The 72,089-nt window shown below is 35.8% G+C and overlaps 6 protein-coding genes and 2 long non-coding RNA genes across 17 annotated transcripts; 3 read left to right on the plus strand and 5 right to left on the minus strand.

Moving 5' to 3' along the window:
• The first annotated feature begins 5,165 nt into the window (after window positions 1-5,165).
• On the plus strand, window positions 5,166-6,011 carry LOC137728564 (polyphenol oxidase, chloroplastic-like). The gene is made up of 2 exons (XM_068467315.1): window positions 5,166-5,387; window positions 5,859-6,011. Exons 1-2 carry the CDS (start codon window positions 5,166-5,168, stop codon window positions 6,009-6,011), a joined length of 375 nt encoding a protein of 124 aa, XP_068323416.1.
• Window positions 6,012-11,529: 5,518 nt separating this feature from the next.
• On the plus strand, window positions 11,530-13,681 carry LOC137728654 (polyphenol oxidase latent form, chloroplastic-like). Its single transcript, XM_068467381.1, has 2 exons — window positions 11,530-12,319; window positions 12,414-13,681. Exons 1-2 carry the CDS (start codon window positions 11,551-11,553, stop codon window positions 13,457-13,459), a joined length of 1,815 nt encoding a protein of 604 aa, XP_068323482.1. The 5' UTR covers window positions 11,530-11,550; the 3' UTR covers window positions 13,460-13,681.
• A 1,799-nt stretch (window positions 13,682-15,480) lies between these two features.
• LOC137728565 (putative F-box protein At1g23770) lies at window positions 15,481-15,894 on the minus strand. Its single transcript, XM_068467316.1, has one exon. It carries the CDS (start codon window positions 15,892-15,894, stop codon window positions 15,481-15,483), a length of 414 nt encoding a protein of 137 aa, XP_068323417.1.
• A 9,329-nt stretch (window positions 15,895-25,223) lies between these two features.
• LOC137727263 (uncharacterized) lies at window positions 25,224-26,039 on the minus strand. Its single transcript, XR_011067777.1, has 2 exons — window positions 25,903-26,039; window positions 25,224-25,519 (listed from the first exon to the last, which is right to left on the minus strand). It is a non-coding gene; the product is annotated as an uncharacterized lncRNA (long non-coding RNA).
• Window positions 26,040-26,509: 470 nt separating this feature from the next.
• On the minus strand, window positions 26,510-36,246 carry LOC137730288 (uncharacterized). Of its 9 annotated transcripts, none has more exons than XM_068469352.1 (9): window positions 35,442-36,246; window positions 34,329-34,411; window positions 32,150-32,245; window positions 31,967-32,023; window positions 31,777-31,875; window positions 31,297-31,325; window positions 30,692-30,759; window positions 30,189-30,423; window positions 26,510-28,967 (listed from the first exon to the last, which is right to left on the minus strand). In XM_068469352.1, the coding sequence occupies exons 6-9, from the start codon at window positions 31,317-31,319 to the stop codon at window positions 28,853-28,855; spliced, it is 441 nt and encodes a 146-aa protein (XP_068325453.1). In that variant the 5' UTR covers window positions 31,320-31,325; window positions 31,777-31,875; window positions 31,967-32,023; window positions 32,150-32,245; window positions 34,329-34,411; window positions 35,442-36,246; the 3' UTR covers window positions 26,510-28,852. The 9 variants fall into 9 exon arrangements, 6 of the variants coding, with proteins under 6 accessions (XP_068325453.1, XP_068325454.1, XP_068325450.1 ...); XM_068469348.1 differs by having other exon boundaries at window positions 26,511-28,967; window positions 31,297-31,378; XM_068469353.1 differs by lacking the exon at window positions 31,777-31,875.
• Window positions 36,247-38,368: 2,122 nt separating this feature from the next.
• On the minus strand, window positions 38,369-40,672 carry LOC137729578 (polyphenol oxidase, chloroplastic-like). The gene has a single exon (XM_068468553.1). It carries the CDS (start codon window positions 40,404-40,406, stop codon window positions 38,589-38,591), a length of 1,818 nt encoding a protein of 605 aa, XP_068324654.1. The 5' UTR covers window positions 40,407-40,672; the 3' UTR covers window positions 38,369-38,588.
• Window positions 40,673-49,169: 8,497 nt separating this feature from the next.
• Window positions 49,170-52,934, minus strand: LOC137729917 (uncharacterized). Of its 2 annotated transcripts, none has more exons than XR_011068053.1 (4): window positions 52,597-52,934; window positions 51,498-51,790; window positions 50,314-51,144; window positions 49,170-49,508 (listed from the first exon to the last, which is right to left on the minus strand). It is a non-coding gene; the product is annotated as an uncharacterized lncRNA (long non-coding RNA). The 2 variants fall into 2 exon arrangements; XR_011068052.1 differs by having other exon boundaries at window positions 51,498-51,794.
• Window positions 52,935-62,839: 9,905 nt separating this feature from the next.
• On the plus strand, window positions 62,840-64,863 carry LOC137727810 (polyphenol oxidase, chloroplastic). The gene has a single exon (XM_068466640.1). The coding sequence runs from the start codon at window positions 62,875-62,877 to the stop codon at window positions 64,654-64,656; it is 1,782 nt and encodes a 593-aa protein (XP_068322741.1). The 5' UTR covers window positions 62,840-62,874; the 3' UTR covers window positions 64,657-64,863.
• The last annotated feature ends 7,226 nt before the right edge of the window (window positions 64,864-72,089 follow it).

The following is a 72,089-nucleotide window of genomic DNA, read 5'->3' on the forward strand; positions in this document are numbered from 1 at the left end:
GGGTAAAGTAAATAATATCATGATTGACTTTTTAGTGTAAAAATGTAGTTTTTCGTTAAAGTAAACAGTACTGTGGGTTTTTCGTTAAAACTCTTTTTTTTTCTAGCACAAGTTAAGACCGATTTAACTGCAGATTTGTTGTACATAAGTTTTGGTAGTTAGACAGTACATATTTTTTGCTTTATAACGTAAGCTATATATATGTATAACGTATACTATACATATTAATTTTTTACGTTATAAAGAGAGGGCGGTACTATTTACATACCTATTTTTATTTCTCACACACTTATCTCAATTTTTGTCTGTCAACTCGAATAAATTGAAAACGATTAATGAAAAAAATTAACACGAGTGTGTGAGATGTAAAAAGAGGAGTGTGAATAAAACTACCCCTAAAGAAACTAAAGTGTTAAAACCAAGCTTTCAGCCATGGATTCCCTCCCATCTTTCTAGCCCACTCCCTTAGGTCTCATTTGATAGTATCAGACTAATGACCGTATTATTTATAAGTAAAAATGTGGTTTTTCGTTAAAATGAACAGTACCAAGAGTTTTTCATGAAAATTCCCTTATTTATATTGTGCTTGGTACCAAACCGGATAAAAAAGGAAAAAAAACCAAAGTAATACCTATTGAATTTTTATCATATTTACATAATTTTTTCTTTATAATTTATGATAAGAAGCAAATGAAAAAAGCCCCAATTTCTTCCAAATCCTATATGTAGTTATCTAGAAGAAACCCACTTGCTTTCGATCACGGTCGATTCTTCACCACCATAACCATCTTCAATTTCCTTCAAAATTCCAATTCAAAACCTCTAAATTTTCCGAGAGCAACCTCCAATTACATACTAGGTCTCGCTCACTCAACAAGCAGAAACTTGTTTTTACAGGTGAGTTACTGCATATCTCTCTCTAAGTTTGGTTAAATTCAAAATCTGAAACGTACAGATAGGGGTTATTTTTTGAAATTCAACCTCCTCGTAACCACTGCCAACATTAGGACAAAAAGCCAACATCTCTCCGATTCTAGTTTGATCTGCCACCATGGACATCTGAATAGGGACACCATGGTCTGGGTTTATTGTCATCTCTAATTTTCTATTTGTATGTGCTTGATGTTGATCAGACGTGGAGAGGGAGAAAGAGAGAGAAGGAATACTTGGATGAGGATTTCACAATGTGCAAGAGTAAAGAGTTGGAGAAACTGAGCATGAATTGTGACCCGACTAATTATACAGAGGTTTTGGAGGGAATAGATAAGCGGGTGTGAGGGGCACTAAATGGTGGGACTAGTTTAGTGTATCTAGTGCTTCATTAGGAGATAGGATCCTCGCCGGATCATCTTTATGAGGATCTTGGAAATTCTTTAATCGAATTCGTTTATCGTACATCGTGCGATCAATTTTCGTCAGGTACTGTTTATGTTCAATTTTGAATAATATATTTTAAAATAATTTATGACCGCACAATGTACAATGAAATAACACGATTACAAGATCCGAGGATCCTATCTCCTTCATTAGTACAAACTAGCAATTGGCACACACGCTCCACGTGTGTAACTAAATTTGTTTTTTATTTTACGACTTATCATTAATAAGCACGGATGACAACTCAAAAAAGAAAAAGACAAATAAAGAAAGGGAAGAGAAAACGTAGGAAAACGTGGGGAATGTAGAAAGAGCAATAGGAGAAAAGTGGAGTTTATTTATTTATTTATTAATTTTTTAATAGGATATGCTATATTTACATGCTTGTGATGTTAGTATAAAAAAAACAGTAAAATTTGGGTTAGGCGTAATTACTAAATTGTCCATGTTTTTTATTTTTGTTCAGCTCTGGTGAGCGGGTTAAAGTGGTAATTTGCTGAAGTTTTGGTTGACAAACAAGTTTTATTAATATGTAGTTTAGATGAGCACCAAACAACTGGTACCTACCGTATTATTAATACTATCCGATCCTTTATACGGTGACACGTCCCGATCTCAATATTCCACGAACACCAAGATAGGCACGTGTTGGCTGACACCCGAGGGTGACGAAAACCATTTATTGAATGCAAATGCTGAGAATAAAGGAATACATAAGACTTATAAATTTAAATATAATGAATATGCATTTAAGGAACATGTTCAGAGCATACAACTAACTAGAATACTAAAAGAAATAATATAAAATTGGATGAATAAAAGAATGGGTCCTACACCGAGAGGACTTGAAGATGCCGATGAGGAAGTGCCTTGACGCCGGGATTGTATGCCTCGATTCTAAGTCCTGAATGAGGTGCAATACAAATATGAGTGGACCAAATTGATATATATATATATATATATATATATATATATATATATATAGTAAAACAGGTATCAACATACTAACCTTCAAATTTTATGAAAACTCATATAACATGATAAAAAAAGGTTTTCCGAAACCTAGCATGCCTTGCAATGTCTCAAAACATAACTCATATATATCGTAATCATTAGTGAATATCCAATATCCCTCCAGGCCCCCATGCCAGCTCCCCGTCCCTGTGCCAAATGCTAGAGGAAAATCACATTCAGGCCCCGTGCCAGTTCCCCTTCCTTGTACTAATAGCCAGAGGAAAATCATCTTCAGGCCCTATGCCAACATTGTACCCTCGCTCGTGACGGAATCTATCCCTCGTCCCGTAGTGGAATAGGGACCACTAGGTAAGTACAAAACCATTGAACATATATATAATTGAAAAACATCTTCATAGTATAAAGTCATCCATTATCTATACTCTAAAGAAGTGTTCGAAACATGTTCTAAATATTATATCGTCATCCATCAAATATCCTATAAAGAACATCGGTTATAGGAAAAATAGTAATAGTTCAAACTAACCTTAATAAGCAGTAATATCGTAAAACGTTTCATAAAACATAATCATTAAATCATGTTTTTCATGTATGCATTTCTACTATTAAAACATGCATTTTTTGAAGAGATTCATTCACAGATACTTAGCCGCCGATGAGCCACGCAAACTAGCGAACACAGAATCGTCACAAATAATTGTCCCTAAGCACATAAAGGTTCCAATTAATAAAACTATATTATAACAATTGAATTTGAGAAAATGGATGTCGGAAATGATTCAGGACGTCGAATTACTCTAAGAAGGCTCTCGATTAAATTTCTAAAAAGTCAACAAGAAAATATTGCAAGAATATTCCTTAGAATATTCCAGGAATATTCCGTCTGATAGGTTGGAGGGTTTGGGCCAAAGGGCCCTAGGGTTTTTAAGCTTGGGTCTATACTTCATACGGCTCAAGGGCCTTAGTTCACTTAGGGTTTTGGGTTAGGTTATAGAATCAGGAAATTGGGTTGGGTTTAGGTAAATGGGTTAGGGGGTTTAGGCCTAAAGGGTTTTGGGTTTCTAGGTTAATGGGTTGATAAAAGGGTCTGGGGTAATTAATTGGGTTTGGGCTTAAAAGGATCACGGGTTGGGCTGGAGGCCCGTGGGTTTTGGGCTGGTTTCAAAGAACTTGGGTCGAGTTGACCCATTTTCAGGTCAATGAATTGGCTGGTTTTTTGGCACCACTTCGAACGCCCATAACTTATTCGTTAGTGAAATAAAAATGAAAGTTGTAGTACTCGACGAGATGAAGAGATTGATACCCTGCACGCTGGCCAAATCGCCATGGTTTGGCCGGAAAACGCCTCGAAAAGGGCAGTGCTCATCAAAAAACTCGGTTTTTGGGCGAAGGTTTGGTGAATTTTCAAAGTTCCGTAACTTCTTCATTACTTAACCAAATTGAGTGATTCAAACGAAAAAATGTAGTTAGGAATGTGGAGAAGAGATTCATACCAAATGGGGACCGAGTGGTGGCTGAAGTTGGCCGAAAAAGGCCCTGAAAGATGGCCAAATGACCACGGCCTGGAATTTCCAGATTTCTAGAAAATGCATTGTTTTTCGTGCTAAAACCTTCACCAAAGCCATTTTAATCACTAACCAAGTAATGAAGACTACAAGGAAGGAAGATCAAAGGAGTCTCGAAGCTTACTTACGTCGAAAAATCCTCGATAGTCACCGAAGTTCGTCGGGGGATTAAGCACCGTGACTGCCACGGTGGACCACTCCCTTGGCTTAGGGTTTTCGAGATCACAATCCAGGGGTGGTGGTGATGGTTGCTCTTTGTGTGTGTGTTTTCGGGGAAGAGGGAAGGAGAGAGTTGCAGGGAGTCGAGAGGGAGCGATAAGGGAAAGTGAGGGAGAAGAGGAAGAGGCCGGGGGACACAAATCAGGAGATGGGCCCCTTGGGCTCACCAATTGAGATTCAAAAACCATTTTCAAAAGAAAAAGATCTAGCCAACGTGAAATTTCACGAAAATACCTCATTCTTTCCGATAAAATCGGAACGAATTGTTACATACGGCCTGCCGCATGAGGCCTTATTTCCTTCTTTCAAAATCCCAATCCTCCTTTAGGGGCCTTCGAGCTTGTTGTCCCATATCCTCGAAGCTTGCTCCTAGGTGTATAAAAATTGGAATCCTCCCTTTTGCATTTAAAGGGTCATAAAATTTAACCAATATTAGCGTACAACGATTCATAAGAGACATGAGTACAAAAGAGAAGTTATTGGTTGTTTGATAACTACTTTGTTTTTTAATTTTCAATCTTTAGTTTTTTGAAAGCTAAAAATTTTGTTTGGTAGCTGATTTTAGTTTTCAGTTTTTTGGTTTTTTTTAAAAAAAAAATTGATAAGTGAAAACTCAAGGTCATATTCCGAAAACTCAAGTAAATAGTTTTCAGCTTTCATTTTTTTACACTGAAAATTGAAAGTAATTATCAAACAAAATTTCAATATTCAATTTTTTTTTAAAACGAAAAACAAAATGGTTATCAAATAACCTCAAAAATATAATATTTGCACAAGTTTATCAAATAGTATTATATATGTTAACTTATTGACATGCATTACTAACATGTATGGCATTGTTAACTTGAGATACAAACACAAATTATAGAGTCAAAAGTAACCTAAACTTCCTTCGTATCCAAAGCATCATTATACAAGCCACTACATTTGCAAAGGGAGACCTCCACATCAGAGGCCTAGGAATATACGAAGGATCAAAGATGAGCGAAATCATAGGGGATTCCGGGCACTGCCCAGATTTCTCCAAACATGGTCGTTGAACTCAGCAAGTTCCCGATCACTCTAGACTCTGTAATCAACGTGATTGTACCGCAGCCAAAAATCGAGGACCAAGGTGGAAGAGGAAGAGGAGGTGCTGGCGTTCAGGCGATCAAGTTCATAGCGGACGACGTCGTGAAGTTTGACGTTCACGTGAACGACGAGGAGGACGCCCTAAGTCGACCCGATAAGGCCGAGTACGCTGGGAGCTTGGTGTATTTGCTGCATAAGATCATCTCCAAAAGAGATATTAAATTTCAAACCTAAAATTTAAATTTGAAGGCTTATGAGACACTTTGAATATATATATATATATATATATATATATATATATATATATATATTTTTTTTTTGGTTATATGCCAAATTTTCAACCTAAAACAAAAATTTATATTTATTTTTTTTGCATTGGAAATGAAATAATATGAATAAAAATGTATAAAAATAATGAAAAATTGCATATGAAAAGAAACAAAAAGGCAATGCTTTAAATCAATACAAAATATTTAATAATAATTTTTTTTTTAAGGCATTGTCAAATTTGGCAGCAAGGGGAAGAGATGTATTTCCATGTTATGCCACATCAAATTTAACTTCTCGGTTTGAAAACATTACTGCTGTCTTTTAATATTGTTATTGCTGATTTGGACATTTTGACATTTTTTTTTATAATGCTCTAAACAGAAGACGGTGACAACGAGCCTCCAACTTGGGATAATAGACTTGAAGGATGACAATAGTGCTGATGGTGACGACAATATTAAGGTTACCTTGGTCCCAAAGTATGTCAAACGACCCATTACTATCCGTCGGATAAAGATCGACTTTCTGAAGTAGGAGTGCCTAGAGAGATATTTCGGGTGTGCTCAAATGATTTCATGTGCAAATAATGCAGAGTTGAAAAAAAAACACCTAAATTAAGTTTTCTTATGTTAATCAAGTATTTAATTTGTTGCTTGCATTGTTGTTCTTGGAGAAATTTTGTAGTGTCGGAAACCGGTTTGGTATACCAAATGTTATAAGACAAGTGGTTGAATTTTTTTTTCCGAGTATCCAACTACTTATATTATGATACTTAGTATACCATTTCTTCCCCATTAATGAATTGAGAACTAATATTTAATTAATTTTTTTTTTCGAATAAATTGAGAACTAATATTTTTGTCACATTGAAAAATTACACTTGTTTTTGTTATATTGTCTCCCATTAATGAATTATGTAATTCTGTTCTCTTTTGCTGATTAACAACAAATATCAGAAATGATTAACCTGATTGGTATTAAACAAATAAAATTATTATTTCTCACCCTCCAAAACAAAATCATTTACTACAGCAAATTCATTCTTGCGCAGGCCCAACCCAACATGGCTATCATAGCAGATTGGGCTAGCCCGGTAATTTGGAACAAACGGGCCTGACCCATATCACCATTTCCTTTGTTTAATTAATAGAGATCACCAATTTGATCATTGTATGGTGTGGTGATGTACAATTTGGATAGGTTCGACCTACACCCAACTTCAAATTTGAATCCGGGCAGGAGAAGTTTTGTGTGGTCTGGTTAGTGGGTTTGGAGGGTGGGGCATGCTTTGATTGTTTATAATTGACCATACAATCATCCTAATAAGGGGTCTAAATTTGAAAACTTTCAAAAGGATGGGGTGTATTGTGCAAAAATTAAAACTTTGTGACTCATTTTAAAAATGGCTTCTAACATTGATGGTGTCAAATATATTTAGCCCAACAAAAAATAATGTTAAACGGCTCGCTGAATTAAGAAAAAAGGGAAGGATTTGAATTCGGGCACAGTAAATTAAAGAGAAGATTTTAACCACCAAGACAATCAATCACTTGATTACCTTCACATGATTGAAGGCATTGCAAAATATAAGGGGAGTATAACAAAAAAAATAGTATAATCAAGGAAAGAGTTTACGGTAAATGGTTTAATTACTATTTGTCCGTTCAATTATGGATTTATTGCTCAAATCAATGAATGTTTAACGAACAATATTGACAATTCATACATGGTTAACACAAATATATTTTCTTTAAAAATGACTAGTTGGTGGCTTTATCACGATAGTTCACATTTTTGCGGGTCAAGAAGACTCACTATAGCATTTTAACCTCTCCTTGATGTACCATATAAAATACGGGTCTGAAATTTGTCACCAATAATTAGACCACTGCATAGTAATTGTTTAACACAAATAATTAGCTACGATAAGATATACTATACATGGTTAAACAAGTTGTATTTGTAAATGATAAATTTGGATACATTTTCATGAAAGAAAAGAGCGAAAAATGGGGCTCTATTCTCCTCTTCTCATCCACATCTATATGTGAAAATGAAACGGTCTTAAATTTTGTCAATGTGACAGATTTCTAACCCCATTGTCCCACTTTAAATGCTATAATAGAGACTTCTACCTTTCACAACCACAAGTTATTGTGAAGAAATTTTTTATTGTGCTGAGAACACGCATCGGTATATTAAGTATCATAATAAAAGTGTTAAATTTTTTTTTTCAAGTATTCAACCATTTGTATTATGACACTTGGTATACCGAATCGTGATCTCAACACACTGAAAAATCTCTTGTTAGTGTGATCTTCCCACTTGAATGCAGATCTAAGCAATTGTCATTACATTATCACGTGATTCATAAGCCTTTAATACAAAATATCATTGTCCTTACTCATCTATATTTTGCAACAACTTTTATTTCAGTCGTTTTAATGAATCATTTTTGCACGTGTTCCAAATTATAATTTAAAAGATGAAATGAAATGACGTAACATGTGAGGAGTCAAATCATACATACTGAAAATTTTATAATTATTATGTTTTATTTTATACACCGTAAAATAAACAAATGAAATTTAAAAAAGCACTTCTATCATCTTTGTTTATCTTATTAATATTTCGATACACTTAACATCACGGAGAATTACAATCACCCGTACACTTGAGAACCATTGCCGACAACGTTTTGTATCCTCAAAAAAAAATTATTATATGTGACTCGTTGTCTTACTTAGTCCAAGTCCCTCCCTTGTATTCGAAAAAATAACAATGAAATAAAATTGTACGGAAGTAAAATAAAGGACAATAAAAGCGGGAGGCCCACAATACTTATGACTTTACCTAATACCTAATACCTAATCCAGTGCAGCAGGGATAAATAAATTCTGCACAGTTAGTGGGCCTAATTGGCGAGCCCAGCACTTATGACTTACACTGCTTCTACACCAGATTATCACCGCTTGTGCGTTTATTGTTTCATGGAGCCGTGTTTCCGACCAATAATATTATTAAATTTAAATATCGGACCGTGTTTCTGACGTACTAAAAATCTCTTATCCGTCCTGCGCATGTGAATTGCAAAATCGTATATGGCATATGCCTAAACTTCCATTGCATTAATGACCGGATTAATGTGTCTAACAATGTTAAAAATTAATTTCAATTGGATAACTAAATATATATATATATACATATAAAAATGTATATGTATATATAAAAATCAATAATATTTACACTAAAGAGAAGGAGGTGGACTTAGTCTCACAATAGGCTAACAATAATGTGGTTCAAATTTGCCTTTAGCGAGAATTCAACCTAAGAACTCTCACTTACAAGTGAAGAAGAATATCACTAGACTGTAGTATTAAGTGGCAGAATAACTCAATATATTGGACAAACATTAGGGATAAAAGGGAGCGCAGGGCCACGGAGCACTTACCCCCTCTCAACCTTATTATTTGAAACTTTTAGTATTATTCTTTGTTAACGTATTACAAAATGTTTATTGAATTTTTAAATGTCACTTCTCTTATTTTTGCTTGTCTAAAACCATGTTGAGTTGCAAATCTTTGTTAGTATGAATGTGTGTTCAAATTATTAATATAACAAGTAAAGAAAGTATTAGAGAAAAGAGCAACAAAATTCGGGTTTTTGTAGCAAGTTTAACAAATCAACTTGATTTGTGCTCGCTCTTAGTTAAATTTGTATCTTCTACCTTCATTTAGACACAAAAATATTCAGGTGGGTAAAAATCTCTTCATTCAACATTTCTTCAATATATACTATGGTTTATAGTATTCAAGCTAAATCCAAGACAACAAAACGAGTTTAAGAAGATTAAAACCACTTGAGGTCGTGAAGATGTATTTAAATATTGTTATTAACTTGTACAAACGTTTTTTTGTACCCTAATAACTCTAGGTCTAGCACAGCTGCAAAGCTTTGATGCAAATGCACAAACTTTCTTAAGTTTGTTACGTGTAGGGTTACACTGACCTCACCCGAAATCGTGTATAAATTTTCTCTAGCCCTTATAATCTAATTAAGTTGCCATATTTATTTGTTAACGATAGTTAGTTTAGTTGGTAAGGGCGTACTTGTGGCTAACCTTCAATTCAAGTTTGATATTCCCTGCCAGCAGTTTTCGTTGATGCGCACAATATGTAAATTCATACGTAAATTTATACCGATAGTAGCTAGTGGTTAGGTGTCACGCGTAAATCCTTTATTTGTTTATGAACATGTTATTAATTTTTCTTGAACTTTATATAAAAACAAAGAACACATTTATTATCCTTAAACAAGAGTAACGGTGGCAAAGTTTTAATACAAGTAAACATAATTGTGTAAAAAATAGATAAATGGAAAACATGACGTCTTTTGTGATAGACGTTGACGCATCAAATATTTTTTTTATTTTTTTGGATAACCGAAAAGGAATAGGATTCTCTCTTCTCACATTCTTTTTCTTTTTCACTTTCACTTTTGTCTCTCTCTCTACAAAGAAGTATGTTAAAGTGATTTTTACGGGACAAACAAAGAGGAGGATTTGAAGGAGAGAGACTACTCCAACCCAATAAAAATTACATATTGTACATAGTTATAGTGATCAAGGTGCTTGGAAGAAGAAAAAAAAAAAGAGAATTTTATTTGAACCCAAAATTTGTCTCTTTACATCTAGTTTCTCTTACATCTATATTTTATTTTATTTCTTTTTACATCCAACGATTATGGCTGAATACCCTCATCATAATATAATTACGGTCCCTTGATTTCTTTAGGTAATGCTAGAGAAATTAAATTTGTATACTAAATTTTGTAAACTAAATGACATGAAAATTGACGATTGAATTATTATTTAAGTTTTGATTAATGTACTTATTTTTTTATTGGTGACACACCATTTAGTTTGCAAACTTAGTTTACAAATTTAGTTTACTTGGCATTACTCTATTTCATCATACATCCATCATTTTCCGAACAGGGTAAAAGTTAAAAAAACTTATTGCCACTACTTCCCTGATTCTGCCGAACTCCCTGCGGCGTCCCTCTCTTTCTATCTCTTCAGTCTGATTGCCAACAATGATGGAAAAACAATAACAAAAAATTAAAAAAAATAATAATAATAATAACCCACACATATTTTTCCAACGCCAATAGTCCCACACGATCTGCACACTTATGTGTTCAATTTTTAAAAGAAAAGATGAAGAAACCGAAAAGAGGGAAATGTGAGACACGAGAAATTCTTCATTGTGATCAGAACACGGATGGTACACCACGTGTTTTTACATAAATGATGAGAAATTGTATTTTTTAAGTTATTAACTTTTTAACACACATATTCTACCATTTGTATAGTGATACATGGTGTATCACCCCATGTTTCGGTCACATTGAAAAATCTCTTGTGAGAGACAAGGGTAATCGGGGAAGAGAGAAAGGATGAGAATGGGATTGGTTTAGACTAGAGGTTTTTTACTATTGAAATGCATTTTTCTCCTTATAGGTAACTTCATACAGAAGTATATTAGACTCTTTATATTTAATTTTTAAGTTGGGTGTAGACAGACAAATTTTGAGTTTGATCAAAATTACCAAAAAAAAAAAAAAAACTTAATTGGCATTACAATAAACAATACAGAAAATGAACTTGTCAATGTTAATTGGCATGTAAAGAGTCATTTCATATATTCCTCCTAAACCATATTTGTACCACTTCGTAAGCTCAATCTGTTTGAGTAATGCTACTCTTACCATCATTTTCATATCACATTTGTACCACTTCTTTAATAGAGGTAAAACCCACCAAGACACGGAGGTTTCATCTCTATTTGAAAGGTGGTATAAATGTTATAAGTATAAAAAATATGATGAAAATAACTTTTTTGTATTTGTTTTAACGAGGTTATGAATCATGATACTATAATCTCCCAAAATCTGATATCCCAAACATGACTCATTTAAAAAAATGAAAACAATCTAATTTTGCAGACTTCGGACTCACGGTTACACATTATAAAAGAGGAGCTAACAGTCAGCTCCACACACAAGCAAAGCCATGGCTACTGCACCCTCTCCCACTGGTTCTACCACCACCATGGGCACTTACTCTTCTCTGATTATCTCCAACAATTCCTACTCCGCCTTCCTCCCAAACAAATCCCAACTTTCCTTCTCTGGAGAAAGCAAGCGCTACATTGCACGTAGATCATCGATCTCATGCAAAGCCACAAACCCTAATAATAATAATAATAACAATGAGAAACAGAACCAACAAGAGCAATCAAATAATTTGTTGGGAAAGTTGGACAGGAGAAATGTCCTAATTGGCCTTGGCGGCCTCTACGGCGCCACCACCCTTGCCCCGAAACCATTGGCCTTCGCCGACCCACTGGCCGCACCCGACCTAACCACATGCAAGCTGGCCGAAATCACCACCGGAGGTGAAACAGTGGAGTGTTGCCCACCGGTCTCTACAAAGATCAAAATCTTCACCCCTGACACGTCCATCCAATTGCGGACCAGGCCCGCTGCCCATCTGGTCACGGACGAGTACTTGGCCAAGTTCAAGAAAGCTCAAGCGCTCATGCGTGCCCTACCCGAAGACGACCCACGTAGCATGGTTCAACAAGCCAAGGTTCATTGTGCCTATTGCAATGGGGCTTATCCACAAGTAGGGTTTCCTGACATTGACATCCAAGTCCACTTTTCCTGGCTTTTCTTTCCCTTCCACCGCATGTACTTGTATTTCTACGAGAGAATCCTTGGCAAGCTCATTGATGACCCAACTTTTGCTCTCCCATACTGGAATTGGGACTCTCTTGAAGGTATGTTTATATTGTCTGGATGTGAATTTAAAATTCTAACGTTGTTACTTTATTATTGTCTGTACAATTTATCACAATATACTTGACTGTGCAGGCTTTCCAATTCCCGACATTTATACAGACACCACCTCCCCACTTTACGATCAGTACCGTAACGCCGCACACCAGCCCCCTGTGCTGGTGGACCTCGGCTACGGTGGAACCGATGATGACGTGGACGACCAGACAAGAACAGATGAAAATTTAGCCATCATGTACCGGCAAATGGTTTCCGGTGCCAAAACTCCTGCTCTATTTTTCGGCCACGAATATAGGGCCGGAGACACAACGACAGGGACTTACGCTGGCACTATTGAGAACAGTCCTCACAATAACATCCATCTTTGGTGCGGTGACCCGAACCAGACCAACAACGAGGACATGGGCAACTTCTACTCCGCTGGTCGGGATCCCCTGTTTTACGCCCACCATTGTAACGTGGACCGGATGTGGAACATTTGGAAAACCCTCGGAGGCAAGCGCAAGGACCCAACCGACACCGATTGGCTCGACGCTGAGTTTCTTTTCTACGACGAAAACGCGGAGCTTGTGAGCTGTAAGGTTCGGGACAGCATCCATCCTGAGAAAGATCTTCGTTATACTTACGAGCCTGTTAATGTTCCATGGCTGTTCACGAAGCCAACCGCTCGTAAGCCGAAGACCAAGACCAAAGCCAAGGTGGCTGCTACTGAGCTGACAACCAAGTTCCCAGCAACGTTTGACTCAAAGACGACGGTGGAGGTAGCGCGGCCAAAGCCGAAGAAGAGGACCAAGAAGGAGAAGAGCAACGAGGAGGAGGTGCTGGTCATCAAGGACATCGAGTTTGTGAGCAACGAGGCGGTGAAGTTCGATGTGTTTATTAATGACGATGCTGATTCGCTGAGTCGAAAGGACAAGTCTGAGTTTGCCGGGAGTTTTGTGCACGTGCCGCATCAACAGAAGACTGGGACCAAGAAGAAGACGAACCTGAAACTGGGAATCACGGACTTGTTGGAGGATTTGGGAGCGGAGGATGCAAGCTCTGTGCTGGTGACGTTGGTCCCTAGGGTTGCGAAATCTACTGTCACCGTTGGTGGTTTTGAGATCGAGTTTTCTTCTTGATCGTCTAATTAAGTATACCGGCACCTGCAGATTAATAAGTTAAATAATGTCGGTGTATTAATGTGTTTCGGGAGTTAATGGCCTGCGTTCTTGCATGCATGGAATGCATGCATCCGTTGCCCTAGTGTTATTTAATGTGATATGTACCAATGATTTGGATCAGAAGCCATGCAGTTGTATATGCTGGCTTTTCCGGACTGTCTTAGTACGAGTTTGTGTAATTAGTATTCCACTGTTTACTTGCATGTGGAAAGTGTCCGGTTCATCAATAAAATGCGTATGGCCGATGTGTTTGAATGCGTTTCTTTATCTATTGACTTGCATGAGTGAATTTCTTTTATTCACTACCCTAAAAACAAGTCGAGTCACATAGTGTACTATTAATTCTTTATTTGTTGTTTGCTAAAAGATCATTTGATAACCATTTCATTTGCAGTTTTTATTTTTTCGAAAACTGAAATATTGTTTAATAACTATTTTCACTTTAATAAAAAAATGATAACATAAAACCAAAAAGTGAAAACTCAAGGCCAAGTTTAAAAAATAGGTAATGTTAGGAAGACTATATTTGTAGACAAAAGTTACAAATTAAATGGTGTTACTAATAGGAACGATTGCGTTTATCGATGCTTAAGTAATAAACCTATCATCAACTTCCAGTCCTTTAGTTTTTAAAATTTTGTCTACAAATTTAGTCTATCTAGCATTACCCTTTAAAAACTCATTAAAGTAGTTTTCAATTTTTTTTAACTGAAAAGTGAAAGTAGTTACTAAATAAGATTTCAGTTTTCAACTTTCAAAAAAGTAAAAACGAAATGATTATCAAACACCCCCTAAAGAAATTCATTCTTACTGATAATAAGGAGAGACTAGAGATAGAGAGATTCCTATACTTAGCTGTAAGAGTTTCCTATATATGATTTTCATTAACAATTAAGATTGAAATGATTACAGAAAGAAGAAGATGAAGTATGGTTATTTTTATTTTGTAGAGTGTCACTACTACAAAATCATTTATTAGTGTCGCTATGATAACTGACAAGAAACGTACATTACTATCGGATTTTAAGCAAAATTCGACAGAAAATAGATGCAGTGGCGGATATAATAAGCGACAGAATTGCCAGCGTCAGGAAATAAATTTTCCGACATAAAATACTCTAAAACTGACAGAAATTGTGTCGGATATAACCGACAAGATATATATTTATAATAAATAAATAAGAGAATTTTTGTCGGATAAAACTGACAGAAAGTACTAAAACCGCGGCCACTTCTGTCAGATATAACTGACGGAGAATTTATTAATAAAAATAAATAAAATCATTCTTGTCGGTTAAAACCGACAGAAAATATATTAATAATAAAAAAAATATAAACCACTATGCATTTTCCATATCCCCTGCACTTTCTGCATTCATTATCTGAAACATCGCCGGAGCTCAATCTCGAAAACCTCAGGGCCTAAGTCTTAGGCAAGGGAGCAATGGGCACCTTTTCTTAGTTCATGACCCGTCATCCGATCTCTCTGCTCGTCGCCCGTTCACTCTTAAAGTCATCAACAAGTCCGCCCTCCGCTCCAAGCTAGAAGCCGAGCGCTGCGCCCGTTGGGAAATCCAGGTCCTGACCAAACTATCCAGCCCGAACCCTTACCTATTTCTACCCTCCATCATGGGGTCATTCGAGTCTGACGAGTTCTTGGGATGGGTTGTCCCTTACTGCTCCGTATTTGGGGTGTCTCGAGCAGCATCAGCACCATAATGCTATGCTAACCGTTCTGAGCGACAACATCCGTTCGTAGCACCACCACCAACAACATCCAACCCACTGAAACAAACAACACAAAATTATTCAAGTTTTTCAATCACCTCTCGGCCAGGTAACTACTAACTACTAACAAATTTTAGCAAGTTTATTCGTACCCACAGTTCCCTATATGAGAGACAAAGAGAGACAGAGACAGAGGAAGAGAGAGAAAGTAAAGAGAGAGAGAGAGAGCGAGAGTGTTACCTTCTTCTTGTTCAACAATGGTAAGAATTGGCTCCAGAATCTTCATTTTGAGCTCCAGTGGAAGATGCATAAGGCGGTGGTGCAGGCAAACCAGCCTTTGTGCAAAGATCAATCAACAATGGGAATGTGATCTCATCTTTCACAATCTTCAATAACTCTAAAATGAACCCATCTCTGTCATTGACATTTTGGGTTTCATAAATGAATTTAATCGTTGGGGCAAATCTGTTTTTGTCCAAACATACTTGATAGGGCGAAGAACCGTCATTTGCCAAAGACCCATAGACATTCACAAAATGCCCAAAATTCTTAAACTTCAACACAACCCTTTCAACCTCTCTACCAGTATTGCCCTGATTTCGCAATATCTCAGGCAGAGTATACGAAAGCGAAATCGTTGAACCCGTCCTTTGATTGGCCAACATACCCGAAAATGAATTAAAGCCAACGAAACCAGACTCCAAGAGCACTTCTTGTACAGCAATCACCAATAGCCTGTCAGTCGCCTCCCAACTCCTCCCTCAGTACCCTTTCAAGAATTGGGTTTATGAACTTTCGTTGCAGGTGTTCGAATTGGAAGTAAATGAGGAGATAAGAGAATGAGAAGGAAATAAGGAAAGAAAATGGGGAAGGGAGAAGCACCGGCGCAAGGAATATATGAAGGGGTTTTATTTTGGATTTGGAGTCTTTTCTATTACTGTCAGTTAAAACCAACAGAAGCATTTTTTTAAATAAAAACCGACAGACAATTATCATTAATGTCGGTTATAACCGACAAGAAAAAATAGTGGCAAAAATTCCCCCTAAAATTCCCTCTGAAATTTTAAAATTTTCCCCCAAAATTTTAAATTCCCCCACCCCAACAAAAAAAAAAATTGTTACGATTTAAAAAAAATAATAATAATTGTTTGGTTTAATAAATAAATAAATGATATGTATTTAAATAGAATATCACATCCCAGCCAGGGGCGGATCACTTCCCGGGCCCGCTCCACCACCGTAGCACGATATTGTCCGCTTTGGGCTTACCATTCCCTCACGGTTTTGTTTTTGGGAACTCACGAGCAACTTCCCAGTGGGTCACCCATCATGGGATTGCTCTAGCCCTCTTCTCGCTTAACTTCGGAGTTCCTATGGAACCCGAAGCCAGTGAGCTCCCAAAATGCCTCGTGCTAGGTAGAGATGAGAATATACATTTAAGGATCACTCCCCTGGGCGATGTGGGATGTCACAATCCACCCCCCTTAGGGGCCCGACGTCCTCTTCGGCACATTTCCGGCCATGGATTGGCTCTGATACCAATTTGTCACATCCCGGCCCGGGACGGATCACTTCCCGGGCCCGCTCCACCACCGTAGCACGATATTGTCCCCTTTGGGCTTACCATTCCCTCACGGTTTTGTTTTTGGGAACTCACGAGCAACTTCCCAGTGGGTCACCCATCATGGGATTGTTCTAGCCCTCTTCTCGCTTAAATTCAGAGTTCCTATGGAACCCGAAGCTAGTGAGCTCCCAAAAGGCCTCGTGCTAGGTAGAGATGGGAATATACATTTAAGGATCACTCCCCTGGACGATGTGGGATGTCACAAGAATATGTTTTAAAAAATTAAATAAATAATTGTTTGGTTTAATAGATCATTTTTACATTTTTGGTTTAATGGATAACAATCCATGTAAAACATGCGATAAAAAAACAAAAAGAGAATTGTACGATGAAAATGTCATCACACAAACTAAATATTGTCTAATCAATACTTGAAAAACATAAATAAAAATTTAGCACAAATTACTTTTCCCACATCAAAATTTAGGCAAATTTAACAGAGATATGTATTCTACGAAACTAGTTTCCATGATCTAACCATCAAACTTGTTTGTAGATACTACAAGATCGCATACATAAAAAATCATAAAAAACAAACATTCAAAAATTATGTAACAGAACAAAAGTTTTCGATGGTTATAAACGAAAATTCACAATTTAACGGTTATTTTAGCTTCGATTTTAATGATTTTTTACAGCTCCACTCCTTGACCCTATAAGAATGTAATAAATAAATTAGATCTTCAATTTAAAATATTTACACTAGTGGATACCACAAAATCTTATTTTATACTTAATGGAAGTATAACATTAACTTTAAATGTTTGTTTAATCTACCGTTTTGATACGATACACATTCTACGAAGCGTTTTTCAACAATCCAACCGTCAAACTTGTTTGTACACACTCTGAGATTGCATACGTAAAAAATCACAAAAAACAAACATTAAGAGATTAGGTAACAAAAGAAAAGTTTTCAACGGTTATAAACAAAAAATAATAATTTCACGGTTAATTTAGCTCTTATTTTAATGATTTTTTATAGCTACACTCCTCGACCCCATAAGAATGCATTGAATGAATTCGATCTTCAATTTAAAATATTTACAGTAGTGGATACTACAAAATCTTATTTTATACTTGTTGGGGAAGTATAACATTAACTCTAAGTGTTTGTTTAATCTACCATTTTGACTCGATATGCATTCTACGAAACTTTTTCCAACGATCTAACCGTCAAACTTATTTGTACACACTCTAAGATTGCATACGTAAAAAACAAACATTCAGATATTACTAGGGGTGGGCACGGTGTGGTTCGGTGCGGTTCCACCCCTAAATTGGAACCGGAACCGAAATATATTAACGGTTCGATTCGGTGCGGTTCCACTTAAATTTATGACTAGAACATTACGGTTCGGTCTACACCGGTTCCGATTCGGTTCTTGCCGGTTTACGGTTCCTAATAATAAATTATTTGAACACCAAATCATTATGCATTCAAATACATCTTCTAAAACTGATTACATAAAGTTGCATACAACACATCTTTTTTAATGCAAATGTCTTTGGTAGTGGCACCAAGTCAACAAAAAGAGACAACTAAAATACATATGCACTGGTCAATCAGTCAACAAACAAAAAAATGATAAAGCAAATTGCAAGTTTTCAGACTTCAGAGAGCAAGCAAGAAGCAGCAGCTCCTGTACACAATTTTTCAACCTATTTTTCAACCTATTATACCATGACATGTGTGTGTATATATAATTTATTTATTTATTATTAATAAAACGGTTCGGTTCGGTTCGGCCGGTTCTTGGTCATTCGAAACCGGAACCGGTTTGAACGGTTCGGTTCGATTTTTCACTCAAAGTTGACTTTTCCGGTCAACACGGTTTTTTTCGGTTTTTTTTCTTACGGTTCGATGCGGTTTTGCGGTTTGGCGGTTTTTATGCCCACCCCTAGATATTACGTAACGGAACAAAAGTTTTTGACGGTTATAAACAAAAAATCACAAGTTAATGATTATTTTAGCTCCGATTTTAATGATTTTTTACAATTACACTCCTTGACCCTATAAGAATGCAATGAATAAATTTGATCTTCAATTTAAAATATTTACACTAGTGGATACCACAAAATCTTATTTTATACTTAATGGAAGTATAACATTAACTCTTAAGTGTTTATTTAATCTACCGTTTTGATGCGCTACACATTCTATGAAACTTTTTTCAATGATCTAACCATCAAACTTGTTTGTACACACTCCGAGATCACATACGTAAAAAATCACAAAAAACAAACATTCAGAGATTAGATAACAAAACAAAAGTTTTCAATGGTTATAAATGAAAAATCACAATTTAACGGTTATTGTAGCTTCGATTTTGATGATTTTTTACAGTTACACTCCTCGACCCTATAAGAATGCATTGAACGAATTCGATCTTCAAGTTCAAATATTTACACTAGTGGATACCATAAAATCTTATTTTATACTTGATGGGAAAGTATAATATCAACTTTAAGTGTTGGTTTAATCTACCGTTTTGATGCGATACGCATTCTATGAAATGTTTTTCAATAATTAAACCGTCAAACTTGTTTGTACACACTCCAAGATTGCATAAAAATCGCAAAAAAATAAATATTCAGAGATTAGGTAATGGAACAAAAGTTTTTGATGGTTATAAATGAAAAATCACAATTTAATGGTTATTTTAGCTTCGATTTTGATGATTTTTTGCAGATACATTCCTCGATCCTATAAGAATGCAATGAATGAATTTGATATTCAATTAAAAATATTTACACTAGTGGATACCACAAAATCTTATTTTACACTTAATGGAAGTATAACATTAACTCTTAGTGTTTGTTAAATCTATCAATTTGATAGGATATGCATTATACGAAACTAGTTTCAACGATCCAATCGTCAAATATGTTTGTACATACTCCGAGATAGCATGTTTAAAAAATCGCAAAAAAAAAAAAAAAAAAAAAACATTAAGAGATTATTCTGGCAGCCGTCCAAAATTTTGCTTGGTTCGTGTCGATTATATCTGACAGGGCCATGAGTGGAAAAAAAAAAAAATTAAAACGTGTGTTTATTTATTTATTTTTAATCAATATAACATTTTAAAATAATAAAATCAAACATGATAGAGTACACCAGATGTTCATGTGTGTTTATGTGCCAGACAATGTGCTTTGTGACGCATTGAAAAAAATTGTTTGAATTTCTTTGTATCTTGTTGCTTGCCTATGAGGGAGCATAATCCTTATTACAAAAATGATAGAGCTTCAGATTGTAGTCTGTTGTTATTATTCTCTCATAAAATTTATTGCTCGTGGGAATTGGGTTCATTAGACTTTAGGGTCATGAGTGAATTTTTTTTTTCAAAATTTAGACTTTAGGGTCACGAGTGAATTTTTTTTTTCAAAAATATGTTTTTATTTATTTATTTTTAATCAATATAACATTTTAAAATAATAAAATTTTCATTTATGTCAGTTATAACCGTCAGAATACTAAAATAATAACTGCCAGAAAGTAAAATAATAAAATAGTCAATTTCTGTCGGTTATAACCACCACCATTAACTTAAAAACCGCCAGAATCTATAAAAAATATTTTAAAAAAAAGATTCAAAAATACTGTCGGTTATAACCGACATGATTTTTTTATATCCGCCACTAAATATCTGCCACTAATTAAATGATGCGTTGGATATACTTTATCCGACATGATTTTTCTAATATCTGCTACCATGATCTGCCCCCTAAAACTAATATTTTAGTAGTGTGTAGACTTTATAACGATACATTCACAATAACATGAGTAATGTTTTATTTATCACATTTTTCATATCATATTTGTACTTTTTCTCTAATAAAGGTAGATTTCATCAACACATATTGGTTCCATTTGCCGATCAACACATGTAGGTCTCATTTCTATTAGAAAAATAATACAAATATGGTACGACAACAATGATAAGATTGCAATTTTGTAATAACATATATACTCAACTATCTATATACCCACCTCATCTCCTTTAGTGTAGATAATATCGTTTGTTCAAACAAAAAAATGAACTTGTCATAATCATTGAATCCATTTACCATGAACAAATGGCAGTTTACTAAACTTGCCGAATTTTCATTGAGGCCAAGTGTACTACAGCTTCAGCCAAAGTAAGGGTATTTTACATACCCCCTTATCCTCACCTTCTACCAATGTGTTACTATGTTTCAATATATTTGCAAGAATTCATGAATGAGATTTGGATTTGTTGACTATCTTTTGGTTATGCGTCTTTGGTGAAGAAATCTGGATGCGGTATGCTTCTTGTTGATGGTTTGGTACTTTTGTATTGCAATGTCTTGTTCGTTTTCACCACTTGGTCGTTTTCTCTAGTGTTGCTGTGTCGGTAGCTGCTGGCAAGACTTTCGTGGCGGTGACGGCGACGGACGTTATTTTTTGCAGTTGAAAATTTGGGATTTAGATTTCTGTTTTAGTTTATTTGATTAGGCTGGGCTTTTATGTATCTGTTCCTTCTCAATGTATTTGAGTTATTTTACCTTCCTTTGTGTTGGCTTGTAACCTTCTATTAAAATAATTAAATTATTTTTTCAGACAAAAAAAAAAAAAAAAAAATCTTGCCCTCAAAGTATATATAAAAGGTGAATCACAATCTATTGCATTAATATCAGCAAACAATTAATAGGGTTTGACGGGTGACCTAATATGCTATGGCACAACGAAAATTAAGCTCACACTTTATCCCAATAAGGTGTTGCACCTTTAATTTATGGAGGTTTGGTAAAATGAGAGGTTCGGTAACAAGGATAAAGGCCATTATTGAAGAAATAATTGGAGCAATAAATCATGCAAATAATTGGTTGTTCGTATCATAAATGCCTATTAGCATCACTATAAATGCATATTTCCTATATTGCACATGGAGTAGATTGATCGTACATTATTGGTAATGCTAGGGACCAACTTATTAAATCAAATTTTATAAATTTTATAACGTAGTTGTTGTAACATCTCACATCGCTTAGAGGAGTGGATACTGTAAGCCTTATATGTATATTCTCATCTCTACCTAGCACGAGGCCTTTTGAGAGCTCACTGGCTTTGGGTTCTATTGGAACTCCAAAGTTAAGTGAGTAGCGCGCGAGAGCAATCTCAAGATAGGTGACCTATTGGGAAGTTCTCGTGTGAGTTCCCAGAAACAAAATTGTGAGGGCGTGGTCGGGGCCCAAAGCAAACAATATCGTGCTAAAGTGAGTAGCGCGCGAGAGCAATCTCAATATGGGTGACCCATTGGGAAGTTCTCGTGTGAAATCCCAGAAACAAAATCGTGAGGACGTGGTCGGAGCCCAAAGCAAACAATATCGTACTACAGTGGAGTCAGACCCGGGATGCGGTGGGGGCCGGGGCCGGGATGTGACAGTTGTTGATGATTTGATTACTTAAGTGTTGATTAACGTGCTTAACTTCTATTGGTGACACATCATATGGTTCGCATATTTGCTCTGTCTAGCATTACTCTAGAGTAATATTAGGTAGACTAAATTTGTAAACTATGTGATGTGTCACCAATACGGAAAATTTTTCACTATGCTGGAAATACGGCCCAAAACACCAAGTGTCATAATATATATTTGGTTGCAAATTTTTTTTTTTTCAAGTTTCCAACTAATTGTATTGTAACACTTGGTGTTCCAGACTATGTTCTCGGTGCGCTGGAAAATCTCTTCATCAATAGGAAATAAACATATTAATTAACACTTAGTAATAATCTAATCATCAACAACTACATCATTGGATTTACGAAATATGCTCTAAATTGATGGTTTCCATAGTATTACTCTTTATCTTAGCGTATACATACCCCTTCACATATTTATTTGCTGATATGCAGCTCGAGTGAAAATTTCTTTTTAAGAACATATAGGTGAATATAAGCATGTATATCTAGAGAAAATTTTACTTTTGATATAGTCTTCTTAGTATTTCTCGACTATAATAATGAGGAAATACTTCACCTTGTATCAAACAAGGGAGACAGAAAATCAAAACTACTAACAGCATCACAGAGCCGGCAGAAGATTGAGGAGGCCATGAAGAGTAGAGAGAAAATACACTTTTTTTTTGTGAGGACAGAGATAGCACATTCAATAAAGGGTACTGATATTTATATGCAAAGCTGATTAGGGTTTAAATAGTCGTATTTATTCTGTACAGTGCCAATATTACCACCTGTAGTGCACTTTCAAAACACTGTACTCCAGTGTATGCACTATGCAGTACGCAGTACTCCTCATTTTAAGGAAATTCGTTATTGGTCTTCATATCTTCTTTATTTTCCTTGTCCTCATTGTGCCACATGTCTAAAACACTAATTATAGGTAATCTTTCAATTTAATTAAATCTTATGAAAAAAAAGAAGATAATTAAATGTCATTTAGTATTACAATATAGTAATATTCCTTTTCAATGTAAAAATTTTATAATTAAAAGTGTTTAATTTTTTAATCTTCATTTGAATATTATATGTACAGAAAAATTATTCGAAACATATATCGTTTATGCATTCAAATGTATGAAATACACGGACAATGTGAGTACCAATTCATATATTTTTGATGAAGTACAATTATTTAATACATTTGAATGATTAAATGATTTATGATTCAAAATAAATATTAAGATATTAAATATAATTGTGAAATTAATAAAGTAAAGATACATGACCTCGTGAAGGATGCATAATATTCAAAAAAATATAAAAAAAAAATTGAAAAAGGACGTTGTTGTTGCCACCACTTCTGCAATGATGGTCGCTGCCAGAATTGGATAATCTCCTGATCCACTAACATGGACCGTTGGACTATTATAACTTTTAAATGGGCTCCTTGTTTGTAACCGTTGGATCAAATCCAACGGTCCATATTAGTGGGTCAGGAAGATCCTGATCTTCTGCTCAGGAGAGGATCCAATTCCGTTGCCGCCATCACCAACCCCCAACCCCCAACACCCCATTACAGCTCATAAAAGCACATGAAAAGCAATTCATAAAATAAATTTACTGGAATACCAATTTCCCCCTTAGTTTAGGTCACCAATGTTTAGATTTTATCCCAACTTTCATTCCAAATTTACTTTTTATCCGTAGTTTTGTTTGTTCAAATTTACTTTTCCATTTCAGTTAGTTTTAAAATCTAATTTAAATTTTAGTGTTCAAACTAGAAAAAGTTGCATCGTATCTCCATTTTTCTCGGTGTTGTATGTTCATAAGGCCTGTGAAACGTTGGCTCGGAGTGCAGGGTACACACTTTTTGGCCCAAAATGCATAAGGCATGTAGATATGTTGACCAAATTTTGTAAACTAAATGAAATGAAAGTTGATGATTAGATTATTACTTAAGGTAATGCTAAGGATACTAAATTTGGAGACAAAATTTGCAAACTAAATGATGTGTCACCAATAAAAATGAGCACGTTTATCAATGCTTAAGTAATAAACCAATTATCAACTTTCATGTCTTTTAGTTTCCAAAATTTAGTATACAAATTTAGTCTCCCTAGCAATACTCAATTACTTAAGTATTGATTAACGGACTTATTTCTTACGATGACACATTATTTAGCTTACAAATTTAATCTACAAATTTAGTCAACCTAGCATTACTTTTTTAGAAATTTAACTATCTTGTCCACTGATATAATTCTATTTTTATTATGATCAAAACTTCAAATGTTAGCAAGTCGCAAGTAAAGTCGCTTCTGAGAGAATGTGCTCACATTGTAGTTGAAAGATTATGTGGCTAGCAGCAACATTACAAATTTAATTTGGTATAGTTTTAAAATATAGATTTGAGGAAAAAAATGATCACATCTTTTATATATAAAGCCGGAGGCCGATTTTGGTGTCACCGGCTTCAACAAAAATAATTGAACGCAAATGCCCCTCGGCCAAAAGAAATTCAAAGCGACTAGAAAGAATGCATAAAATTATCCAAGGGTAATTTTGTCATAAAGTTATTTTTAAAGAACAAAGTCGCTGGAAGGTTTCAATTACCTTCCTCTTTTCTACTTCTTTCTTTCCGTCTCTTTCTGCCTCAGTTTCTTTATCTCTCAAACCCTTATTTTTTTGTCTTTCTGATCTCATCTCTCTACTCGCGCCGATCAGTCAAACACCGTCCACGAATGCGTCTCCGAATTCATTAGCTTCATCACCAGCGAGTAATTTTCACCTCTCTCTATCTCTTTGTCTCTCCACTAGGGGTGAGTTCGGTTTTGTTCGGTTTGGTTTTGATTGAAACTGGAAACCAAACCAAAGTTATTGTTCGGTTCGGTTTCAGTCCGGTTCGATTTTTTCCTTTTTATTTTTATTATATATATATATATATATATATATATATATATATATTTGGTTGGTAAACTAACCCAAAAGAGGACCTGCCAAACAGGCCAAAAGATCCAACAAACTGTAAAGGCTCAATCCATAAAATACAACCGAAAAAACCTAAGCTTCCACTGTAGCACCCGCCGCCGAGCATCCCAAACCCTTGCCACCAACCAACCGACGCCTCGCCAATTGCAACATCCAGCCATGAGCACCTGTTCGAACACAACTAAACAGACAAGCAACCAACATAGGGCTCCACAAAGACAAATCCAAGAACAACATCAGCCAATTTTCCTTCAAAAATTCACAAACCAACAATCCAAACAAACATCAGCAGCTTCAAAAATTCACAACCAAAAATCCAAACAAACATCACCAACATTTTTTAGATGATCAAAAAACACAAAAACCAAAGGAAAGATTGATTAAACAATTATAAGAAAATCCAAACAATTATCTTAAACAAATATTAGCATAATTCACCTGTTGAACCACCTCCGAGTGGCTTCTTAGTGGTTTACAAGAGTGCAAATGTAATAGATAAAATAAATTTACAAATTTGCAGAGGGTATCAATTCCAAATTCCGAACCCAATCATTCAATCACAAAATAAAAAAATTTACAAGATTGGGAAAAAAATCAATGAAATTGATACAGCGAGAGCAATGTTTACGAACCTGAACTTCTTGAATCAGGCATCGCAGCGGTGGGAAAGATAGATTCTTGATGGTGGGAGAGAGAGAGAGAGAGGTTGAGAAGTCAGAGAAGATGAAATGGGAATAAATGAGTGGACGGCTAGGGTTTTGTGTTTAGAAATGTTATAAAGAATTAAACATCCAGAATCACTATAAATATTTTACTAATACAATTATAGCTATACAAAGCTTGTTGTCAAGTTGGCTGAAGCAAATACTCATCAACCAGGAGGTAAGGGGTTTGAAACCTCTAACCACTAGGTTTTGAGTATTTAATATATATTATATATAAATTGGTCCGGTTTGGTTTTTTTCGGCTTCGGTTCGGTGTTCGATGGCCATGTTAGGGTTTGAATACTATATCGAGCCCTTCAGGATTTACTTGGCTACGTATAGGGAGGTATTATTCTTTAACTTTTGCCTTTTATTCCTCCTTTTTCTTTTACTTTCAATTCACTTTACATTTTAGCATTTTCAAATGGAATTTTACAGTTTGGTTGTAGCATTTTCTGGTTTTTTTTTTTTTTCACTTCCCATTTTCAATTCATTCAATGATGTTTTCCCTTCAGTTGAATCTAACACTTTCGTGAAATCTCTTTCTGAACGCTGCTACAGATGCTTGATTTCTTCAAGTCCGCAACGATTGCAGAGGTAAGCTCTCCGATGAAATCATCTACTTCACACATTTTTTCCTTTTTACATATGGCTAAATTTTTTTCATAGATTTATGTATTTGTTTCCAGTGAATTCGAATTCAAATCGGAATTATATATTAGTAGAAACAAATTTCATGAATTTTTTTATTTGCGTGTTTGTGCTGGTTCTGTTCTTTAGCTACAAGCAAGTAATCTGCATATAATTTGTAGTTAGGATCTAATGTTTTTCGGCTTTTCAAGAGCAGCGGCAGGAGGTGCCTTTTCTTTTTTCTATTTTTTTAATTTCTAATTTCTAATTTCTAATTTTTATGCAAGATATGAAAATATTGTATGAATCTCATATACGATTATCACCAAATGTATGCATCTTTCGTGGAATTCTAGAGAAAATCCAAGCTGAATTCCTCTCTGATTGAAAGAAATTTAATACCAGAAAGCTTGTCTCCCGTTCTGATTTGAAGAAATTTTTTTCTCGGATTAAACTACTAGACTAATTGTAGTATTTTGTGGGTTCAATTAGGGATGTTTTTAGGGTCTTTTTTTTAAAGAATATATTGAATTAGTTTACTTGTTATTTACGTTATTCCATTGCGAACTTTGAAGGTGATCTCAATTCACCTGTTGTGATCACAGTTTGTGATTTTGCACTCCCTGATGGCAGGTCACTACTCGAAGCTAGAGAGACTTCTTCAGCCCTTGGTTAGTTAAAGCCTACATTAGAGTCAACTAGAAATTAGGCTTGCGCGTTGCCACGGGAACCAGCTGTTTCAGGCGTAAACAGATGAATAAAACACATTTAAGTTGAGTAAATTCCACACAATTATGAACAAACAAAAGGGTACATAAGTGACTGAGGTCGATAAGATAAGCAATTTTGCTTTTATATACATTCAAGTGAGTTGGCATATAACACATTGTACAATGAGTGAGAAGACACTGAACGTCTTTTATTAGAAAGAGATGGTTTCCAAAAAAGTTATGTTTCCTTAAGAAACAGAAGAAACATTTAGTTCACACATATAATATGTGTCCTGCAGTGTAGGCAGCCATTTCAACAGGTAATTAAAAATAGAAAGTGTTGAGGACTTGTAAAAGTAGCTAATTTTGTAACCACAACTGTTCAAAGGCAAAAATAAGCAGAAGGCTTGTTTCCATACGAAACTGAAGAAACAGAAGCAAGTTAAAGTTTATACATATTTTGCCCCTGCAGTTAAGACGGCAAAATATATGCCCTGCAACCTACATACCTCACTTGTGCAACATATGCCTTACACCGGAAAAACATCAAAAATCGAATACAAATTTGTAAATCATGGACGGATTTTGTTTGACATTTTTATAATCAAACCAAGTGGCAGCGTAGCACGTAAAATTACAAATTTGAAGCAACCAGAGAGCAGAAATTAAGATGTAGAGATATTCTCAAACTTGCAACATACTGTATGGAAGTTAACTGTAGAGGTTTGTGAAACAAACTACGGCATGAGTTGCAGTCAATTGTACAAAAACATAGTAGTTTAACTAAAAAATGCATGATGAAATGGATTCATAGTTTTCATGCATGACACAACTCTATATTATTCCATAAGTCAACTTAATATCATTCCACAAAGTGAAATTAGAATGATTACTTGTCGTAGAGAGGGCAATGCCACAATGAAGGCATATGGCGAAACTTAGTAACCTGTAGCATTCATTGCACTTTGTAGCCGATATGATTTTGCCTATCTGATGGCATTTGCCAACACAAAAAAGGTCACAAAAGGGATGCCAACTCTACTTTGATTCTTATGACATGCGATAAATAGAACAGATGGATGATGTTTTCCATATCAATAGCATACCAAGAAATGGAAAGGACACAACACAATAGCTTACTAATTCAAAAGACTAAATGAACTATAAATGGAGCAGTGGTTAATCGATCTTAGATAAAAATAAAGCTGCTGATGAGATAACTGATTCCTGGTGTGAGTCATCACTTCTACTTTTTATGGCAATGATTACTTCAAGTTCTCATGCATACTCAATTGATCAATAATATCGACAATATATCATTCATTTCAGAAGGATCATTACTAAACATCAACTAATCCGTAGTTACCTGTAGTTTGATAACTGGAAGCCTGAGGCTTAACAAATTTGTAGATGTTTAGTAATGACCCTCCTGAAGCTCTTTATCAATATCTATGCATGTGAAGTTAAGAAAGGCATGAAGAAACTGGAGTCAAGACAAAATTAATTTTAATTTAAGAATTTGAACAATGAACCTTGAATTAGTACACTTGGTGATATGGATTCCATGTTCCATCAAGACCACTCTGAACAAATGCGATATTTTGGCATGGATTCTTTGTTCCCATTCTCACTTTTGGCTTGGCATCTATTGCTCTGTTTAACATGTAACATTATATGTATTAATATATCATGTATATAAACAGATAGGTAACATATTGCATTGTGTGTATATAGAGTAATCTTTTTCTTATACCAAAAAATAGTTGGCAAAGAACACATTCAACCTGCAGATATAAGTTCTACTCAAGTTTATACCAAATTCATATAACATTTCCAAGTAAATTCATACAGAATTCGTTTAAAAATAAACAAAAAGTTTAGCAAGTTGGGCAAAATACTGCAATTGCTCAAAAGTCGAAAAAGCGGGGAAAAAAGGTAGTCAGCTTAGCATAATATACAAATTTTCAAGCGTTGAATTGCCTTGTTCGCAAATCAGTATTCTGTTATATATACAACCATTGAACTTATTATTTGAATCCAAAGCGGAAAAGTCAGGAAGACATTCACAAAACCAAATCAAATGCACCAAAGATCACATCAAAGAATAAATTATATAAAATGACAGATTAACAGAAACTCAGTAGAGATTAGAAAGAGAAAGAGAGACCGGAGGAAGTGGGAAAGTGAAGAGAGACATAGTTGTAGAGGTTAACGAAGGAAGCCATTGCCAAGAAATCAAGCTTGAATAATTAAAATTTATTGTTACAGATGATTAACCCTAAGGTTTCTCAATATCTGTGATCAAATGCATGTAAATGGTTAAATGAGTAATTTAGCTTGTTGATTTTTCTTCAGCCACCAGTGCAAAATTCATACGAATTCTCTCATATGCTTTGTAAATCTACCAAGATTGGTAATAACTTGCTACTCAGCAGAACATTCATTATTCACCCATTAGTATTTAGCATCTACACTGAGTAACATATATTGCTCAGTTAGGACTGTTATACCGATCATCCATGATCAATGTAATCATATATTTCATAGCTACACTCCCCATTGACATACACTGACATAGCATCTACTTTTTTGCGGACTTTATTTGCTCAGTTAAGCAATAACCAACATACACAATTTGACAATCATAGCAGCTACACCAATCATCCATAAATGGGCAGAAATACAAATACTATTATATTGGGGTTGTGGAACAAATAAACCAATCATCCAATTCGAATGTCGTTTGGAACAAATACACCAACCATTCAATTGGAATGGGGTTTGGTACGAATACATTTTTCCATTAATCGGATATTCAATTAACTGGGATTAAAAAAAGATTACCAAACAAAAGCCAATTTTAGTGTTTTATACCTGCCAATTCCAAAGGCCTGTATGAGCCCAAAATTGAGGGATGGTGACATCTCCAATTTCGAGTTGGGGATCTGCATTTCCTGCAATTCCAAAGGCCTGTATGAGCCCAAAATTGAGGGATGGTGACATCTCCAATTTCGAGATGGGGATCTGCGTTTCCTGCAATTCCATAGTGTACAACACCTTTCACCTTGAATAGGGTTTGTAGTAATTGAGTTGAGATGCCTGCATTGAGCTTTTCACAGGTTTCTAAATCAATTTTTTTCCAGCAGGTTTCTACAGAAAATACTTCAATAACATTAAATGATACGGGAAAGAAACGGTTCAGATTTACACTAAAAGATTTAATAATTGTGAAAGTCGAATCTAACGGTTAATACACTTGCAGTATTGAAGTCGGACACTGTTTCTACGTCATTTATTAAATACATTATCTATGATATGCACTGACCAAAGAAATTAATCAAAGTAAAACAGACGGTCATCTGCATAATTAAGCATACCTTGCTCAATCCAGTCATAACAATTATAACCCTTTTGTCTTCCAATCGTCCGATTCGAAAACTTCTTCCTGTCAAATTGAGTATGTAGAATTCGGTCCAAAGTTATTTTTCTTTCAATTACAATATTCTATGTATTTATAAATTTCAATGCAAAACGTGCAAAGGCAAGAAAAGCAACAACAACAAAACTCATATATACCATGAGCTATAAAGATAAACATTTTAGCAAATGATACTGATTTCCGCATACTCATTATTCTCCATATACACTCGTGTTTATTTTGGTCATTTGGTGTGAGAAGTCAGTTTCTTTTAGGAAACATATGTACATAGCAGTATAGCACTCAAAGAACACCCATGTAATTATATAAACTTAATGAATATATATATATATAACATTTTATCCAAATATGGTAGCTTTTGATCAGCCACAAAGCTTGTAGACTGAAGTTCTAACCAGAGAAATCTTTGAAAAAGGCAGATCACATTCATGAGGAAATAAAAACTTTATGTTCAAATGCGAAAAGCAAATCAAGAAACACAAAAACTTGAGAACTAATCGAAACCCAATAGAGAAAAACGAAAATCCAGAGAAACCCACTAACCTGTTGGAAAGAGTGATAGCCATGCAAACCTTCCCCATTTTGACAGGAAGAATAGCAGAGTGTGACATAACCATTCTGAAAACTATAGTAGCAGGTTTCCAAATCATTGAAGATAATAAATGAATAGCTAGAGACATTGAGAATAGTTTTCTTCATTACTTAAACAGTAGAATGTGTACAGGGCATAAATGAGGTTTGCTAATATAAGTGTCGCTAAAGCGTGCATATACATTGTGAGGTTTGCCAATATTTCCAGCTATTTCCAAGTGTGTGCTGGTGTGTTTTTTTCCTTTCAAATATGCAGTTTTTTTCATTTGAGTATAGATGTTAATATTTCTACAATTCAAGTGCCATTTTATTTCTTCACTTGGAAAAAGAACTAAGCCTTTTAAAGTGGCCGTGGTGGAAAGTAGTTGGACACCATCGACTCACTCCACATTTTGTACCTAAAATTTCCACTTCATTATGTTTTAGCCTTACCTATTCTCTTCCTTAATTTGGCTTTGCCTAACCAAAGTCTTTTCCTGTTTAAGGACGCCCGCCCTATGTTATTTCCTTCTCCACTGCATTCTCATCTTGCTAAAATTTATAACATCAAACGATCAGAATCTCAACCCATAATCAGTTTTACCCGCCCACAATAAATCAGAATCTCAAGCCAACAACTTACATTTGATTCGGGAAGTAAAGTGACTTGTGCAAATACTTCATCAGTGTCTGGTTCAGCCTATAATTCAGCAGAAAGAAACATATTATTCCCTCACAAGGCCCAATAACTTGAGTACAAAAGAAGCAGCTAAACAATTAAATCCAGAATTCTTAGTTTTCTTTATAAGAGCAGCCACCACACTACCTTCAATTATACATTGATAACCTGACAAAGAATCTTCGAAGCAAGATTATACACTGGCATCTGCTCATCAGCCAACTGATTAGTTGATGCCTCCACCTATTTTTGAAACCAGAAAATCCAATTAACAAAACCCAGAAACACAAAACATAATATGCATCAGCTACAAAAACCCAAATAAATAAATAAAACACACAAATTGCTATGTAAAAGCGACCATATTTTGACCCCAAAACAAAGATGTCATAGATGGAGGAAGAGAGAAGCGACAGAAGGGGAGAGATACTAACTCAACCCCACCAACTCTCTGCAGCCAACACAGTTATTCCCTCAACCCTACCCTCAAATCTTGTACCCAATCAACTCTCTTTCTGTCCCCCCTAATCGTGTACCCGCTGTCACCTTCTCTCTGAAACCAATCCCCTCTCCTATCTCCCCCAAATCACACCCCCACACTCTGCAACCAACCCCCTCTCCTCTCTCCCGCATATCACACCCCCACCCTGTGAAGGCACTGACACCAGACCACCTCCCTAGAAACCGGCCCTAAAAACCCATACACATACCTCCCTTACCCGTTCCCTTTCTCAAAGCAAAAAGAGTTTCAATTGACTTTATATATAAATTATACCTTTTTATGTTTAAACAATAATGTACATTGTATAATTACAGTTATAGTCCATGAATACAATTAGAGCAACTCCACCGTGGTGGATTGCTCGGGGGACAGCCTAGAGAAAAGGGCCCGAGGCCCTGTGGATCGGCTCCAGCGTGAAGGAGCCCGAGTGGAGGTGGAGGCCCGAGCTTCGGGCCTGTGAAGAATTGCCAGCCCGAGTGGATGTGACGCCAGGGCTGACATCAGCCTGGCGTCAGGTCTTTTATTTTTTTCCTGTCAGGCGCGTGCACCCCCCCCCACTCATGCGTGGGGGCGCGTCACCGACCCAGTTTCAGAAAAATCAGCCCACTTTTTCAGATTCAAATGTTACCGTTGGGAATCCACGTGGCATCTCACGGTCCGTTCGATCTCAACGGCTCTTGAACTTGGACCGTTCAATCTCAACGGTAAAAAAAATAAAAAAAAGTCTTATTTAATATCCACCGTTCGATCTGAGATCAACGGTCGATATTAATATGCTTTATAAATAAATAAATAAAAGAAAAAATAGTTTTAAAATTAAGAAAAGTTACCGTTGTGACACGTGGCACAATCTGGAGTGTTGGAATTCAAATTTTTTTATATCCAACGGCAGAAATTAATTAGTTGAATAAAAATTTTAAAAAAATTGTAAAAAAATCGAAAACAAATCTGAAATTTTTTTAAAAAAAATTGTTTTTACTTTTCTATAAATATCTTCTCATTATCATTTACCTTACACCACAATTTCATATTTTCTCAACTACTTTCAATCACATTCCTTTCTTTCTCTCAAAGTTTCAATCCATTTTTTTTCAACAAAATGACTACTGATGCAGGTACAAAATGGTCGTATCTTATCTGAAATCCATCCCCAATAATTGTCTTTTCGGATTTTATGACAAATGGCGCAACGAGAACGATTAAAAATCTTATCCGAAATTATAAATAAAATTATTTTGTATTATTTAATAATACTTCAGATAATGACACGTGACACAATGAGAACAATTAAAAATCTTATCCGAAATTACAATTAAAATTATTTTGTATTATTTTATAAATAAAAAAAATACTAATATTTTATTGCCTATTGCCAGGGCTATTAAAGTGTAACGGTGGTAATGCAAAAGACGATTACTGTTCATTAAGGGCGATTGAATAGTGAATAGCCTTGGGGGGGGGGGGGGGGGGGGGAGGGCTCCCACGCTAGAGTTGCTCTTAGAGGCCTTTGAATTTCTTTGCAAGAGAAGATTTATACGGAAAAGCAACTGCAAATATACAGACAGGGAATTTGAGGTTTGTGGTTCACCTACACAACAATTTCTTACTATATAGATACAACTGAGTAGTGAGAGAGCTTTAGATAATACTATTCAAGTCCACAGGTAATTATAAACTATAATCATATAATATCTCACAATAAAAATCAATGTGACTAAAAACAAATGATATATATCAACTTTGATGATTTCTCTTATTTTCCCTCTCTTTCTCAGGAATCAAACAGCAATCGAAAATTACCAAAAACTGAAAAGATTGAAGTACCTGGGCAAGTTGGAATGCCTGGGTTGCCATCACCACTTGGTGTAAAAAAAATCACGGTGGGCATCTTCAAGAGCACCCAAACCCTTCATCCACAAACGTATGTATAAAAATCAACAAAATAATCTTGTGATTGCATTAATCCGTATAAAAAAATACGCTAAATTCATAGTTGGGGTGCAAAGAACCTAATTTTCAGCAATCCAGAGTCACAGATCCAAGGCATTCAAGCACACAACAGAGAAGAGAGTATATTTTGAGGCACAAACCGAGTCTCCACTCCTATTAATCAAACCCTCAACCTTACATGTTTTGAGGGGGAGGAGCACGACTTGGTTACGGAGACCAATTTCTATCAATCTCTTTTAGTTATATAGAGATTTAATATTTCAAGCATCAAATGCATTGAACATTTGGTACTTGATATGAACATTTGATAACTGAGAAGCATAACTTTTTGTCTTGTCCAACATTTAAGCTATAAATGTTTTGTTACTTGTCGTATCTCGTTTTATATAGTGGTGAATTTGCATCCTTAACTACTGATTAGTCTTGTATCTCCTATGTTCAGATCAAATTCTATTTTTTAGTGATGCAGCTGTGGCAACAGGGACTAAAAGTTTGGTCTAAAGCTACAACAGGGACTAATTCTATGATCAAGATGGGGAATATTCGTCCTCTTACAGGGTCTGCTGGAGAGATCAGAAACAATTGCAGGGCTGTTAACGCATGAAATATGTCTAGCCAGCAGTGGACTTGCATTCTGCAAGAGTATTGTCCTAGCTCCTGATTGCTTTAATGCCTTAGGGGAATCTTTTATGTAGACTGTATGTGGAATGAATTTCTTTTATTTTCTTTTGAGATATATATAAAGTTTCAACATATCCAATTCAAATTAGCGCATATCCAAATTCCAATTCAATAAACCACACATCCAAATCAATTCAAACTAAATACCTAATATTCAATCACATATCCAATTCAAACTACATGACTAATATACAATAACATGTCCAATCTTTATGCACATTTTCAAAACAGATTTAGAACACTATAAAATCTACTTAGCAGCAGAACATAAACATAAAAATCCAACACAGAGACAAAGCAGCATACCAATTCCCTATCTTGTATGCTCTTTTCAGCTGGATCTTCTTAACTCGTTTCAAAACTTCTCCCATGCATTCTGTTGCACCCTGCAAATTTGTTAACTCAACTTAATAAGTAACACTCTAATTATTTCTTAGCCAAAACTAAGCCGACAGAGGGATGAGAAGCAACAGAGGGATGGAAAAAAAATCTACCAACAGAGGGATGAGAAGCAAACACCAGGAAATTATCAGGAAGCACAGAAATTAGCACGGTGAAACCAAAAAATTCGAAATATGGTGTTAACAAAGCAAACGGAAAACAAAACAATAAACAATGATTTGCAAACAGTGCATAACCTGTTGAACCAGAGCAAAAAAGTGAAAACCCATACCCTCCCATACACCCCTCTGTCACTCTCCTCACTGACCCTGCGCACTAACCCATTAATTAACCCCCAAAAATGCACACAGCCATGCTTTCTCCTCCCTCTGTCAATCTCTATCTCCCTATCCATCTCTCTCTATAAAATCACAAATCCCCCAAAACCGGACCTAACATACTAAACAATTAGAAAATCTAAGGCACCATTAAAGAAAACAATTTTAAAAAGGAACTTATCTTTGGATTTGAGGCATGCAGCGCAAGATCCGGCACACCCCACCCTCAGTAGGGTTTGTTGATGACCCCTACCCCGTCTCCCTGAAATCCCGACGACCCATATGGTCTTCTCTGACCATACCGACCCTCCCATCTGCAGCAACTGTGCCAAGACCCCTACCCCTCCCCCTCGCTCTCCTTCCATCGCCATCTCTCTCTCTCTCTCTCTCTCTCTCTCGCAGACCCTCCCCGAAACCCTAATTGAACGACAGCAAATGATACCTACCCGGTGACCCCCTATCTCTCCCAAAACGGAGAGGACAAAATTACCCTTCTTAATAGATCATCCCCACCATCGGATTGTAATCTTAGATGGGCAAAAATGTAGTTAAATAATTTGGGCCTCACTGAGGGCCGGGCTTCCCAGCCAAAACCAACACATTTGGGCCTGGCTGAAGGCCGGGCTGCTGACCCAAAACCAACAGAAAGATCAATGGCATGGTTGTAAATAATCTGAAATTCGGATTGAAACACTATTCATTTCTACAGTGCCAATTCCAAACCTTTCTTTAGACTAAAGTAATATCATGGATTCTCTATTCCTTATTTAGTAATAACTTGATTTATGCAACCCTCAAGTTTAATTAGCCATGTAAATTGAACTTTTTCCTGCTTTAATGTAGAGGCAGTTCAATTCGCTGACGGGTTAGCATTAGCAAAGGTTGGTTCAATTGTAATTACTTATCTCTATGAAGAAGAATAAATGAAATATATAGTTGTGAACGAAAAGATAAAAGAATCCCCAGTTTTTAATGGCTTTGTATCCATGGTTGCCAATTTTTTTATTTATTATTATTACAACAATTCTGAAAGGAACTCAATTTTCGGAGTCTTCAGTTATTGTTAACTTTTTTAATCCAAAGTTTTTTTTTTTTTCACCTTTTGGTTTAGGCTTCTCTAAGATATCGAAGCTATATTTAATGATTTCGTGTTTTTTTTAATTGTGTTACATCTTAATTTGATGGTGTTTACAGAAGGATACATGTGGATGTAGCAACTGTTTTGTAAGAGCCAAAGAAACTGTACACGTGCTATTTCATCCCACTGATGGAGACGCTATTGATATTGAGTAATCTTCGAAGAAAGTCACCTCTTCAGAGAAGTAATCTGGCATCATTCGTTAAGTACTTTCCAAGCTACGGACTTCACTAATCCCGGGTTTTAGTTTGTTTCTAATTTATTGAGTTTTTAGGGGCATATTCCGTAATTAAAGGGGAAGGACGCTGGGTTCCAGTTTGGTTTCGAAATCTTGAATCTGGTCAAATGAAAGAATCAAAATTCAAAGATAATATGCCACTAATCATAGGACTCTGACTTCCAACTCTGCTGCTGCACTGAAGCATCATACTTTTCTTCATACGTCGGAAACATATTCTGTTTTTTTGGTTTTTTTTTTTTTTTTTTTTTTTTTATTACTAATATTAGTAGCTTTTTAGGGTTTTAACTATTTGATTTCACACATTCATTACAGACACAGTAAATAGTTACCTTTTAAATTCGTATAAGCATGGATTTTTTGCTTTTGTTTTTATTGTTGTTGCCTTGATTGCAGTTATCTGACTGATTAATACTCCATGATGTATTGAACAATATTGTGTGGCTCAAAGAATTTCGTATGTTTTTACGCGTATTTTTGTACTCTGAATAATTCTAATCAAATTCCATTGCTCCTAAGCTAAGGTCATAATTTGTAGCATATAAGGGAAGGTTAGCAGACACTTGCCAATTATCCAAAGCCGGATGTTAAGGTCTTTAAGATTAATATCTTTTTGTATGTGTAGGATATGCTTGGAAAAGGTTTCAACTTTATTTTTTATTTGTTAGATGATCAATTGATGTATTTTATGACAGTTGATCTACAAGATATAAAGATGATTTCTTTGTTTATGTATACTGTTTAATTATATCAATGGAAATTGGTGCTGCCATTGTGGCAGTGGATGAATTTCTGGCTTTTGAGATAAAGTAGTAAAAAAATTTGATTTCTTTTTTCTTTACATGCTTTTCTTTTAATTTTGCAGGAATTCTCACGTTGCTTTGATTAAGTTATACATGGCCATGATAAGGTATTGCTCATCCCCAGAAACATTTTGTACATGTGTGGCATTAATATATTTTGTTTTCTTATTGAATTTGTTTTCATTCAATGGGGTTGGCGAGCTAAACATCAAGTGGCTTTTTAATCGTGTTGAAATTGAAGTCCTAATTTTGGTAGTTTGTTCATAATTAGTGTGTTATATTGTTTTCTTGTGTGTTTTATGTGTTTGTCAATTTATGGGAATCTTCACAAGAAATGTTGTGTACAAAGATATTTTGCTTCGATCAAATATATAGTAAGGTTACATTCATTCTTTTAATGTTTAATTCACTTTTCAAATCCACATAAATAAATACATTTAAATTGTACAAATCGCGCATAAAATGCCGTAATTATAAAAGGATCTTCAGCACGTGCGTGAGCGCGTGCAGGGAGGCTAGTTAATTAGAAACTAAAAAGGTTTCAGCACAATATGTTCAAGCAAGAAGTTCAATCTTGATGCTACCGATCTTAACAGCCTGAGTGCCGAACCTGGGCACTAAAGTCACCACCACACTCTCATCATCTTCTGCACCCAAATCCTCCAACAAGTCCGTTAACCCCAACCTTAAACAACCCTTGCTTCTCTTATTTTCCTTGTGCTTATGTGGCACACTCACAAAACTCCCAGCAAACTCGCTATTGACGGGTCCACTCGGTGCCTCATCATCGTCCACGTCATTCACGCACACATCAAACTTCACAGCCACATCTTTGTCAAACTCAATCCCATCAATCACCAATATCTCCTCCTCATCCTCTTTCTCCTTCTTGCTCCTCTTCTTCTGCTTCGGCCTTGGCACCACCGTACTTATCTTCGTCTCCAAACTTACTGGAAAATCTTTACTCGCCACCAGCTTCCCTAATGACGTCGTCTCAGCGGCCTTCGCCGCTCCAGCCGCCTTTGTCCGACGTGGCGTCGGTCTAGTCTTGAGCCATGGAATCTCAACATCTTCATACGTATACCCTAGCTTTTTATTATCAAGACAGTCCCTCACCCTGACCCTAACAAGCTCAGCATTCTCGTCATAAAACAAGAACCCCGAATCCAACCAATCCGGATCGTTAATATCTTTATTTTTAGTCCCGAAACTTTTCCAAATATTCCACATTCGATCCACATTCGAATGGTGCGCAAAAAATATTGGATCCCTTCCAGCGGAGTAAAAATTCCCCATGTCTTCAATATTAGGTTGCGTGTTATCTCCGGTCCATAAATGAACCGGACCATGTGGGGCCGTTTCGATTGAACCCTGCCCTGGATCTGGTTCGGTGCCAGCCCTCAAGGGCGCACCAAAGAACAACAGCTGTTTCTTGGCGTTGGAAATCATCTGCCTATACATGAGTTTGAGGTTGGCGTCGATTCGAGCATCGTTGGAAATTGTTTCATCCGTGCCGTTGAAGTCAAGATCGATGAGAGTCGGCGGCTGATGGCTGGCAGCGCGGAGCTTGTCGTAAAGCGGAGAGTCCGGGTTAGTGTACAAGGCAGGGATTTGCATGCCAGCTGGCGCGTCATAGTTCCAAAACGGCAACGCGAACGTCGGATCGCCTATGAGTTTGCCCAAGATTCTTTCGTAGAAGTATAGGTAGTAACGATGGAAGGGGAAGAAAAGCCAGCAATTATGGATTTGGAGCTCGAGGTTGGGGAAGCCGACTTCATCGTACGCGCCGTCGCAATAGGCACAGTGGATATCGGCTTGCTGGGAGAAGCTACGCGGATCGTCGTCAGGGAGGGCTTTCATGAGCTCGATGGCTTTTGAGTATTTTTCGATGTAGGCTTTATCCACGGCCTGAGCCGCCGGCCTGACGCGGAGTTTGGCAGGGGAGGGGAATTTGAAGTCTACGATTTTTTGGGACGTTGGCGGGCAGCAGTTGGTTGGGAGTGCTCCACTTGGTAAGTCCGCAGGTCCGCATTTGTCTATGTCAGGCGGCGACACTGGCTTTGCAAAAGCCAAGTGGTCGCTGCCAAGACCAGCCACTCCACCATACAGGCCTCCAAGACCTATGAGTACATTTCTTCTGTCTAGGTTTACTGGAGAAGGGTTTTCATTGTCGTGATCGTTGGAGCTAGTGGAAGGGTTTTTGTTTTGGTCACTACTATTATTTGTGGCTTTGCATGAGACAGCTTGTAAATTGGAATGCCTAGGGTTTCGAAATAAGGAAGTTCGGTGGTACTTTTGGGAGAAAGGGGAGAGGGAGGTTGTGGGGATGATACTTGTGGTGGAGGTGACGAGTAGAGGTGACATAGAAGCCATGGTTACTTGACTCTGAATAATACGGGCTTTTCCTTTATAATGTTTTCTAGGTTGTACTTTTCTTTGCACAGTCGGCAGGCCGTACACATTTGTCGGTCCTTATGGATTTGACAAGGAATACTGCGTGGTCATCTAGTACACGACAACCATGCACTATAGCACGTGGCATGTTTTTATAGATGGAGAGAGAATCGAGTAAGGTTCACGAGCAATAATATTTGATCTATACATGTCTATATATATAATTAGGATTGAAGGCTACACGCGTTTTGCAGAGCTTATTTTGTTACATATTTTAACAATCTAAGTGCTTGCTTATCTTTTAGGTTTTCTCTTAAACATCATGTCTATAAAAAATCATCAAAATTCAAACTATACGACCATTAGATCAAATGATAATCATTTAAGTGTTTATTTACAAAATATATTCATTCATTTTCTTCACTACAAATGAGTAAATTAACGATTTTATAATTTGTCTAATTTTTTGCATTGATTATTTATGAATGTTGAATTGAAATATAGACGATTCAAAAATCGTTAATATACATTACAAAATAGATTTTACAAAAAAGTGTCAAAATATCTATAAAAAATGGACGGTCTGCATGGCTTGGAAATTGGAATAGATTCGAAAAACGTGCTTTTTGTAGCAAGTTGTAGGAAAGTTTGCTTGGACTTTCACAACCGTAAATAAATTAAACTGTTCGCTTTCTTAGGAAAAAGAAGTGGCCCTAGTTTCCCTTTGATTTTTAAAGCACGGTGGGAGACAGCTGTTATTTACTATATATTGCAAGTCGTATGAATACAATGATCATAGTTTCTACATTGATGCTCTAATTCTAATGTTTTACACGTGTACGCCAAAATATTTTAATATTAGTTTTAGCGTTATGAAAGCAATAATGTTATTCTTATCATGTTTTTGTATCATAGTTATATACCATTTTAGATGACATTTGATTTGAACAGTCATATCATCTAAATTAATTAGCATTTAATTTAAAAATATTAATCAATAATTAATAAAAAGATTGTTAATTAAATGATGATTATGGTATAGAATAAGTCTCCTTCTTCCTTCCCCTGCTTCTTCTTCCTTCTTCTTTCTTTTTCACACCAATTTTTTTATTGATTTATGTTGATTTCCATGATTATGGTCAATCTTTATAGAATTTACTTGTATACCACAATCACCATAAATTTCTATCTCCAGACTCATGCCATGTAGCCCTAATCCTTATTCCCCTTCAAGTATTTTTGTCTCCAATCTTCTTTGGTACACCATGTTTGTTCATCTCGTGATTTTTTTTTCTTTTCATTTTTTTTGTGTGGTTTAAAAGAAGGATTTTATATGATTATTTCATTAAGTAACGCCTATCAGCTTTCATGCGAATTAAGAGTCAAAATCAAATTTGTCTATCGGATTAGGGTTCTGTTGACCCTAAAAATTATAAAGCCTATGTGGCGCGCATGCCGAGTAACTAATGAACTAACTATATCCTTCGGTTAATGCGGGGTGTGCCAACTTGTCGGCTGAGGAGTAAAATTTGTTGATGTTGCGTTGAGCGCGTTGCTGACTTCTTGATCTTGCAATTGCGGTCGAGGAAGGAACAAATCTCTGCCTTTAGGTTCTCGAGCCTGAAGACAAGGCTGCTAGTTCTGCGAAGTTTAATATCAAATTCGGCTCTCAGGATGCCGAATGTAATAACTTGTAACACCTTACTTCGCCAAGAAGGCTAATAAGATGACCTCTGCCAATAAGGATTCTGAAACCCTTCTCGACCGAGACGTAGATAGGTAACCAGTCGGCCTCGACGCAATGTTGTTTATCCAAACTGAAGGTGCTCCTTAGTCAGCTGATTCTACGACAACAATATTGTTTATCCAAATTGAAGGTGTTCACTGGTTGCCTTCGCAGTGCTGTTTATCCAAACTGAATATGTGTTAGCAGAAAAAGAAAATAAAAAATCTCAAGATGTTTGAGAGGTTTGCGCAAGGCAGTTATGTGTTGAATTGGAAGTCCTCTTCTCGTTGCCACTACCTTTGTATTTATAGCATTCATATCTTCTACTGGGCACGGCCATATAATTTTGTAGAGTCCAACTACAACTCTAATTCACGGAACTGAACTTGATCTGCATCAGAAACCAAGGCATATCCTTTAACTTGCTCCGTGAGATTTTTCCTTTGACTTTTCAAATGTAAAAAAAGTTAGGTTTATCACATCTCATAAGAAATCTAGTCCAGCTAGGCTTTTATCAAAACTCCAGTAGCTTTCAAACCCTAGGCTTATCACATCACCACATCACCACCAAAAACTTAACTTTCCTAGGCTCTCATTATCTTTTACCAAAATTGTCACATGCATCCTGAACTTCAAATTCATTTTTGATTTTCACCTTATTTTAAAGGGATAATAATCAATTTGAACCACCTGATGCCACCCACATATTCACACGCCAAAACACCCAAATCAACTTGAATTGTGCTGCCCCGTTTCCAGTTGGAAATACATATCTCATATTTCATAATAAACTATTATTAAAAGATAATTATGATAAAACATCATAACATTATCCTCTAACAATAACAAAATAAATTATCTCCATTTTTCATCTGACGGTGTGAAGCTATGCTTACTCAATAGTCTTGTTTGCACAGGCCGATAATGTAAAATTGGATCCGAACAAGTTCATACCCAATTAAATTACTAACGCCAGAGGGAAATTTTGAAGTCTGCAATTTTCCTTATTTAAGTGTTTTAATTAATAAGAAAATTGAAATTAAACGATTTAGCTTGTCTAACTCATCTACCATCTAAGATGGTAAAGAAATGTGATATAAAATTGTGGTAAGAATAGCATTACTCTTATCGAAATTACAACAAAATAAAAAATAAAAAAAAAGCTGATTCAATATTTAGTTATTAAGAAAAATATAAAAAGGGAAGTGTTATTGGCACTTCAAAAATCTTATTTTACACTCCTCACAAGTGTATTTTTTTTCTAAATATAAAAAGTTTGGAGGTAGAATGAGAATTTTAGAGTACCAATAACAATTCCCTATAAAAAAAAATGATCAAGTAACTATCCAATACCCATGTATTGAGTGCTTTGTTTGAAAATTTTCAGAATGATATTGTTTTTCCTATTTTAATTGAGTGTGTCGTCCCTGTTGAGAATAAATCTCACATTATAGGGAGAGGGATCTTGCATGGATGGGATGAGGGACCTTGCATGAGTTTATAAATAAGTTGGGTTACTTACTCACTTTCCATATTGTCAATTGATTTTATGGTGAAACATTAACTTTCTTCATGGTATCAGAGCAGGTTGTCCCACGTGTGAAGTCAAACACCCACACGCGCTACACGTCACCCCGTTATGTTGTTCACATGTTAGGCTTGAAAATTTGTCACACATGAAGGAACGTGTTGAGAATAAATTCCACATATTCGACGGATCCGTCTTAGCTTTCTTCCTTACTATTAAATTCTTAATTATGTGCAAATAGTACAAACATAGCACAACAATCTGAATAAAATAACTTCAAGTTTGTTCTTACCTATAAATTCAGTGATACAATAATTCGGGTTTGTTTGTTTTTTCCTTCTTAAGGAAATTCCCAATCCAACCAAAAAAATGAAATTCACAAGAGAATAGCAGCACGAACAATTGTAGCTTTCTTCTTCGATAAGCCTTGGGGAAACAGAAAAGGGAAAACCGGACTTCAACCCTAATTTCTCCCAACGTCGCACCACTCTCTATTTTCTCTCTCGCTCCCTCTCTCTCGCCGTCCTCTATTGCTCGAACTGTCTCCAACTTCCTCTGTTTGGTTCCAGGGGAAGATGGTAAAACAGCAGGGGCAAGAAATTGTGACAAGGTTAGATTTGGGTAGTAATCTGGTAGGTCCAATCCACACCCCTGTCATCTGTGCTACTAAGTAGGATTGCATGCATGTGGTCCTTTTTTCAACAAATGAATAGCTACTTCCATTGGATTACGATTGCATGTGTGTGGTCATTATTCCAACAAATCAATAGCTACTTCCATTGGATTACGATTGCATACATGTGGTCATTATTCCAACAAATCAATAGCTACTTCCATTGGATTAGGATTGCATGCCCGTGATCTTTATTCAAACAAATCACTTTTGACCACATACTGTGATGGAATTTTTACCGCATGTAAAAATAGGGATAAAAATACTTAAAAATACTTGTAAGAAAATAAGGTAGTTGTAGTATAAACGGCTCAAGTAAAGTCGTTTTCCGCTGAAATTGAATGAATAATTTATGTAAATACCAAATCTTATTTGAAAACAAAGATTGAAAATGGTTGATTTTGAATTAAAAATAATAAAAACGAGTTTAATTAAAATGATTTAAGAAATTAGCAAAGTAAAGAAAACAAAAGAAAAGAGTTTTGAAAACCAAATTGTAAAAACCTAGGGTTCCGCCATCTCCTTAACAATCCTATGTAGATTTACCAATTATTTATGAATTATCCATGCAACTTTGAAGGTTAGGTTTTCCTTATGCATATTCTACTTGTGGCATTCAAGTTAGAACATATATCAAACATGCAATCCGTCTGTGGCATTCAGATCAAATATAAATATACATGACTCATATGCTTTGTGAAAGCCCTTTGAAAAACCACGCAACCCCTAAGACGTGACATTCACCCTAGGTGAAATTACTACTATCAATCACAAGAAGCAATACTAAATTCCCCGGTGGCATTCCGACTAAATTACTTCCGATTACTTATTTAAACATTATAATGGTAGCTAAGCATTAAGATATAGAGACAGTTTAAAGCACAGTGATTAATAATTCAAAGTATGCATGCATAATATCATAAGCAATTAAATAAAAACTACATATTCATGCTAAGGCTCAGGGCATCACCCTAACAAATGAAACTAGTTACAAACAACCATAAAAAAATATAAATTTTATTGAAATAGAAAAAGGATAGAGAACATCTATAAAATAAACTTCAAAAACTCTCTAGAGTAGTGCGTGCGTTCTCCTCCAATGTTGCGCAAAAAACCCGAATGGCTAACAAGCCTTATTTGTACTACTCTAATTAAAATCCTCCTAGCAAAATGTCTTAGAATAAAACTAGGAAACCTAATAAATTGAAATAAAATAGGAAACATAATCCTAAATTAATTTGGTAAATTTGCCCAAAAATCTGCACAGCCACGTTTTGGAGCTAAATCAGCTCCAAAACTGACCCAAAATAGTTGGATTTAAAGCTTGGACTATTCTGAACACCTCTCCAGAAGGCCAGGATGTAACGACCCGTCCCTAAAAATTATGATTTTTATAATTTTTAAATGTGAATTTAAGAAAATGCCCTTTGAGGCAAAGTGTTGACTCTTGTTGATTGTCGTGTCATGTCATGTAAGACTCGTTTTCTTGACGTATTCTCATAGTACTCGTTGCTACGAACGCGTGGGCAAAACAAAATATAATTTGGTGTTATAACGAAGATTCTACGAACCTTTAAACGTCGAGGGCATTTAGGTAAATTGACAATTGAACGTGTGAAATTGGTTGCGTGCCACGTGGGACCCACAAATTGGTCCCCATTTTTCTGGATTCTTCTTTTCCTCTTCTTCTTTCTCCTATGACCCTCTTCTCAACTCATATATATCTCTCTCGCCTTCAACTCCCTCCTCGTGACACTTAAGCACCAATCCACCTTCCCGACGAATTAACGTCTGGAAAATCACCATATTCTTACTATCTTCGGACCTAGAAACCTGAATCAAATTTTGTTTTCTCGGAATATTGTGCACGGATGCCATTTCAAGAACCTTCATTGGAGCCGTGGGTTTCCCTTCAGTTTCAGAAAATTTCCAGCCATCTTTTGAACTCTAAATAGGTATAAATCGATTCTTCTCGTTGATTAGATAAATTTTCATGTTTGGATCATTTATTTTGGTGAAGAAATGAGAAAGTTATAACGATTTAATGTTTGCCCAGTTTCCGGCGACCTCTGCCACTCTCGAGTCATTTTCTAGTAAAATCACGGCGAGATAGTCATTTCCAAGGTACCAATCTCTTTGTCTCATCGACAACTATGATTTTTGTTGTTGAAACAAATCACATTGGGCCTTGTGGCCCAAAACTAACCCGAGGTCTACAACGAACATATTCGTTTGATTAATTAACATATTAATAATCCTAGCCATAAATAATTAAACCATTTAATTATCCTTACTCATCTCTGTTGTTTCTTCAATCTCTACCTTACTCGGTGCACGATCCATTAGGTTCTTTTTACCGAGGCAATGGACGATTAGATTTCGTTAAGTATTGACAAAGTTATGGACGTTGAAAGGTTGCCCAGAAATTCTGGCGAATTTCCCTATTTTCCAGCAGACAGCCGTCTTTCAGGCCATTTCTACCATTTGGACTCCAATTAGGCACCGATCGTTTGTGACGCCTCGATGTTTATGCTAGGGAGTTGTAGCGCGAACTTCATGTGAGTGGGCTTTTGGTTTTCTATATATATGTATATATGTTTTACATTTTCCCAGAAACTGTTTTAAATAAGCGTATATTTTTAAGTGCCATGTCAGACTTGCATTTCATTTTAGTATATGCATATGTCTATGCATAATATTGTATGATGTTGCGGAGACCAGGTAAACTTCATGTGAGTACTGTAGGATGATAGTGGTTGCATTGTTTATGGTTATATATAGATGCATTTAGAGCTCATTATCCTGTACGTCGGTGTTAGTGCTCCCACACGTGGCCAGGGCACAATCCTTCACATGATGATCACATCCCGCACTGCACGCTCACCTTGGATCCAAGTTTGGTGCACAGCCCTTTGGTACATACCACATTAGGTGGTTCCGACACGTAGGTGACCCTCAACTATTCGCACAACCTTCACCTGATAGTAGCATTTGAGCATACTTATTTACACTCAGCCTTGTTGTATAGACCATAATAGGTGGTTCCAACTAGTGTACAGACATACCTGATGAGCTATAGGTTCAGCTGTACAGGTCACCTTAGGTGATTTCGGCTGGCATATCATTTTACATTGATTTATTTCACCTGGCTTACTTATTTCATTGCTGAGATACTTGACATGGCATATACTTGGTTTTTCACTACTCTTGAGCATGATTTCCATATACGTATTTAGTATTATTTTATGGGAAATTATGCGGGTTTTACGATGAGGGGTTATTATTTTTGAAAAGAGAAATGGTTTCAAAAAACTTTGATTTTGCCTACTCACATTTTCTGTTTTTCACCCTCCAGGTTTTAGCTATTGAAAATTTCATGTCGACGAGGATTCTTGGCGAATCTCAGTACAGGTGGCTACCTCTGAGGGTATGATCCTTACCCACACTACTGTACTTTACTTATGCTCTGATATCGCGTGTGAAATGGTTTCATTTCCTCTCACAGCGTACTCGTATCTTTAGGCACTTTTAGGTTTAAATTTATTCCATTTTCCACATCACTATACTTTATGGCTTCGTCACCTTCCAGATGTCGGCCAACACAGCTCGATTCGGAGTCTTAGTGGACATTTCGGGTCAGGGTATGTTCGTTTGGTATCAGAGCCAATCTCTGGCCAGAAGTGTGTCTACGAGGACGTCGGGCCCCTAAGGTGGGTGGATTGTAAGATCCCACATCGCCTAGGGGAGTAGATCATGTAAGTTTTGTATGTATATTCTCATCTCTACCTAGCACGAGGCATTTTGGGAGCTCACTGGCTTCAGGTTTTGTAGGAACTCTGAAGTTAAGCGAGAAAATAGCTAGAGCATTTCTAGGATGGGTGACCCACTAGGAAGTTTTGCTCGCGTGAGTTCCCAGAAACAAAACCGTGAGGGCGTGGTCGGGGCCCAAAGCGAACAATATCATGCTACGGCGGAGTCTAGCCCGGGATGTGGTAGAGGCCCGGGCTGAGATGTGACACACGAACCCATCTAAGGTCATCTTGGGCTCTAAAAATTCCGTTTTAAGTCCATAAACGTCACTTTTCAACAACGCACACTGCTTCTTTATTTGATTGCCAGAAAATAACCACTTGGTAGAAAAATCCCAAATTTTGACACAAAGACAGCAAGAGACACACGAACGTCTTGAATCACTCCAAAATTCGTCCATTTGATAATATTTTGTTCCAGAGGAAGTCGAATGTCCTATATAGAAAATACAAAGAATAGGATAAAATATATAACATAATATTTACTCATCATATTGCAATTGGTTAATGCTAGACAAGCTAAATTTCTACACCAAATAATGTGTTTGTTGATGATTGAATTATTATTTAAGTGTTGATTAATGTGCTTATTTCTTATTAGTAACACATCATTTGATTTGCAAATTTAGTTTACCTAACATTACCAATTGTAATTTGTATAAATAGACTGGTCCTAGGAGCACACGCTACTGCTCAAGAAGCAAAGTTCTTATTTGCCCAAAAAAAAAAAAAATCGTACTTTTTTAATTGATGCTCTCATTTTAATTTACTAGCACTAGTACAAAAAAACACTTTGCATAACGCAGCTCATTCGTCAGGTAAAGTCAGAAAACGTCGCACAAAAATTAGCCCAATGAACCTTTGTCACACAAACCCTTATTTTTTATTTTTTATTTTTTTGGCTTAAATATTTTTTTATTTATTTTTTTAATAAATATTGTAATTAAATTAAAAACAATAATTAATAAACCAATGAAAATTGAGGCAAGAAATATATGTTTTTTGGTAAAATTTCCACTAAGCATTGTTTAAAGAATATTTTGCATTATCATTAATAAAAACAAACGCAGATAAGATCGATTTGGTAAAGCCAATACATTCATTACAAACCTAAGAAATGTGTTTGAATATATTAACACACATCCTCAAACTCCAAAATACAAACTTGAATTCTTTCGAAGACGTGCAGATAAAAGCATCTTCCCTTTTGTACATACAGTGTATGAAGCTACTTCATCACTCCTTCATATAGCTTTTTCATCACTCCATATAGCTCCTTCATGTATCTCAGCACTTCATGCAGCTCGCTAGTTTATGTAGCTCCTTCATCACTCCTCATATCTTACTACACCAAAACCACACAACCACAAGTTTAATTATGATACAAATATCACTACACCAAAACCACACCCTCTTTGTTCTAAATACGAGTTGTCATGTGATTAAACATAATAATTGAGCCATTTCTTACTTAGACTCCAATAGGTTGCAGAGAAGATACATGAAACAAAGGCAATATACAGATTAAGGGAACAAAGGCAAAACCAGAGTTCATTACATTTAATAGTTCTCAAAGCAAATTGAAAGCTTAAGTACATAGAAGATAAGATTGGCTTGCAGCTATCATTTGAAATAAAAGCAGTAATTCAATGATTAAATTGATTGACATCATTACAATATCATCAAGTTCATAGCTAGCCAGCTAAGGTAGAGAGAATGTTCAAAAGGATAAGAGGTCGTCATAGTTGGCAATTGGTACATGATTTATATATTGGAAATCTACCTTAATCCAATTATTAATCCTAAAAGTGTATCTTACGACATAGGCGCATTGCAAATACGAGACAAAACTCATCCTCTAATAACTCTCAAGCAAGCATGTAGCTAAAGAAAGATACACAGATAATGCATGCATCATGCAAACCCATAAACACATTTAAAACTTGAAACAAAATCAGATGATATGAAATATATCTAAAACATAAATTAGAACAGCTTGCACAACCATTCAACTTCTACAAAGCCTTAACTGGTGTATTTGAGCCCTACTTTGTGTCTGAATCCCACAAAGCAAAACAAATAAATGTCACTACAAACAAAGATTTCATAACGCTAAGTCCTCATACAAGTGATTCAAGTAAAAAACTTACAGGAGTTTCGCCCTTTTGGATAGGCGGATTCTACTCAGGATCTCCAAGCTCCGCAAACTTACTCACAAATTGCCCTACCCCTTCATCCAAATCAACACCCCTTACAAAATACATCCAGAACTTCACAGTATTTACAAAATTCACTAATAAATTGCTTGAAAATTTCATGCACATTAACCCAGTTAAATACGATGTTCAGAAAATAACTACACCCGTTTAATTAGAGAAATGATATTTCAATACAAGATTATTTAAAAAACCAATGGTTCAAGAAATTACAGAGACAACATTGAATAGGGACAGAGAGAGGAAGAGAAATTGAGTACCTGAGTAAAAATAAGAGCATAGAGACTAGATTTCCCTTTAGCTACCTTCTGATACCCTGAAATTCGATATGTCAATTGCAAGGCACATTGCTGTCCACCACATCACTAATGTGCAAAATTGTCGCTATATCCAACACAGCAGTAAGTGTAATAAAATAGTGACCATTTTGAATAGGGGTGGTATGAACATAATTTATACTCTAATATCCACATCACTGTAAACCAATAAGACTTAAGAGAATGTAAGTTCCTAATGATATTTTAAACTAAAAACAAATGACCAGAAGTTCAGAACTTTCAAACTAGTAGAGAAGAAAAAAAAGAGTAGCAGGACCCCGAGACATGAGTAGAGTATTAGTAGCTTGCACCAATGCGGATATACAGGAAACAAGCATATTGCCAATGTAACCACCGGCCAGACAAATGAAAGAAGTGTTTGCCAGAGAGGCCTTCGTTTTACAAAAGTCCATGTAGAGAAGGCATCATTCTCAGAAAATACTTGGTCCTGCGAATAACAATAAACCATTTAGCAGATGTGGTGTGTGGTGGTTAGAAAACACATGAAGAGAAGAAAGCATACAAAAAGAAAAGATTTAAACATAAGTAAACCTACTAAAGGGACATTTCAAAACACTTTCAAGTAAGTTCTCCCATTTCCTCCATAGTTTTCAATGTTTTATAAATATAAAATCAAAACATTGCAATCTAAAGTAAAAAGTACAAAAGGGTATGATAATATCACCACACGTAAACAGTACACAAATCCAAAGTAAACATAAAAAGCGTAGTATGATCATAAAAAGTAGGAGTACATAGGCAATGAAGATATACTAAAACAGAAAAGCCGGATTTAGTCACCTTAAGTGGTTCCAAGATGAAACGAAAAAACTAAAGGGCAGAGCCTGCAACTGCAAGGGCAGCAAGCTAATTGTACAAGAACAATTAAGAGGTTAGCTCCCCTGAAATATTCCACACGTGTCTCCTGTAGAACAGCCCACCTAGACACCAAATCCTTATTGTCTCTCACCTTCTCAGCAAACAACTGGAACACATCTTTCTGGGTAGCTTGATTTTGAATGGAAATCACGTGGTAATCAACACACAGTAAAAATATAGGCAGGCTATAGCAACGGAAACCAGTTGGCCAAAACCTATCTTTCCTTGAAAAAACAAATTCCAAAATTAAAATTGGACAAATATAATAATCAAGCCAAGGAGCTATATCTAAAAGAAACAATAACTTTCTCGTCATTGATTACTAATTACCTAAGGTTGAGATAATCAAGTGATAAAGAGAAGGACATTATAAGTAGTCGTGTACACTAACAAATTAAATTCATTTTAAGTATCACCATGTAGGCAACATCATCTAATTCTACGATGCAGAATATTCCAAAATCTCAGTATCTGATCTATGTATGGATTTGTTTTGGAATTGGTGTGAGGCTGCCAACTCCGGAATTGAAGTTTGCATGCATGAAAACCTAAATTCATAACAGAAGATAATGGAATCACAAAGTTATCATCTGGTTGAAGGAATTCAGTACTATCACAGATTCACAGTCTCCAGTATTTACAGTATCGGAGAAAATATAAGGAATCCCAAAGTCCAAAAATTTGTTATCTTCCACTTACAATGCAATCCAATGATAAGACACAGTCCGCCCACCACCCTAAAATTCGATTTAAAACTATAGCACACCAACCCACCACCCTGAAATTCGATTTAACACTAAAACCCCCAATTTCTAATTTAATTTTCCAAATTGAATCTAATTACAATACCAAAATCTTCAAATTAAGGCATTAAAGCTTGATTACAGAATTTGAATAATTGATTACGGAATCACATTATGTATCAAGCAAAACCCAAACTGTAAATTCAAAATCCAAAACCCTAATTTATAAAATGCAAAAAAAAAAAAAAAAAAAAAAAAAATTCAACACATCGTCTTACCTTAAGATTGGAGTGGCGAAGTAAGCACTTAGCAGCTAGTGGTGCAGGACAATGGTGAGAGAAAGAAAACCGATGGAGGACGACGCGAATGGGAGTTTGGTGGTGGAGGACGCGACTGGAAGGGGAAAACGATGGTGATTGGCGACTTGGTGAGCAGTGACTGGTGAGAGGCCGTGCAAGAGAGCTTGGGGAGGTGGAAGGAGAGGACGACTTACCTTGTATTTAGGGTTTCGTTCGGCCTCTGCAATTTTGTGACAGAGAGAAAGAGAGAGACCGAGTGAGAGAGAAGGAAGAGAGACCGACTGTTTTCCAATTGCACGGCTTGCACCTCCATTTTGTCCAAATTTGGGAAATTCGAGAAAAGCGCGTATTTTTTACAATTAAACCGCCAAAAATTTTAAAACATTGGTGTACATTCAGACGTCGTGCAACTGCAAAGTTAGTTTGCGCACCGACTCATCGTGCAAGTCGTATTTTAAAAAAAAAATTACTGAAATTGTGACTTTGTTCTTTTCAAATTCAATTTTTTTATGTAAAACTCACAATAATATATTTTTTTAACAAAAATCCAATTCGAACCATAATAATAAATTTGAAGTCATTTAATAAATATTCATACCATTCAATTTCTTAAGTGTTATATGTACAAAATAAATAAATTTAAAGGAAAACTAATGAAAATAGCTTGAAAACTTTGAGTTTTAACGATAAGGACAAAATAAAGGGTAAAGTAAATAGTACCAGGATTGACTTTTTAATGTAAAAATATGGTTTTTCGTTAAAATGAACAGTATTTGGGGTTTTTCGTTAAAACTCCCTAATTTTAAAGCTACTTAATAAATAATATATATATGTGTGTGTGTGCGTGTGTGTGTGTCTATATATATACCATTTAATTTGATGGGATACGTATTCTACGAAATTAGTTTCAACGATCGAACCGTTAAACTTGTTTGTATATACTTTGAGATCGCATACGCCAAAAATCGCAAAAAACAAACATTTGGAGATAAAGTCATGCAACAAAACTTTTCGACGGTTATAAACCAAAAATCAAGATTTAACAGGTATTTTACCTCCGATTTTGATTATTTTTTACAGCTACACTCCTTGATCCTATATGAATACAATGAACTAATTTGATTGTCAATTTAAAATATTTACACAAGTGGATACCGCAAAATCTTATGTTATACTTAATGAAAGTATAAATAAACTCCAAGTATTCGTGAATCTATTGTTTTGATGGGATATGCATTCTACGAAACTAGTTTCAACGATCGAACCGTCGAACTTGTTTGTATATGCTTCAAGATCGCATACGCCAAAAATCGTAACAAACAAACATTCAGAGATCAAGTAACAAGGCTTAACTTTTCGACGGTTATAAACGAAAAATCACGATTTAACAATAGTTTAACTCCGGTTTTGATGTTTTTTACAGCTACACTCTTCGATCCTATATGAATATAATAAACTAATTTAATTGTCAATTTAAAATATTTACACAAGTGGATACCATAAAATCTTATGTTATACTTAATTAAAAGTATAAATAAACTCCAAGTGTTAGTGAATTTATTGTTTTGATGGGATATGCATTCTACGAAACTAGTTTCAACGATCTAACCGTCAAACTTGTTTGTATATACTTCGAGATCTTATACACTAAAAATCACAAAAAACAAATCAAGTAACGGGACAAAACTTTTTGACGGTTACAAACGAAAAAGCACGATTTAACAGTAGTTTTAACTCCGATTTTGATATTTTTTTTACAGCTACACTCCTAGATCCTACATGAATACAATGAACTAATTAGATCGTTAATTTAAAATATTTATACAAGTGGATACCACAAAATCTTATGTTATACTTAATGAAAATATAAATAAACTCTAAGTGTTAGTGAATTTATCGTTCAGTGAATCTATCGTTTGATGGGAAACGCATTGTACGAAACTAGTTTCAACAATTCAACCGTCAAACTTGTTTGTATATGCTTCGAGATCGCATATGTCAAAAATAGCAAAAAACAAACATTCAGATATCAAGTAACGGGACAAACATTTTCGACGGTTATAAACGAAAAATCATGATTTAACGGTAGTTTTAACTCTAATTTTGATGTTTTTTTACAGCTACACTCCTTGATTCAATATGAATACAATGAACTAATTCGATCGTCAATTTAAAATATTTACGCTAGTGGATACCACAAAAGAAAAAGGCAATGCAAGAACCCCAAAAGAAAATCAAAAGGGCAAAAAAAAAAAAAAAAAAAAAAAAAAAAAAAAAACTTTGCATGACGTAGGTAAACTTGCGTCGCGCAAAACAGCTTTGAGCGAAAAAGACCGTCGCGCAATGTTTTTTTCCCCCTTTTACTTATGAATACAAAATAAATAAATTAAAATCTACTTAGTAAATATATATATATATATACCATTGAACTTGATGGGAAACGCATTGTACGAAATTAATTTCAATAATCCAACCGTCGAACTTGTTTGTATATATTTCGAGATCGCATACGCCAAAAATCCCAAAAAACAAACATTCAGAGATCAAGTAACGTGACAAAACTTTTCGACGGTTATAAACAAAAAATCAAGATTTAATGGTAGTTTTAAGTCCGATTTTGATTATTTTTTTTATAGCTACACTCCTTGACCCTATATGAATACAATGAATGAATTCGATTTTTAATTTAAAATATTTACACTGGTGGATACCATAGAATCTTTATGTTATACTTAATGAAAGTATAAATAAACTTCAAGTGTTAGTGAATTTATTGTTTTGATAGGATACGCATTCTACAAAATTAGTTTCAACGATCGAACCGTCAAAAACTTGTTTGTATATGCTTTGAGATCGCATACGCCAAAAATCGCAAAAAACAAACATTCAGAAATCAAGTAACGAGACAAAACTTTTCGACAATTATAAACGAAAAATCACGATTTAACGATAGTTTTAACTTCGGTTTTGATGCTTTTTTGCAACTACACTCATTGATCCTATATGAATATAATGAACTAATTTGATCATCAATTTAAAATATTTACACAAGTGGATACCACAAATATTATGTTATACCACAAAATCATTGACTTTGCGCAACGAAAGTGTGCATTCGTCACTCAAAGCTATTTTATGCCAGCCTTCGTTGCGCAAAGTTAGGAAAAAAAGCGGTAAAACATTTTTGGTTTGGCGCCAAAATCTTGCGTGACGCACAAAAACATCATGCAAACGGCATTTGCTCAACGAAAGCTGGTATTACTTTAATAGATATTACACGACACGACCCGTTAAGTTATCAGATATGACATGAACACGAGAAACACGACACGAATGCTAGGTCTAACGAAAACACAAATGGTACACCACGTATTTTAATATAAGTGGCAGAAAATTTTATTTTTTAAGTTATTAACTTTTTAGCATATATATCGCATCATTTGTATAGTAATATATAATGTACCACTCCATTTATCGGTCACATTAAAAAATCTCTTCGATTGTTGATTCAAAGGGCGCAAGGCCGTGCAACAATTGGCAAGGCAGCCCATAGAGATCCTGCGTTTCTCCCATTCGCCATTTTTTCCACCGCTGGAGCACCAAAATTCGGTCCAAAGGCAGGGGTTCCAATTGCAAGGGCAATTTGCCTTCCGCTGGAGGTGCTCTTTGTCGACTTTTTTTTTTCATCTTTTTAGGTTTGCAGTAATATTGAAGTAATCACTCCAATTGTATCCAAACTTTTGTTGTCCATCAATTTTTTTCAAAACTATTGGTCAATTTACATATTCAGACTAACCTTCTCATTATTTTTAGTATTTTTATCATAAATAATATCTGAAATAGTCACATTTTATTCAACGACCACTCAATTAAAAATTAATTAATGTTGTTTCTAAACCATTACATCGAGCTTTTGTAGATACACATCAATATTGCAGCGATCCGAGGCATTGCTTTGGTGACGGTAGTACTTTCTACGCCTTGGATTTGGCGAATCGGTAAAGAGAAGAGTTACGAGTAAGTCCCTCACATTGGCTCCTCCAAGGGGAGATGAAGATGATGATCTTTTGTTTTTGTTTTTTAATGATTAATCCACGCGACAACATATAATTAGATTGTTGGGATCTACTCAAGTTCCATATCACACATTAATATAAAATTTGACAAACGATAACGCACACTTTTTTATTACGTGTCTGCTACTAGGAATTCAATACGTAATCTTACCATTCAATAGTTATTCCTGAATAATTTCATTTTTCAAATGATCAACCATTTCATTTTACCAAGTTTAATCAATGTTAGTCACATTAGTCGACATTTATATATTTTGATGCACAACAAGATGTTATTTGTAACAAGTGATTTTGTTAGTTGGTTAATTGGTCACAAGTTAATGTTCAATTCAGTTCAGTTTTTCTCTCGATTTTTTGTGATTCGGTTTTTTCGATTCTCTTTAGGTTCGGTTCGGTTTTGTTTTTTTATTTATACTTAAATTTTATTTTATTATTATTATTTTTTAAATCTGGAAACATCAAGAACAACACAAGCACATAATCAAATAACATGCTTTCCCCAAAAATCACAGTAATAATTACATTCATTTAGCTGAAATACAAATAACTAACAAACTCACAAAAATCGAATAAAAACTACAAATTACTTACTCTTTTTCTTTGGGTTTCACTCGAAAAGTGTCGGTAAAATTTAGGGTTTGCAAGAACGCAACTGAAATCCGAAACGGAGGCCTTGTGGCTTGTGGGCTGCTATTGAGTTCCAGTACGGAGAACCTTGCTTAATCTCGATCACGGTACAAAGTATCAAGTACCTTTAGCACTGTATCCTGGAATTATTGGTAGAACCAAATTAAAAACTAACGTCAATGACAACTACCAGAGACAGAAGCTCTTATCAATGCTTTGGAAACAGTTATATATCTCTTGGTGTAATGATATAATTGGTTGTAAATTTAAAAGAAAAATGGTGACTTCATATAAAATTAATAAAAAGTTACAATATTGACAATATATCAGCAATTTTTATGTTAATTATAAATAGGTCAATTATGTAAAACCAAATTAAAAGCTAACATCAATAACAACTACCATAGACAGAAGCTCTAATCAATGCTTAGGAAACACAGTCCTGTATCTCCAGATGTAATGATATAATTTGTTGGAAACTTAAAATAAAAATGATGATTTTGTATAAAATCAATAAAAAGTTATAATATTGACAATATATCAACAATATTTATGTTAATTATGAATAGGTCAATCATGTATTTAATACTTAAATGCATTTAAAATAAACACCTTATATGTCACATCCCGGCCCGGACCCCCACGACAACCCGGGCCCTACTCCACCGTAACATGATATTGTCTGCTTTGAGCCCCTACCACACCCTCACTGTTTTGTTTTTGGAAACTCACATGAAAATTTCCCAGTAGATCACCCATCATAGGATTGCTCTTGTGCGAACTCGCTTAACTTCGGAGTTCCGATGGAACCCGAAGCCAGTGAGTTCCCAAAAGGCTTCGTGATAGGTAGAGATGAGAATATACATATAACGCTTCCAGGATCCACTCCCCTGAGCGATGTGGAATGTTACATTATCAATGTTTTCTAAACTGTGTTCAGTTTTTCTCCTTTGCTTTGGTTTTGTTCCATTGAATTTTTCAAGCAAGATTTTAACAAGGCAACTATCATTAACTATGAACATAACTTATCATTGAGACACGAACATCCAAGGGGGAGTGTCGTGGAACAAAATGTGGATATCTTTATACATTGTATGGTAGTAAACCATCATAAACACCATAATAATGTAGAAACGATCTTGGGGTACCTTTGGAAAATAACTCATGTATTTGTTGCCTTATGTAAAATGGCTAATGATAATGGAAGACTAATTTTCTCATCCTAATCTCTCCTGTCCCTCTTATTCTCTTTTCTCTATATTTTATTTCCAACAAGTTGTGTCTTTTTTTTTTTTTTTTAGTATTGTTAAGCAACCCAGTAGATTTTAATTAGTAGTCTTTGTTTTTTCTTTTATATTTTTAATCAATTTGATCAGTTGCTTATCAGTTCTAGCAAATTGAGCTCTTTTACGGCAAATTTTTGTTTAAATAAAATTATTATTATTAAAAAGAGTGAAAAAATTCAAAATTATTACAACAATTTAAAAAAAAAAAAAGAGTTTCGAATCATGAACGCAAAGGGAGTTTACAACATTTTAATTAAGAAATTAGGCTTCAGCTCAACTCATCTTTGCAACGTCTGTTCGACTTCACATCAACAGGCAATGTTTTCTCCTCTACAAATAGTATTCTTTTACGAGACAAAGACTAATGGGGGTGATATATATAATTAACAATAATACTTGTGTTCCCTTTATGAGAGAATGCACATATTTTACCATTATCTAATCATGTATCTTTATCATATAAATTTTATATTTAAAATTGTTTAATTTTTAAAACTTCATGCGGATATCTTCCTATAAAAAAGTTATTCGAATTAGAGATCCTTCAATCATAAAATGTATAAAAAAAAATGGACGATTTCATCATAAATATGTTAGTTACTCAAACCGTCACTTTGTATATTCCCTCGTGTAGGAAACGCAATTATTATCCTCTAATTAATTATGCTGGAGAGTAGAATTTTTATTGTTGGTTTTTTGCAACCTTTGGAACTCCCATTATTTTTTGGGTTACAGGTCTCATTTTGCTTGACTTTTTTACTTTTTCTATAGTTGTTTATCTGGTTCTTTTGACCTTTGTACTAATTTTTAATGTAATAAAAATTATCTTCGTGACAAAAAAAAAAATATCATTATTCCTCATATGAACATGCGATGTAACACACTTTCATGGAAGAACAGACGATAAGACGATACCCAATTTTTCTCTGTCTTATTTGGACTTTCCCTACCAAATAAATAATAACCAATAAACAAATAAATAAAAGTTTAACTTCAAACATTAAGAAGCGAATTCCAAGTTCCAACAACCTTAACTTTCTGGCCCGTTTCCTAATTAATTAGCTTTTGGGTTTTTGGACCAATACCAATTAATAAGCACGTTGAAGTTTGACTGGGCAAAATAACTACAGAGATCATGTCGGATTCATCCCACCAGGACAATTCGTGGCCAAATCCAATTTTATTATTCCAAAGCTGAAAATCTGGTTTCTAAGAGAACAACGGACGATTATGCGTGTAAATCCAGCCACCCTGATGTTGCTCTTTTCTTTTGACCAGATCTACTGTCAAACTACGAATATTTGTCTATTAGATAGAGGGAGATATATATATATATATATATATATATATTTTTTACAAGTAATATTACAACTCTAACCTATTAGATAGACGATTATAGGGTTTGGTAAACGTTTATGTAAAACAGATGTTAAAAAGATCGGTTTTTCAAAGTTAGGTTTTGCAGCTTCTTGTTTTTTGTTTTTTTTTTTTACCCAAAACTGTGAAAAAAAAGTTAAAGCTGAATGTTTACCAAACACAAAAACAGCTCCTAACTTTTTTTGATACCAGCTTTTTTTCAGAATCATTTTAGTAGTCTCACTCGAGATTCTAACTAAGTTATGTAATGCTCCTCCTATTGGTCTCATTCTTCAACATCCTCCTTTGTATAATTGTGTTAAAGGGAATATAGGTGCTCTTGCTGAGTGTAATTCGGGTTCTGCAGTTTATGATGGGGTCTTATGTGATTTTACGGGTTATTTTCTTGGCGGTTATTCTCAGAGTTTGGACATTATACTTATATGTAGAGCTTCATGCTGTCATCCTTGTTGCGGATTTGCCCCACCGCATGGGTTTGGTGACTTGTTATTGACACTTGCAAATTTTCATTTTACACTTCTTACAAGTGTATTTTTCTTTCTAAATATATAAAATATAAAGTGTAAAATAAAAATTTTAAAATACCAATAACAATTCATTTGCTTATAAACACGTACAAATTTATTTATTTTATATGAAATTAATACTCTCAACAAATTAATTTAATAAATTTCATGCATCAAGACCAATCCACTACTTGTACACCTCGTTATTTAATAAAGTGCCACGAGTCTCTTCATCCTGCTACTTATAAAAGAAGTGGTTGTGACAAGTGGGTGCATGATCTATAAAGCTCTGTATACATAAACTAATCTATTTTCAGATCTAATGACATTTATATTCGAATTTTTTAATTTCTCGAGGATAATTTTTTTATACAAACGAGTTCGATGAATAATACTTGAATAATTTGGCACATGTTAGTATTCGAAAACATTTGGGGGACAGAACCCAAAAGCATAAAGTCCTCAAGAGCATACTCAATGCCGTTCCACACGTCATACAATTTCTCTTAAACAAGGTTATCCGCTTCGGATTCAAATCTTCTGCCCATGTGTTCGAATTGATTAAATTCATGTAACCCATAAACTAATCTCAATTTGATGTCCTTTATTTAATTAAGTGCCTTGACACTTCATTATCTTTTGTCTTCATCATCATCATAACCTCCTATCTACCAACTCTTGATTAAATTAATGTAACCCATAAACTAATCTCAATTTGATGTCCTTTATTTAATTAAGTGCCTTGACACTTCATTATCTTTTGTCTTCATCGTCATCATAGTCTTCTATCCACCAACTCCAACATCAATTTTTTTTTTTTTTAGCCTAGACTGTAGCTCAATATCAAAAGAGTTACGTAAAGTATTTAAGCAACCTAAAAGAAAATTAAACAACAACGATTGACATAATATTAGTAGTCAAACATTTTATCCGATTCCCTTTTAAGCAACTTATATATTAAATTATTGTCAAAATGTAATATAAAATAGCTGATCAACGATGAGATTTTAAACAACCATTTTCTTCTAGAAAGTCAAAGGTTGTAGAGGTGACCATGTGCGCTGTGTACGTAAATCAACTAGAGCTATTGCTATTATGACAATTCATGAAATCAATTAAACAATAATTTTCCTTTTAGAAGGCATGTTAGTTATTTCTTATTGGCCAATTGCCTAGTGGATTTGGTAGACGTAACCTCTCCACCACTAACACATTTAAAAATTTCCAGAAATCCACAACGTACAATTTTAAAATAAATATTAATAACAACAATTATTTTCACCGTGACCGAGATCTGTCGCATATCCAAAATGTCACCTCCATATCGCAAAAACCAAATTTGATTTAGGATAAATAGCGCATACAAATTAGACGCGTTTCCGTTAGCCCAAAGAAAATTCTACTCTGTTTCCCAAAAAAGAATAAAAAATAAAAAAAATCTACTCACGTTACTAGCTGGATCGCTTCGCATATCTAGCTTTTGCGTAAAGAGGCAACCAAACACTAAACTAAGAAAACGTTGGGTTGACAAAGATACCATGAAGAACAAAGGGATTACGCAATCCACTTTGCAAGATAATCAAAGTCTCCCGTTGTAGACTTGTCTTAACCCTTTGCCAAGCAATAACAAGATGATATATACTGTAGGACTCAAATAGTAACTTCATTAATAATTTCGTTAATGAGTTAAGTTGTTAGTTGTTAAAGAAAAAAATGATCCGTGAGTACATAAACATGATTATTTTCTACTACTGTAGCAAAACACTATCTATAAATAATAACTAATTAGTGAATTTGAATAGTTCTACCTACTCGATGTAACCTAAAATATATTGTATTCAAGATAGTACCATTTTATAGTGCATTCGTTGATATCTACGTTGAGATAGCATTATCTATTGTATGAAAAATTCTATCCTATTATATTACAATTGTGTGTTAATCAAAGATTTTCTCCTTCGTTCTTAACGTTAAACACCTAGAAAAGAAGATTAAAATATTTACCAGGGAGGGAAGATTCTCTGCGATTCCCTTTTCTCTTAACACCCCACGTGGGGCAAGTGATTGGGGGTCCTTTTTTTTCTTTTTCTATTTCGTCAACTACGGGGTATCTGCATGGTTATTGGTCATAAAATCCGGAACCGGATTTACACATCATGAGCCTGCTGAGCAGACGATCCGTGACGTTGAAATTTAATCCAACGGTTATAATTATTATAATTTTTAAATTTTTTTTATTTGTAACCGTTTGATCAAATTTTAACGGTCCGGATTGCCTTAGCAGGCTCATGATCTGTGAATTCGGAGAGGATCCACCTAAATCCTTTATAAAAGCAGCCTCATTGATCTTTGTCAATGTACCCAACAAAGCCAGAGAGGTAAGCCATGGCGTCTCTCTCACCTCCGGTAGTCACCACCCCCACCGTTCCCAACCCCGCCACAAAACCTTTCTCCCCCTTCTCTCAAAACAACTCCCAAGTTTCCCTACTCACAAAGCCCAAGCGTTCCTTCGCACGTAAGGTCTCATGCAAAGCCACAAACAATGACCAAAATGATCAAGCACAGTCCAAACTAGACAGGAGAAATGTGCTTCTTGGTCTTGGAGGTCTATACGGCGTGGCGGGTATGGGCACAGACCCGTTCGCCTTTGCCAAGCCTATAGCCCCACCAGACGTATCTAAATGTGGTTCTGCAGACTTGCCACAGGGTGCAGAGGCTACCAACTGCTGCCCGCCGCCCGCCACAAAAATCATTGACTTTAAGCTGCCTGCCCCCGCCAAACTCCGCATCAGGCCACCGGCTCACGCCGTTGACAAAGCCTACAGGGACAAATTCTACAAAGCGATGGAGCTCATGAAAGCCCTACCCGACGACGATCCACGTAGCTTCAAGCAACAGGCAGCCGTGCATTGCGCTTATTGCGACGGCGCGTACGACCAAGCCGGGTTCCCAGAACTCGAGCTCCAAGTCCACAACTCATGGCTCTTCTTCCCGTTCCACCGTTACTACTTGTACTTTTTCGAGAAGATCCTAGGCAAACTCATTAACGACCCGACATTCGCTATGCCGTTCTGGAACTGGGACTCGCCAGCCGGCATGCCACTGCCCGCGATTTATGCTGATCCAAAGTCCCCTCTCTACGACAAGTTCCGATCTGCCAAACATCAGCCGCCGACTCTGATCGATCTCGATTACAACGGGACCGAGGACAATGTGTCAAAGGAAACCACAATCAACGCCAATCTCAAAATCATGTACAGGCAAATGGTGTCCAATTCCAAGAATGCTCAGTTGTTCTTTGGGAACCCGTACAGGGCAGGGGACGAGCCTGACCCTGGTGGCGGCTCCATCGAGGGGACCCCACACGGGCCGGTTCACTTATGGACCGGTGACAACACCCAGCCCAACTTTGAGGACATGGGGAACTTTTACTCCGCTGGTAGGGACCCTGTATTTTATGCACACCATTCGAATGTCGATCGAATGTGGAGTATTTGGAAAACTCTTGGAGGTAAGAGAACTGATCTTGCTGACAAGGACTGGTTGGACTCCGGATTCTTGTTTTACAACGAGAACGCAGAGTTAGTCCGAGTCAAGGTCAGGGACTGTTTGGAGACCAAAAATCTTGGGTATGTATACCAAGATGTGGACATTCCTTGGCTCAGCTCGAAGCCAACTCCGCGAAGGGCTAAAGTTGCATTGGGCAAAATAGCGAAGAAGCTGGGAGTTGCTCACGCAGCTGTTGCGTCGTCCAGCAAGGTGGTGGCAGGCACTGAGTTCCCGATAAGTCTGGGGTCGAAGATAAGCACGGTGGTGAAGAGGCCGAAGCAGAAGAAGAGGAGCAAGAAGGCCAAGGAGGATGAGGAGGAGATATTGGTGATTGAGGGAATCGAGTTTGACAGGGACGTGGCTGTGAAGTTTGATGTGTTTGTGAATGACGTCGATGACTTGCCGAGTGGGCCTGACAAGACGGAGTTTGCCGGAAGCTTTGTAAGTGTGCCGCACAGGCACAAGCACAAGAAGAAGATAAACACTATTTTGAGGTTAGGGTTGACAGATTTGTTGGAGGAAATTGAGGCGGAGGACGATGACAGCGTGGTGGTGACTTTGGTGCCCAAGTACGGCGCTGTCAACATTGGTGGTATCAAGATTGAGTTTGCTTCTTAGTTAAGTTATGTCAACCGAGGCATCAAGAATCGTATGATCATCATCATGCTTGGATCGATCATGTGTTGTAGTTCTTCAATTTGGTGGTTTTGTTGCTTTTGAATAATCAATGTTCGTGGACAAAATAAACATGATGATGATGTGGCATTTTCATCACCATGAAATATGAATTAGAAATCATTTGTTCGTTAATTTCACCTTGCTTAATTTTTTCCCCCTATGCATTAACCATTAATAGTTAGCTAGTAACATTTACTCTTTGATGGTATCATCATAACATTGTTATGTGATGTTTATCTATTCAGTTCTAAAATATTTTATTTTTTATTCTAACAATGTCACGTTATATTTTCTATTCACTATTATAAGATACATATTCATAACGTATAGGATGATTTTGAACTTCACACCTAAAAGTTTATATTTGATTACTAAAGCTCACCTAATTACCTCATGCTTATTGAAGAAAATATCATCCTATACACCAAATACTATAAAAGGGATTTAACCAGAACGAGTTAAGGTCCTTGCGTGCTTCACCTAACTAGAGGAACGACTTCCGAAGTGAAATGATGGAAACTAAAGTGCCCTTCAAACAACAATTTGTGGCAAATTGGTCCCCAATCTTCTCAATCAATTGTCCAAACTGAAGGATAAATTACCCAAACATCTCTTATATAATATCGTATCTGTTCGTTGATGTAAGCTTTAATTCTCAAAGGAAAAAGAAAATGAAAGACAACATTTCCTGTAATGTTAAATAGTGTATTTAACACAAATAAAGCACTTACATACTTTTGGACAGGCTTGAGCGGTTCGTCTCTCGATCGAGTTCTCAACGACTCCCTTCTTTTTGCAAAATGGTCGGCTTATGTGTAATTGACCTAAATATCACGATTTGCAGTAAAAATTACAAAGTGAAAGACATATTAGTGTCGTAATAGGCCAAAAAATAAAGAAATACGTCAAAAATATTTATTTAGAGGGTTGCAACCAGATTAGTGGTACAACACTGTCATACATACACAAATTGAGTCTCTAGAGTTTGTGCAATATCAATATTACCCCTTTAAAGTATAGTTTGGACACTTTAAACATGCATCATAATGCAGTACAGCTTACCATCAAAATGACCAATGGATTGATGGATGAATGAATGCCCACTCAAAAAGAGTAAGACTTAGGAATAATGTTTGATACTTTCAAAATATCATTATTATATTTTTAATGGTTGTAGTTACGAGAGTCACTCTATAAATAAAGCACTTTGTCTGTTATCAAATTCATTGCGAAAGAAAGCAAGAGAAATAATATCAGTATCCCTCCCTCTCTTTATCTGCCATCCTTTTTGTGTTATAGTTACTAAAGTTATAGTGTGATATTTTGAACCTGCTTCGCTCCTGTCCTTAGAAAGGTTATCTCTCTAACTTTTGTCTATTTATAACACGTTATCAGCACGACTCTCTAACCTTAAATAGTTCACATCTCCCTTCACCGAAAGGAAAAAAAATGCTTCCTTTAAGGTTTTTCCTGTTTTTCTTCTTCTTCTGCTTCATCTGCGTAATGCACCATCGCGATGAACTGCTAGCACTATGCCTGCTTCTCGTTCTAAATTTAACAATTACTTATATCTTTGATTTCTTGTTTGGTGTAGTTCCTGGTTTCTAACCCAGTGTTTATTTATGTTAATTTTACTGTAATCAAAGATGGTGCGGTATAATCGCCCATCATGAACTTCAAATTTAATTTTCACTGCGATCAAAGATGGTGCGGTACAATCGCCCATCTTGAGTTGTAGATTTAATTTTACTGCAAATTTTAGATGGTGCGGTATAATTGTCCACCTTGCTCTGCATATTCAAATTGATTATATCTCGCTCTGCATAATTTTATTGCAATTTTAGGTGGTGCGGTATAATCGCCTACCCTACCCTGCATATTTAAATTTTCCTGCTGTTCAAGTGGTGCGGAATGATCGCCCATCCTATGCTTGTTTCGATGAGAATGGTGCAGTACAATCGTCCTTCTCATTAATCATGAAAATCTCGAGCCTGAAGTTTCAAGTGCTTATCATTTTTGGCCTGAAGATCAAAATGAAAATTTTGTAAGAATCATAAGTTTTAACGTTATATTCCTCCATGAATACATATTATTGCAAGTTCTTACGCATCTCATTTTTCTTTCAGAAAGAAAAGAAAATGGTGAACTTGGCAAAACTTGATTTTGCTGCCCTTGACATTACTAGGAAGAATTACCTTACTTGGGGTACTAGATACCAAGATCCATCTGGAAGCAAGGAATTTTGGAGATACCATTAGGGAAGAAAACAGCTCATCCTCTTAAGATCGGGCGAAGACCATGATCTTTATTTGTTGCCATCTTGATGAGGGACTAAAGAGCGAGTACTTAACGGTTAAAGATTCGTTAGCTCTCTGGAAGACATTGAGAAACAGATACAATCACCAGACAACAGTGATCCTTCCAATGGCTCGTTATGAATGAACTCACCTAAGGATCCAGGATTTCAAGTCAGTGGCTGAGTACAATTCTGCGTTATTCAGAATTATCTCTCAGATAAAGCTCTGTGGGGATACCATTACTAAGGAAGATATGCTGGAAAAGACTTTCAGCACATCTTATGCCTCTAATGTGCTCATGCAGCAGCAGTATAGAGTGCGGGGCTTCACTGAATACAACCAGCTGATATCTGTGCTCTTGGTAGCTGAACAAAATAATGAGCTCCTGATGAAAAATCATCAGTCTCGACCTACTGGATCTGCACCATTCCAGAAGGGAATGCTGATTTCCTCGAAGTGAACGCCATATCATCTGGTGGCGATAATCATAAACTAGGACGTGGCCATAAGCAAGGCTGGTGGAACAGCAAAGACAAGAATCATGGTGGTCAGTTTGACAACCAGATTCCAAGGTGAAATTCAGGCCTGAGCTTTAAAAATGGAAATCGCCACAAATGCAAAGCTCGTATGAACAATGCTCCTAGAAACTCTGATGGAGCCTGACATATGTGTGGTGGTGATAGGCATTGGGCGCGTACCTGTCGTACCCTAAAACATTTGGTGGATCTATACCAAGTCTTCCTTAAGGAGAAGGGTGTCGAGACTAATTTCCTCGACCATGCTAGACCAATGGATATACCTGATCTAGTGTGCGACTTATCAGGACAGTTGAATGCAACACACCTAGATGTCTCAGACTTCATTGTGGAAAGGAGGAATGAAGTGTATCGGTCTGACTGAATCATTTATATTTGATATACTTTTATTATTTTGAACTTGTAGTTTGAAAACTCGCATTGCAATAAAATAGGCATTTGAATTTCTAAGTTGTTTTTAACCGTGATTCCCTTTACTCAGAAAGCATGGATAAAAGATATGATTATTCTCAAAACATGAGAAATGACGAAGATATTTGTCTTGCAGACAGCGCAACCATACATACAATACTTTGTGATCGAAACTATTTCTCAAGCTTGATGCTTACAAGAGTAAGGGTAACAACAATATCAAGTCAATCGGATGTAATTGAAGGCTCAGGGAAAACCCAGATTATGTTACCAAATGGAACAATATTATCCATACAGAATGCATTGAATGCTACTCGATCTACTCGAAATTTGTTGAGTTTCAAAGACATACATTTAAATGGATACCACATTGAAACAAAAAATGCAGAAAATGTGGAGTATCTATGCAGTACCTCCAATGATACCCAGAAGCGTATATTGGAGAAGTTACGTGGATTGTATTATACATACATAAGGATAATTGAATCACATGCTGTCATAAATCAGAAGTTCATTGATTCAAAAGATTACATGCTTTGGCATGACCGTTTGGATCATCCAGGATCCACCATGATGCGTATGATCATTAGCAACTCTAATGGACATCCATTATTGAGTAGAGACATTGCTATTTCAAATGATAACCCTTGCAATGCTTGTTTTCAAAGAAAGTTGGTAATTAGACCATCACAACTAAAGGTTAATGCTGAATCCCCATCATTTTTGCAAAGAATTCAAGGGGATATTTGTGGACCATTCAACCATCTTGTGGAGCATTTCGATATTTTATGATTTTGGTTGATGCATCTACCCGATGGTCACATGTTTGTCTCTTATCTACTCGGAATGTAGCTTTTACGAGACTTCATGCTTAGATAATCAAGTTGCGAACACAATTCCCAGATTATCCCATTAAGTCAATTCGACTTGATAACGCTAATGAATTTACGTCTCAAACCTTTGATGATTACTGCATGACATTGGGCTTTGATGTTGAACACTCTGTTCCTCATGTCCATACTCAAAATGGTTTAGCAGAAGCATTGATCAAGCGGCTTTAGTTAATAACTTGAACTCTGCTCATGAAAACAAAATTATCAGTTTCTTAATGGGGATATGTCATCTTACATGCTGCATCATTGGTTCGATTGAGACCAATAGCCAACCACCAATATTTCTCAGTATAACTCGTGTTTGGACATCAGCCAAGCCTTTCACATTTACGAGTTTTTGGTTGTGTTGTTTATGTGCCTGTTGCACCGTTGCAACGCACTAAAATGAGACCTTAACGTAGACTGGGAATTTATGTGGGTTTTGATTCACCATCTATCATTAGATATTTGGAACCCTTGACAATTGATATGTTTACAGCTCGTTTTGCTGATTATCACTTTGATGAGATAGTCTTCTCGTCGTTAGGGGGAGAAAATATCGTTCCAGAAAAACGGCAAGAGCTGACATGGGTTGGACCCACCTTGTCTCATTTTGATCCACGTAGCACTCAATGTGAAAATGAAGTGAAAATGATCGTTCATCTTCAAAGTGTTGCCAATCAAATGCCAGATACATTTAATGATACTATGAAAGTGACAAAATCATATATACCAGCTGCAAATGCACCTGCAAGAATTGATGTCCCTGTTGGACAAAATAAAGTGGCAGCGAATGATTCATCTGGTGCACGCATGAAGCGTGGTAGACCCCTAGGTTCAAAAGATTCAGCCCCTCGAAAGAGAAAGACAAAGGCATAGCTGAATCCAAATGAAATCATTCAGGAAGAGAAAATGAATGAAAAATCCGAATTCATGATTTTGTACTTCCAGAAAAAGAAAATGTTCTTGATGAGACACATGTCCCTGAAGAGACAGCAGTACATGAAAGTAAAGAAATCTCCATAAATTATGCATATACAAATGAATTGTGGGATCGGGATATGTTCGCATTCGCAATAACCACTGAAATCATATTAAATAATGATATTAAGCTCCGCTCTGTTGATGAATGCAAACAGAGACAAGATTGGCTTAAGTGGAAAGATGCAATCCAGGCAGAATTAAATTCCTTGGAAAGGCAAAGTGTTTTTGGACCGGTAGTCCAAACTCCGCCTGATGTAAATCTCGTGGGCTACAAATGGGTATTCACAAGAAAATGCAATGAGCAAAACGAGATAGCAAAATACAAAGCACGACTCATTGCATAAGGCTTTTCACAAAGACCTGGAATTGATTATGAGGAGACATATTCTCTTGTAATGGATGCAATTACGTTTCGTTACTTAATAAGTTTAGTGGTTTTAGAAAAGCTTGACATGCGACTTATGGATGTCATCACTGCGTATCTATATAAAGAATTAGTTACTGACATATACATGAATGTCCCATAAGGACTTAAGTTGCCTGAAACAACTAACAAACCACGATGTATACTCTCGATCAAATTAAGATGATCATTGTATGAGCTAAAACAATCTGGACGAATGTGGTATAATCGTCTCAGTGAATATTTGATCAAAGAAGGATATATCAACAATGTCATTTGCCCTTATGTGTTCATTAAGAAATCCAATTCTGGATTTGCTATAATGGCGGTATATGTTGATGATAAGAACCTAGTTGAAACTTCTGAAGAGCTCAATAAAACTGCTAAATATCTGAAAAGCGAATTTGAAATGAAAGACCTCGGGAAAACAAAATATTTTCTCGGCCTGCAGATCGAGCATTGTGCTAATAGAATTTTGGTCCACCAATCAGCTTACATTGAAAAAATCCTAAAGCGATTTGGCATGGACAATGCTTATCCACTCAGCACGCCAATAGTCGTTCGTTCTTTGGACATTAAAAAAGATCCATTTTGTCAAAAAAAAAAAGATGATGAAATGGTCCTTATTCCAGAAATACCATATATGAGTGCAACATATGTTTTATTATACTTAGCGCAATGTACTAGACCAGATATAACTTTTTCAGTTAACTTGTTAGCAAGGTATAACTTTACTCCAACAATGCGTCATTGGAAATGGGTCAAAGTTGTTTTGAGATACCTTCGTGGGACAACATACATGGGTATTTTCTACTTAGGAAAATCCACAAATGACTTGATCCTTGTTGGATATGCAGATGCTGGTTTCGTCTCTGATTCGCATAAAACCCGCTCACAAACTGGATAATTGTTCACTATTGGAGATACAGCAATCTCATGGCGCTCAACAAAGCAAACATTAGTTGTTACATCTTCAAATCACTTAGAAATACTTGCTTTACATGAAGCAAGTTGTGAATGTTCCTGGTTAAGATCAATGATCTATCATATTCGGAATTCATGTGGTCTACCTTCGAAGATAGACAATCCAACTGTCATCCATGAAGATAATGCAGCCTGTGTTGTCCAAATGAAAGAAGGATTCATTAAGGGCGATAAGACTAAACACATATCGCCAAAGTTTTTCAGTGCACATGAGCTACAGAAGGCTAAAGTTATTGAAGTCAGACAAATCCGGTCTAATGAAAATCTGGCAGATCTGTTCAGCAAGTCTCTACCAAAGTGCACGTTTCAGAAGTTAGTAAAGAGTGTCAAATTACGTTGACTTACCAATCAACTAAATTTGAAGAATACAGAATCAGGGGGAGATAAATATCAGGGGAAACATTTATGATACATGATTGTTGTACTCTTTTTCCATTGACTAGGATTTTTACCATAGGGTTTTTCCTATCAAGGTCTTAACGAGGCAACATAAGCATACTTAACACTATATCAACGATCCATATAAAGTTGTACTCTTTTTCCTTCGCTATGGTTTTTTCCCACAGGGTTTTTCCAAGCAAGGTTTTAATGAGGCAACTGATGTTGATATGTGGGCATCCAAGGGGGAGTGTTGTAAAATTGATGGATTGATGGATGAATGAATGCCCACTCAAAAAGAGTATGACTTAGGAATAGTGTTTGATACTTTCAAAATATTATCATTATATTTTTAATGGTTGTAGTTACGAGAGTTGCTCTATAAATAGAGCATTTCGTCTGTTATCAAATGCACGGCGAAAGAAAGCAAGAAAAATAATATCAGTATCCCATCCTCTCTTTATCTATCATCCTTTTTGTGTTATAGCTACTAAAGTCATAGTGTGAT

This window comes from Pyrus communis, chromosome 3, assembly GCF_963583255.1.
Source record: "Pyrus communis chromosome 3, drPyrComm1.1, whole genome shotgun sequence".
Taxonomy (NCBI): domain Eukaryota; kingdom Viridiplantae; phylum Streptophyta; class Magnoliopsida; order Rosales; family Rosaceae; genus Pyrus; species Pyrus communis.

Coding starts and splice junctions, on each gene's coding strand:
- LOC137728654 (XM_068467381.1), top strand. CDS start 11,551: ATGGCTACTGCACCCTCTCCCACTGGTTCTACCACCACCATGGGCACT. Junction 12,320..12,413: donor GAATTGGGACTCTCTTGAAG/GTATGTTTATAT, acceptor TTGACTGTGCAG/GCTTTCCAATTCCCGACATT.
- LOC137728564 (XM_068467315.1), top strand. CDS start 5,166: ATGGTCGTTGAACTCAGCAAGTTCCCGATCACTCTAGACTCTGTAATC. Junction 5,388..5,858: donor CCGAGTACGCTGGGAGCTTG/GTGTATTTGCTG, acceptor TGCTCTAAACAG/AAGACGGTGACAACGAGCCT.
- LOC137730288 (XM_068469349.1), bottom strand. CDS start 31,370: ATGGTTATGTCACACTCTGCTATTCTTCCTGTCAAAATGGGGAAGGTT. Junction 30,760..31,296: donor GCTATCACTCTTTCCAACAG/GTTAGTGGGTTT, acceptor TCAATTTGACAG/GAAGAAGTTTTCGAATCGGA. Junction 30,424..30,691: donor TTATGACTGGATTGAGCAAG/GTATGCTTAATT, acceptor ACCTGTGAAAAG/CTCAATGCAGGCATCTCAAC.
- LOC137729578 (XM_068468553.1), bottom strand. CDS start 40,406: ATGGCTTCTATGTCACCTCTACTCGTCACCTCCACCACAAGTATCATC.
- LOC137728565 (XM_068467316.1), bottom strand. CDS start 15,894: ATGTTGGCCAATCAAAGGACGGGTTCAACGATTTCGCTTTCGTATACT.
- LOC137727810 (XM_068466640.1), top strand. CDS start 62,875: ATGGCGTCTCTCTCACCTCCGGTAGTCACCACCCCCACCGTTCCCAAC.